The sequence below is a fragment of the Mytilus galloprovincialis genome, chromosome 4 (assembly GCF_965363235.1).
Source record: "Mytilus galloprovincialis chromosome 4, xbMytGall1.hap1.1, whole genome shotgun sequence".
Lineage (NCBI taxonomy): Eukaryota > Metazoa > Mollusca > Bivalvia > Mytilida > Mytilidae > Mytilus > Mytilus galloprovincialis.
In genome coordinates, this window is record NC_134841.1 from 99,672,395 (window position 1) to 99,744,483 (window position 72,089).

At 31.8% G+C, this 72,089-nt stretch overlaps 1 protein-coding gene and 1 long non-coding RNA gene across 12 annotated transcripts; one reads left to right on the plus strand and one right to left on the minus strand.

Annotated features, from left to right (window-relative positions):
• Positions 1-753: 753 nt before the first annotated feature.
• Positions 754-4,494, minus strand: LOC143073593 (uncharacterized). 2 transcript variants are annotated; one of them, XM_076249248.1, is made up of 2 exons: positions 4,143-4,494; positions 754-3,323 (listed from the first exon to the last, which is right to left on the minus strand). In XM_076249248.1, exons 1-2 carry the CDS (start codon positions 4,369-4,371, stop codon positions 1,777-1,779), a joined length of 1,776 nt encoding a protein of 591 aa, XP_076105363.1. In that variant the 5' UTR covers positions 4,372-4,494; the 3' UTR covers positions 754-1,776. The 2 variants fall into 2 exon arrangements, with proteins under 2 accessions (XP_076105363.1, XP_076105364.1); XM_076249249.1 differs by lacking the exon at positions 4,143-4,494 and adding an exon at positions 3,473-3,948.
• Positions 4,495-5,096: 602 nt separating this feature from the next.
• On the plus strand, positions 5,097-31,196 carry LOC143073594 (uncharacterized). 10 transcript variants are annotated; one of them, XR_012977540.1, is made up of 8 exons: positions 5,098-5,336; positions 9,506-9,601; positions 10,462-10,562; positions 11,681-11,859; positions 12,679-12,838; positions 21,464-21,650; positions 22,555-22,699; positions 29,664-31,196. It is a non-coding gene; the product is annotated as an uncharacterized LOC143073594 (long non-coding RNA). The 10 variants fall into 10 exon arrangements; XR_012977538.1 differs by lacking the exon at positions 5,098-5,336 and adding an exon at positions 5,520-5,605; XR_012977542.1 differs by lacking the exon at positions 5,098-5,336 and adding an exon at positions 5,520-5,605 and having other exon boundaries at positions 21,464-21,611.
• Positions 31,197-72,089: the final 40,893 nt, after the last annotated feature.

The following is a 72,089-nucleotide window of genomic DNA, read 5'->3' on the forward strand; positions in this document are numbered from 1 at the left end:
TACATAAAATAGGTTGTTCAGAGCAGAGATCTGTGTGTTTAGATGTTTCCAGGGTATACTTAAGTTATCAGTGTTTTTTTTCAATAGTCTCTTGATAGTGGTCTTCACGTTTCTAATGTAGCAATCTATGCAACAAATAAAGGCAAGACGTGTAAACCATGATGGCATCAACCTGAATATTTCTTTCCACCTATATTTACAACGAACATGAATTATTTGCCATTGAATGCAAGCAAATAACAGCAAACAAAGCTATCCATGCAATCCATTTAAACTCTTGGTACCTTGATACATTTAGAGCTTGTTTATTACCATACACTGTTCATGATTAACCTTCATTCGAAATTCATTCACACTGACATCGTGAATGGTTTCGTCAGTTTTTTTGTTCATTGTATCCTGCATAGAAATGTTATTTTTTTTTTACAAAACTACCATCTTCTTTCGTCTGGTCAATTTTCGAATTACAACACCAGTATCATAATAATGTCAATTGTATTCTATATAGACTGAGATAGTTCTTCGGTGTTGCTAATAACTACTTTGATGTGTGTGTGTGTGTGTGTTTGTGTGTAGACTGGTATGTTTCGTGGTGATTCTCTTTGTATGCAACATTTATCTAAGTAAATGTTTTCTTGCATCCATAACTTCTGGTGTTCTCTTACTCACAGTATTTTTAAGGATTGTTTAGTTGTAGATATCTGTTGTCTGAGAGTTTTGCAAATGAGATATCGTGTAAAGTAAACAAACAAATTTTATTTTTAATACAATTTTTTATTTCGCTCTAGATTTGCCATTCAGTGACATTATGCCATACTCTTAAATTCTTTGCCAGCAAGAGGTAATAACAAGATGAAATGACAACATCATGAAAAATAGATTTGAAAATATAGAATATAACATTTCAGCAATTCAACAACAATTTCAACAAACTTTCATACAACAAAAACAAAAACTTAACACAACATCAAAATAATAAAAAAAAAACTTCCTCTTTCTTCTTTCGCCATTTCATTAAATGAGATATGAGGTAAAAGGCAAGTAAATTAATAGGCATTTAGAGTAATCTCCCTTTGACTGGCCTATTAGTGAACAGTTTGGTAAACAAAGGCACAACTGTAAGTGTTCAGGGGAAAATTCAGCATAGGAAAAAAGGGAATCAGATCTAAGGTATAAAAAATAGCACTATTAATCTCAAAAGAAAAGAATTAAAGCATGAAATGAAGAAAAGTGCAAAAGTATTAACTTGTTAGTACTAGTAGAGCACCGGTGAGAATTACTTGGGATTTCATGGCCCTACTTACTAACAAAAATAAAAACAATTGCTGCCAAAATTTACATAAAATTAATAAAATTTGAATTATTGAAAGTTCTACATTTAGTAATATACCACATCGCTGGATGTCAAAAAAATAAATCCTCTTCAGTTGTTTGATTACAATTCAAGGTCTGAACTCAGACGTTTTTTTTTTTCACAGGGATAACACGTTAAAGCTAATTTTACATCAATTAAAGCCTTATATGATAAGTACACACAAATTGAAATTCAACAACAGCTTTGAAAGAGATATAAACAATTTGAGAATTTACTTTCTCTTCACCTCTAAAAGTTAGAAGTTGACCCCAGCGATGTGTCTAATAATTTAAGCACTACTTGTATTTGTATACATATATAATCTACCAGTTTCCCTGATATATTTCTGGTAACAAATTTATAATAATAATATTTGAGCATGAAAAATGTAAAACACGACAATGAAAAAATGTTTAAAATGTTTACAAATTTGACATTGTTGTAGTTACTATGGTTGGTAAGTTTATTGCACCAGGCCCGCTGGTGCATGCTGGTAGAAAGTCTGAAATAGCACCAGTTGTTGACGGCAAGGACACGCTTGATGATAATGTTTTAGCTTCTTTTTTCATTTTTTGTTTTAAATGTACTTTAGCATGTCTTTTCTTTTCGTCACTTCTTGCGAATTTCTTTCCACAAACATCACATGAGAAGGGCTTTTCGCCAGTATGCGTACGCACGTGCGTCGTTAAATGATCACTTCTGCTGAATGAGCGCATGCAGATTCGGCAGTGAAACGGTTTCTGACCTGTGTGGATTCTGATATGTCGTGTAAGTTCATCACTTCGAGAAAAACGACGGTCACAACCTTCAACTGGACATGCGTATGGCCTTTCATGTGGCGGTGTTTTGCTTGGTCTGTTTGGGTACTTTCTCGGTTTAACCGGTAAAAGCTTAAGAGTGCCTTGTTGATAAGGTGTATTTAACACTGACGGTAATGTTTGTTTTTGTACAATGCTCGATGAAGTGCCAGGTAAACTGTATTCTTGTGACGTAGTTGGTATAAAGTACTCTGGAGACATACCAGGCTCTGTTTTGATAAGAGGGAATTGTCCCTGATGTTGAAAATTAGCTTCCGAAACTTGTGGATTATTCACTTGTAATGCAGTGAAGTTCGGTAACTGAGTTTGTTCTTGGTCTACTGTCCATTTAAAGTCACTTGTTAAACTTATATCCTTTGTATTGTACTCATCAGAGAAATGTAACACAGTTTGGGGTACGCTCTGTGGTACTGATACGGACATCGTGGCGGTTGGAAAACTCATCGCCATTGAATGTGCACTATGTTGTTGTTGTGAACATGAACTCAATATTTGAGGTTGTTGCTTTATCTGCATTTCGTATGATGGTGGGCGTGAGTAAGGTGGTGGTGGGCTCGTATACTGATTCAATGATTCTTGCAACATTTGCATTTGTTCGCAAACTGGTATGTTAGGTTCCGGAGAACATGGAGTAGACTGTGTTGAACTAACAGGGGATGCAAATCCGGCAGAAAAAGTGTCGCTAGCTTCTCGAATTCCCATGTCCGGTGGTGGTGATCCAGTTAAGGAGTGTTGTGAAGAAGTCGATGGAGCAGGACTAAAGCGAGGCTGCTGCTGTTGCTGTTGTTGTTGTTGTTGTTGAAGATATTGCGACAATTCAGCAATATCGGGATACTCCTGTTGTTGTTGAATTTGTGGCACATGTGATGAAAGTTGTGCTTGCTGGGCAGCTTGTGTCAAAATGCTTAAAAGAGGTGACAGTGGAGCAAAGACTTGCTGTGAACTTGATGGTGGAAGAAGATGATCTGAGCTTGTAGATACGGGCGCTACCGATGATGCAACAAGAGTTCCTTTGTATTGGATTCTATGAGTAAATTGTGATTGTTGCTGTTGTTCGTCTTGTTGTTGATGTTGTGGATGAAGTTGTTCTAATCCAGATTCTTGTCTATTAGCTCCCTCTGGCTTGTCTGGGAAAGCAGCCTTTAAGTTTGCTGTAAATATAAAGAAAAATAACATTTAAAATACTACTATTTAATAAAAAAAAAACTAAAAGTTCTTCCCTAGTTATTTTTAGTTTATACACCCCCTTCACAGTGTCAGTTTGTGGGACAATACTCAATTACTATGAAGAAATGCTTACGTTTAACTGTAAAATTTATTACGAATTCAAATGTAGCATCTCTTGCAGACATTTCTCGTTTCAAGTTAAACTGAGAATATTTTTTCTTATAACTAATGAGTGTTCATGTGCTGGCATTACTTCAGAAGATGCATATTTGCGTCATTACAAGTTCTATGACGCAAACGGTATCTAATTCTAAAAATAGCTGTTGCAGTATTCATTAGCTCCGCCTCTTATGGTATATTTCATGTGGGCGATTTCGATAGTGGGTGTCTAAACATAAACAGAACTCCATGTGTTTCTTACTATAATTTGTAAAATCACATGTTTTTACAAATCAAACTAATTTTCAATACCCGAAATGTACAAACATGACCAAAAATATGCTTACAATAAAAATAATTTAGTGCGACTGTTGTCTGCGCATATTCAACCCTATGACGCACGAAGGTTTACTTCATAATCGACATTCTTTTCCAACATTCCAAGTCATATATGACAATTTAGCACAAAATCTAGATATTCAACCAAATTTACAAATATGTTCAATTGACATCACAATATTCAATATAGTTAAGAGATGTTTACATCACAAGTAAAGTTTAAGCTACCGCATATGTAGTATAAATATGCAGGCAAAAAACAAAGTTCAACAGCCTGAAACTATGAATGAAATAAAATGACCTACCAGTTGCAGTAATGGGAACAGATTCCCAAGGCTCTCCACAATTAAAAAATGTAACATCCTGAGTGTTGCTTGTAACTGGTGTGTTTAAATTATCATCCACAGACATAGAAGGCAAACGGCCTCCTCCAACTCCTTGTGTGTTATCAATATCAAAACACAACTGAGCTATAGTGTTCACTTGGTCTGCCAAAGCGACCTGGGATAACGTATCAAGTCCGTCCATAATCATGTTTATAAACAAAGTGATGATTCACAAGTATTATATAATATTGTCCAACTGTAAAAATTCATAAGTCGAGATTAAATGACTACATTCGATGATCAACTCGGCTCTATGAATGAACAAATTCAGTTGTACAAGGATTTATGAATGAAAATACAATTTACACCACTTGCCAAATAAGGAAACCTCATTAATATGCCAACCAATCATATTGCTTTGCGGTTAGGTTGCCTAGCAGTGTCTCTTGGTAACGATTGGCGTCACATTGACGTCAAGCATAAATAATAGATAATCACTACTACTACTATTTACTATAAAATATATAGGTCAGTCAGAATTATAACCTTTTAGAATATTTTTCAATAAAAATAAAACTCAAACTGTAATCTATAGACATTCATTTATGTATAATCCAAATTTTAGCGAGAGACATACGTTATTTTTCAAGAAAATCCACGTAGTAAGTTTTTACACATGAGTAAATTATTCTCGTAAATCTGACCTTTGATCTTCCGATTGCCATATTTCCTTATATGGGAGACAAGGTCGAATTCCAAAATGTGACGTCAAACTCGGAAAGGAAACAAAATGTCCATATAAGGAATATTGCTTCGGGTAAATTCGTTTATTCTCGTAAAACCGGATTAGTAGTGGCCAATTATAGAAGTTTCCGTCAGGCGGAGTTTTACGAAATTTAACGAGATATTGAAAATAACTCTGTGACGTCAGAACAATTTGCACCGGTGTCAGAGCCGATATTTTGTTTTTCTAGTGGTTGGAAGAGACTACAAATATTAACCTAATCCAATCTTAAAATCTATTTTTACAGGATCGATGACTCAAAATGTCTAAAGGATTAATCAATGATATAAAACATCAGTCTAAAGATAGTTGGAGGTTATAAATAAACTCTGCAATGATGAGGAAAATGGCTGTTCTGTTGCAGAATCAATCTTTCCGTGGGCAATTTCGTAAATAATTAAAAAAGAAATGAAATTCGAAAATAGACAACCATCTGAATATGCCTACATAGATATTTGCCAACAAAATGTCATAGGAGATTTGTACTACATAGGGATTTGATGAGTTGAAGAGACGACGAATGACCCTTTTATAACCGGTTTAGCTGTTGTCCTAATTTATGCAAAAGGAACCAATACACTTTTCATATTCTTCTTTTTTTCTTTCTGTTGAAAATCTTTATCATTTACATTCATCAGAACACAGTTGGTATTATCAGGTGAAGAAATTATAATAATGCAAAATTAAAAAGTATATTATATGGCAAACACACATCTTGGGGGGGTCATCTGGTGACCCCCTCTTTTAAATTGAATAAGTCCAGATGATACATAATACACTACAGAGTTTAAACAAGAGGGAGGGGTGATAGGGAGGTGGAAGGTATGAATTGGATTGAATAACTTAAACAAATACTTATAAATCTACTTATTGCCATTTATAAACCATATATATTGGCCAGTCATTTTATACTGAAGCTGAGTATTCTATTTTTATCTGCATCCCTTAAAGTTAAAGTTAATCTAGTTACCTCTTGATTCATTTCTATACATGATTCTGTCTGTCAAGTCAGACTCTCAGAAAGACTGGGTTACACATAAGTTTTCTTGGTTTCTATGACAAGATAAAATTTATATTTGGTTGCTGCAGCTTGATAATGTTGGGTCAAGCATTAAAGTTATTGGACTGTCTGCCGTGCTGCTTAATAATGTTGTGTTCTAGCTTTTAAATCTGCTGTACAGTTACATTTTGTACTTCCTGGTTGGCAATGATTAAAATTTCAATCAATTGGACAAAAATGTACATGTATCAAAACAGGCCTACTGTAGGGATACTTTGCTTGGCCACTTTATGATGTCCTGATTTACAAATGATTTTAAAAAAAAAGCTTACAGTTTTTTTGACGATATAATATCAAAGTTTGCTGTAGAACACAATCTTTTAAGTATAATAAATTAGAAGTCGGTATAATTTGATGATTTTAAATGACATTGGTTATTGCTCATTTATGATGATTTTTACTGATTAATTGTGTTTTTGTATTTTGTCTTCAAACTATAATGAGTAGAGAGAAAGTTTGAAAAGCAAAACTAATCTAAAAAATTGATAACCATTAATCCTGATATTGGTGGTTAAATCTATATGGAAGGTTTTACATTATTTACATTCTCCCCTTTAATCTTGAAAACTATTATAAATACATGTACATTGTAGATGGAATTTGAGATAGCAAAAAAGATCAGGAAGACAAGATTTACAAATAAGTCAACATGACTTAAATCATTACTTGTCTATAGGAGGTATTACTCTATTACTTAAACGTTGAAGTTTTCAAACTTTTTTTGTATTAAGGAGTTAGAGAAAAATATTTGCAATTAAAGATTAACAAAAAAATATTTTCCTCATGATTTATATAGTCTAGTCTATCTACCATGTTGGAGAGTGTCCATGCATTGTTTCAGCTGCACATAGACCTAGGTGGGTTACACATGATCTTTAGAACCTCTAGTTCTGTGGATATGAGGGTTGAGTTCTAACTAAAGCTGCCACATGTTTGTCCTTTTCAATGTTTGACAGTTCTTCGAATATGAGAATAGGGTTGAGTTTTTTTTTTTACTTACTAACCCTACCACCTGTTTGTCCTTCGCAATGGTTGACAATGTTTCAGTGCTTACACTGACAACTTATCTACATGTAGAATTGAACAATGAAGCCAGTGCATACAGTTCATTGATCTCATGGGCACAGCTTTATCAGGGTTGCGTTCAATATCGTAGCAGCTACATAGACCTTTACATTCAGTAGTTAAAAATCTAAGTAGCCCTATGCAGCTGATATGATATTGAATGCAACCCAGGTTAAACTGGTATTGTAGGGTTGCTGTTCCCTTGACCTTTAGAGGGGTATATACAGTTGTAGTGCTGTTCTTTTGAAAATTAATCTTATGATTTAACTTGGGTTTACAGAAATGAAATACATACTTAAGTTTGGACAGCATAAAGATAAATCTTATTTCCTTGTTATACAATTATTAACAGAATATTTTTGAATATTTTACATCATGCATGTATATTGAAGAGCTTTGTATAAAGTATCCTTTAAATTAATATTAAGACTACATATCCTGAGAGACTAATAGTGTGTTACTTGTCCATCATTAGATACTAGGCTGACTTTAAGATGTATTTTGTATAGTTTAAATGTGCTGTTTGGTTGCTGTTTCACTAGCTCCAGTTGTCCTTACATGTACATGTATAGATAAATCCTAGTGATCAACATAAATACTGTTTGAAGTAGACCAAAATTTTATTCAATTTTGTGACTGATTATCAAATATTTGACCTTGAATGTTTTATCTAAAGTCTAGGTTGTTACTAACATGAACCTTTATATCTATATTGTTTTATTTTACATGTATCTATAGACAATCCACTTATCAATCTCTGTATTTTAATGTTTGCAAGTTGACAGGAAACCAAAATATACACCTGTACACTAATATATGACAAAGGTCAGAGGTGAGGTACATGTATTATCTTTACACCTATTATTCTATCTGATGTACAACATTGTAAGTGTTGGTCAATCAGTAAGAGGAGGGGGTAGCATACAATTGTGCTTGAGGGGAAATTTCAAGTGATAGTCTGTAAAAATCTGGGATTGAAGATATATTTTAATGCCAAAAAAAACTGCTGCATCACTTGAAACAGCAATTATGATTTTAATCTGAGTCAGACTTTGATCACTTAAAAAGTTTTACAACAAATGATAAAGAACAAATTGACATTCATGCAAAATTTGTTGTTATTCATTTTTTTCCCTTTGACATCAGGAAAGTTGGTTTGGTTGCATTAAGACTGACCATATACAATCTTAAAAATGATAAAGAAATTTTACCCTGGATGTGATTTGTAATTAACAGTTGACCCAAACAAAACCCCTTGATCTTTAAATCTTGAAATTCTGATCTGATGCTGTTTTTTGAAGAGCAGTATGTAAACCAAAATTATGAATAATTGTTATGTCCTTAAAATTAAAAAAAAACATGTACATGCTTAATTGATACAGTTACATGCCTAATTAATACAGTAAGGCCAATTTGTTATGTGCTGAATATATGTACTTTTAGCATGTTAAGTTTAACTAAAATGTAAAAGTGATTATCTTTTTTTCTCTCCATGTGGTACATTGTAGGTGTACACTTTTGTTCAGGTATTGACAACCATTATGGATCAAAGATTTATGCACATATGCACATACTGGTACATTGTATTGATTTTTGTTTTAATGACACACCTGACATACAATGTACATGTAACAAGATTTTAAAGTACACTTGATATAGTTCTCAATGGGCCAAATCATTAATAGCGAATGAGCATCAGTGGCGGATCCAGAAATTTTCATAAGTGGGGGCCCACTGACTGACCTAAGAGGGGGCCCGCTCCAGTCACGCTTCAATGATTCCCTATATAAGCAACCAAATTTTTTCCCCAAAAGGGGGGCCCGGGTCCCCTGGGCCCCCTCTAAATCCGCCTCTGAGCATGTTATAGTCTTTCAGTAAAGACATTATGTTACAGAATAAAATATTTTTGTTCAAATTACCTTTTTTTATCGTACATAGTTTTATCTATTGAGTTTAGGCCAAGGAAACAAATTTCAAATTCAACAATTCTGGAAGATCACAATTAAGCCATTTTACTATATTTTTTTATGATTTTGAAACAAAAATTCCAGAAAGAATAAATTTGGAGGAAGTCTATATGATTTGCTTTTTTTCACGAATTTCTCTGTAAAAACATCATCAATTTATCAGGTATAAACTGTAAGTTATTTTTTTACAGATAGAAATTTTTCATTTAATGTCCAAATTTTGGAACATAGGAGAAAACTTCACACATATACACATAATCTTTATGTTACATCTCTAGTGACATTTAATATTTAATCAAGTTCTTCGTTAATACTCTTCCATCAAATTTGATAATACATGTAGTATTAACGAAAGCTGATAATAACCAAAATAAATAGATTTTGTTTTCCGTCAGCTTATGATATTTTGTATTAATGACCTCATTTTGATAAGTAATGTGTTTACTTAGTATTTGTATGTTTACAGATGGACTCTCACCTGTCCTGACCTAAACACAGTCTAGATAAAGACCAGACTGAACTGATAACCATGTAAGACAGTGAAATACAGATAATGCAGATGGTATACATATTCAGAATTTAATGAAAAATAAAAACTGGTCATTTTTCGATTTTCTCCATTGTAAAAAGTACAATATTTAATATGACCTTTTATTGCATAATTTTCATTTGTATACATGTAGTAATGATTTGGCCTGTTAAAAAATGTTTTACATATATACATGTACATGCTAAACAACTGCATAGCAGTCTTAGAGGAAGAACAAAATTAATGACAAGCTGTCAGAATTGCATAGCCATAATTATAAATGCATTTTCTTTTCATTTAATGTGATAAGGTTGATAACCTGAGTGAACAAACATGATCAAACATATATATACAGACAAAACACTCAATAATATACATGTACAAGTGCAAGTGAAACTTGTGTCAGCTTAAACCTTTTGGGACATATTTTTTTTAACATTAAAGAAGACTTTGTATTTCACCGTTTACTTTGGATTGATTACAATGGACAATTGGTGGGTATATATATGTACCACATATATAACTGTACAGCTAACAAACAAAAATCCTTCGCTTTGTTAGTATGCTAGATTTGGTTAAAACCTCAAATTCAAGTATCCAAGAACAACAAGTTTTCCTCTATCATGCCTATCTACTAAATTGGTATCTTAGAACAACAAGTTTTCCTCTATCATGCCTATCTACTAAATTGGTATCTAAGAACAACAAGTTTTCCTCTATCATGCCTATCTACTAAATTGGTATCTTAGAACAGTTAATGAATCTGCATTAGGAAGAATATATATTGTTATGAATTATTACGGTAGGTTACACTGTATTGATATCTGACACACTTTATGTGATGTCAGATCTATAGGGTGGCTATTGATAAATTATATCACTTTTAATTCCAGGGGCAAAACTTTTCCTTGGCAAACTCGCACATCAAGCACAGATAAAACATGTGACATGAACATGATGAATCTACACAGATTAACACACAAAGTTCAGGCCGGTAAAAAGCGTATATAAGTTTGTCGATTATAATGTTATTGTTAATGAATCCAATAAGTAATCCATCATGTCCATAGTGAGTCTTTGGATAAAAAGAAAATAATCATACAGTATAAATTAGCTGGTAGATTAAAGATACCATCATTTTGGATTCATCAATGTTTTATTTTTTTTCAAGTAGAATATTTATAAGTGTTTTTAAGTATTTGAAGATTTAATGTCTGGAGGTTTGATAGTTAAAACTTTACTTAATCAGGGGAGATAACTCATATAATTATTATTATGCAGGAATGTATGTCGTGAATTAACCCTATATATTTGGCTCCACAAATGCTCTCCCTACCACAATTAAGCAATGATCTGAACATTATTGTGCTAATAAATAAATAATATTTCTGTTGCCCCTGTAAATTTTATAGATGTTTTTTACTTTAATTTGGAATGCATGTGTACACATAGCTAGTCTACATTTAACCAGTAAGCATACAGAATTTCAACTAACTTCATGTCATATGTTGGAGTTTTTTTTTTTGAAATATTGTAAATTGTAAATTGGAATTTTTTATAGCCAAGGCTCTGTGTTGAAGACCATACTTTGATCTATAATGGTTTTACTTTTATAAGTTGTAACTTTGATGGATTGTTGTCTCATTGGCACTCATACCACATCTTCTTATATCTATATAATAGTAATAATATTTAAATCAAGAGTTGTTATTTTAGTTATTCAATTATTCTTATGACATAAAAAAATAGTCAATGTTCATTTTGACTGTCATGACTGTCGGGGACTTAAGGAAACATTTGACTTTTTGTCCATCGTGGATGAATTAATACAGTACAGTTGTACCATAGTTAAAAGGTAAAAATGTTTTCTTAATTTAACTTTCATGTTTGCTGGTTGAGATAACCTGATAAATGGTCCATTTAAAGAAAGTCTCCCACTACGTTTATATACTAGTTTGATCTAAAATTAATATGAAATTATATTTAGAAAGATCAACAAGATCATAATAATTGTAAGACATAATTTTTGTGTGTATATTAATATTTTTTAATTTATTTATTTTTTATTATAATTTTACATGTATGAGTAATTCAGAGTACGATATAGTGCAGGTGTAGACCAGAGGCCTGTGAAGGGTATAGTTGTCACTGTAACCTTAGTTAAAGTCTTTGATGGGATAAGAGGATCACTTTGACATTATAATGATGCCTTATTTGAGAACAGTATGAGTGGTGACACTGCTCAGTCCCAAACCAAGAGCTTGATGAAATAACCAATATGAAGTACAAAGGTAATTTTCACTTTGAAAGACTTGATACTGAGGCTAAATACTTAAGCTGCCTGTATCAAATGGTATTGATAAGTCCAACGATAGAATTTCCTTACTCCTTCCATATCAATTATAAAACTTAAGTTATTGTATTTACCTTTTTTTTAATTTTCAAATGTCCTCTATGAATATAATACTACATTTTATGTTGACTTGCCCTGATGAAGTCGCAGAGGCAAGACACGTATACTGGCTAGGGCAAAAGTTATAAAGCAAATAAATACCCGTATGGTTAGTGAAGAACACAAAGACAAGGACGGGTCTCTACAATAATGTTATATTTTCAGGTACTAGAAAAAAATTTGGTCTGACAAGTAAATTGCAACATAGGCTATTATGATGTCATAGAAAAAATTAATCAGGACCTTTGTTACATAAGCATGAATATATTATAAACTTGCAAAATTAAGCGCACAAAAAAGATTGGTGATTTTATGCTAACAAAATGACCATTTTTTCCAATCAAAACAGGACATACGCCATCGACGCCCCCGCTAGGATCTGCATCTGTCTGTATTACTTCTCTGTTCTCAAAGAAAAACAAATGTGTGAGGACATGTTTACACTTGCACTTGAATTATCATTAAATCTTTAACATCCCCTGTACACATAATACATGTAGGTGTTTAGATGTGTGTAACAACTATGTCAGTTTGTAGGTGTATTTCAAGGTAACTGTAATTGTCAAAGTATACTACTATTTTATAATGACTAATGGAAAATTACTTATGCTTGGCAATCAATGTACATATATATTTTCTTTTTTAATGATTTTTTTAGGAGTTATATTTTGCATATGAAAGATCATATGATCAGTGGGTGTTGACTTGTGGTTTGTGTGAAGTAGCAGTTCACTATAGTGTCATTTCGACTGGTTACTGGTTTGCAGCAGTAAAACCAGGAGAATCATCTTATTCTGATCAATGTCTTGTTTGTGATGGTGATTATTATAGTATAATTTTGTCCTGAGTATTTGTTAGTTTTTGTTTTGTAAAACTGAATTCTAATTGTTGGTACAAACATAATGTACATATAAAAAAGAAGATGTGGTATGATTGCCAATGAGACAACTATCCACAAAAGACCAAAATGACACAGACATTAACAACTATAGGTCACCATACGGCCTTCAACAATGAGCAAAGCCCATACCGCATAGTGAGCTATAAATGGCCCAGATAAGACAATGTAAAACAATTCAAACGAGAAAACTAACGGCCTTATTTATATAAAAAAATGAACGATAAACAAATATGTAACACATAAACAAACGACAACCACTGAATTACAGGCTCCTGACTTGGGACAGACACATACTTAAATAATGTGGCGGGGTTAAACATGTTAGCGGGATCCCAACCCTCCCCCTAACCATGTATGTACCTGTTGGTGTGTGATGATATTGTTAAAAACTGCATTAAAAGTCTGACTGGGTTCCTGTTTAAGTTCTGATTATAACAGTAAATCTGCACTATAACTGTTTATATTTGGCCAGGTACATTTGTACTTTGTGGTTTTGTGGCTTTTTTCAATGAAACCATATTCTGTTAGGGTACATTTATTACATCATACAAATTTGCTTATAACTGAAAACTTGATATTTTGTGGTTCAAATACAATTTTGACTGTTGGTTATGTAATATTCAGTGGGAAGGTGCAAATACAACAACAAACAATATTTTGTGGCTTCTGTGTTTGCTTGTGCATTATAACAGTTAAACCAGCTTTAAAAATCCATCACCAATTGAGTACTATTTATATGAAATCTACTTATTTTTATTTTACATATTTATGTAGAACTCTCTTTTATAGCCACAGCAGATCTTTCAAACGTTACAAAGAATCTGTAAACTTACAAAAATTCCAATTTTGGTACTTTTACTCTTCAGCAGTATAAGTACATGCAATTGATATAAGGCTTTTAATATAACTCTTGTCAGTCTTATTTACTGTAAATTCTGAAAATATTGCCTTTTGTATTTTTTTATTGCGATTTTATCATTTTAGATTATAATGCGATTTTAATTTTTGCAACATGAAATAAATCATGTTTAATTCATATGAAATGTTTTAAAATGCGAGTGTAAATTATTGCGATTATAACATGTTGCATTTTTCGCAATAATAAAAACATGTCAATAATTTCTGAATTTACAGTATCTCAACACAACTTTGATTTAACTTGTGCACAATCATTGTCAATACATGTATATCAAGACACTGTATACAGCAGACATCAATTAGTTAAAAAACAAAATTGTTTAAACAAAATTAAGCATACAATAACTTAAATTTTAGGACAATGTTTTAAACGATTTATTTTGTTGCTTATCAATCAGTTACAGTCTGTTTCAGTATTGATTTAACCTTCAAATTCAGTCATCTGTGATAACAAGATGAATTACATAAATATCAAATCACATTTAAAAAAACAATATTGAGCTTACAATATTACTATTATATTTTTAATTTATAAATTAATGTAACATATAAATCATTACATCATAATATGATTTATAGAAGTATTCAAGGACAAGTTATGTTTCTATCACGAATTGACATCATGAATTACAAATCTAGACATAATTTATTTAAATTTAAATGTCCACATTATCAGAAAAGCAGACGAGAAAAAGACAGTTATGATTTTTTCTCACCACGGACCAAAGTTGCAGAATGTGAAATATAGGGATAATACAATCTGTTAGTGGCAAGGATATAAATTATTTGTTTAAAGCTTTATATTTCAGAAAAAAACAATTGATTGATTGATTGTTGGTTGCTTAACATCCAGTGGCAAATGTTTCATGCATGTTCAGGATGATGAAATCCTGGATGCTTCATAACTTATTTACAGATGCCTTATGTTACTACATATCTGTCTGTCACTTGTCTGTTGCCCTTGACCTCATTTTCAAGTTTTTTCTGTGAACTTTCCTCTTATTATGAGTAATATGATGAGTATATTTGGTATATCTGTTCCTTGCAAGATCTACATGTCCATCAGACTTGTTCATGTGACATCTACCTCTTTTGATGGAGCTTTGTATACTGTACTGTAACAGTGTTTTGGGGAGTGTAACCAGCAGGGGTATTTTATCAAGGAGCTTTGTATACTGTACTGTAACAGTGTTTTGGGGAGTGTAACCAGCAGGGGTATTTTATCAAGGAGCTTTGTATACTGTACTGTAACAGTGTTTTGGGGAGTGTAACAGTGTTTTGGGGAGTGTAACCAGCAGGGGTATTTTATCAAGGAGCTTTGTATACTGTACTGTAACAGTGTTTTGGGGAGTGTAACCAGCAGGGGTATTTTATCAAGGAGCTTTGTATACTGTACTGTAACAGTGTTTTGGGGAGTGTAACCAGCAGGGGTATTTTATCAAGGAGCTTTGTATACTGTACTGTAACAGTGTTTTGGGGAGTGTAACAGTGTTTTGGGGAGTGTAACCAGCAGGGGTATTTTATCAAGGAGCTTTGTATACTGTACTGTAACAGTGTTTTGGGGAGTGTAACCAGCAGGGGTATTTTATCAAGGAGCTTTGTATACTGTACTGTAACAGTGTTTTGGGGAGTGTAACCAGCAGGGGTATTTTATCAAGGAGCTTTGTATACTGTACTGTAACAGTGTTTTGGGGAGTGTAACAGTGTTTTGGGGAGTGTAACCAGCAGGGGTATTTTATCAAGGTGATACTGTACTGGTTTACAAAGGTTACATGGGATTGACATTAAACTTTTGAAACCTGCTGCTTCTAATTGAAACAATGACGACAGCAACAGAAACTGTCAAAGTGTTAATTCATAAAAATGTTGGCTACCTATAGCTAGGTCATGTAATATTTTATATCGGTGGGTTATGTGATGCCTACTCATTTATAATTTTCACCTGTGCTAATCAGGGTTTAGAATAGTGGTTACATAGAAGAGTTATTTCCCTTTTAAGACATAATAAACTTCTACCTGAATATAGGTACACGTTATCAATCCCTGTTATCTCCACCTGTAAGACCTAGTTTATTGGAATATTAGAACAAGTTATCAATCCCTGTTATCTCCACCTGTAAGACCTAGTTTATTGGAATATTAGAACAAGTTATCAATCCCTGTTATCTCCACCTGTAAGACCTAGTTTATTGGAATATTAGAACATGTTATCAATCCCTGTTATCTCCACCTGTAAGACCTAGTTTATTGGAATATTAGAACACGTCATCAATCCCTGTTATCTCCACCTGTAAGACCTAGTTTATTGGAATATTAGAACAAGTTATCAGGGGCGTAGCTGCCGTTAGGCACTTTAGGCACGTGCCTACACATAATTTTTTCACAAATATTTTTTTTTTATTAAAAAAATAATAAACAACGTTATGTGTAGATGAACTCCAGTGAAGTTGTCACAACACTAATTATCGAATGTCATGTGTACACAAGTCTCTCGTCCTTAGTGAATGGAATATTGGATAGAAATGAATGTTTTTTTTTATGTGTGTACCTTATATAGAAACTATAAACTAGAACTTTGGTTCAGATCATTTCAATTCTATCAACAAAAATTTGAATGAACCTCAACTTAGACACATGAATTTTTAATTAGTTGTTGTTAGTTTTCAACTAGCTTTCCACTTTGTCTTCACCCGACTTGCCAATGTTGGTCGTCCGTTTTGCTGTGCAGGATGTATAAATACGCAGTCACGTCTGGTCAGAATGGGGACATTTAATCTTATGCCTAGTTGTAGAGAGAATACCACTCTTTGAGGAGTTCGTAGTTGGTCTACTGAAAGGCAAAGTTTCTGCTCCTATCCAATAATCCCTCATTTTCCAATGCATGGCATTTGGCAAATTTCCAGACCTTCGTCCTGTACAACACCTATTACAGGACTAAGCTCTCTGTTGTGTTTATTGTAAATAATCAGTTTGGTTTTTTTGTTCTAAACTTGCATAAATATTTTACACTGGATGTTTAAAAATCAATCTATCAACTAGCTTCCAGTAGTTTTGAGTACGCTCAGATCTACGTGTAACGACCACTATTATTCAAATTCCTAAGCAGGTAGGGATTTTACAGTAGAGCGGGATATAAAGAAATACGAAATTTCTTGAATTTTGTTACGTTATTAGTATGAACAGAACATAACTTTTGCATTAGACATCGACTATGTGTGTATGTGTTTGTGTGGCTAGGGTGAAGGTTTAAGAATCAAAAGATTGATGGTTGATGTCTTTCTAGCCAAAAGGATAGTGTTATTATATAGTAATATCAGTGTTTACGTGCACGTGCCAAATTTTTTTTAATGAAGGATCGTCAATATGTACCATCAATTAAGTATATCGATCATAACGGAATAGTTTTGAAAATACCAAACAGGGTGTACTGCTTAATTAAAGGGATATGCGGATCTATGCATATAAATTGTAAATATTTTTTTTAAATATTTGATTTTACAATTGTACTGCGTTATTTAATTCACCATTCAGATGTTATGGTAAATTATTCATAATTCTTCGAACTTTTCATCATGTATATATATTATAATTATCATGATTAAATAACCTGAAAATTTAATATTTTTGTGCATAAAATTTTGCAGCCAAAACGCTGAAATCCGTTTTCCGTCGGGGGCTTCGCCCCCTGAACCCCCTACCAGCTACCCCTACCTACTGCTGGGGGCCTTGGGCGGCCCCCAGACCCCCTGTCGATTTGTGCCTACAGTTGAATGAATACCTAGCTACGCCCCTGGTTATCAATCCCTGTTATCTCCACCTGTAAGACCTAGTTTATTGGAATATTAGAACAAGTTATCAATCCCTGTTATCTCCACCTGTAAGACCTAGTTTATTGGAATATTAGAACAAGTTATCAATCCCTGTTATCTCCACCTGTAAGACCTAGTTTATTGGAATATTAGAACACGTTATCAATCCCTGTTATCTCCACCTGTAAGACCTAGTTTACTGGAATATTAGAACAAGTTATCAATCCCTGTTATCTCCACCTGTAAGACCTAGTTTATTGGAATATTAGAACAAGTTATCAATCCCTGTTATCTCCACCTGTAAGACCTAGTTTACTGGAATATTAGAACAAGTTATCAATCCCTGTTATCTCCACCTGTAAGACCTAGTTTATTGGAATATTAGAACAAGTTATCAATCCCTGTTATCTCCACCTGTAAGACCTAGTTTATTGGAATATTAGAACACGTCATCAATCCCTGTTATCTCCACCTGTAAGACCTAGTTTATTGGAATATTAGAACAAGTTATCAATCCCTGTTATCTCCACCTGTAAGACCTAGTTTATTGGAATATTAGAACAAGTTATCAATCCCTGTTATCTCCACCTGTAAGACCTAGTTTATTGGAATCTTCAATCAGAATTCTGTATTGTGGTTTGAACAAAAAGTAAACTCACTTTTAAATAAATCCTTATGAAAACCAAAATAATATTTGTTTAAATCCTACTGCTATCATTTTTAAATTTTGATTATTTTAAAAAATTCTACAAGGTGGCCTTTCATGACAATACTTTTTTTTTAAGTATTTATTCACTTATTTTTTACACAAAGCCATTTGACATCAGTGGTGGATCCAGAAATGTTTTATAAGTGGTTTCCCACAGACTGCCTAAGAGGGGGCCCACTCAGGTCATTCTTCAGTGATTCCCTATATAATCCACAAAATTCCCCCCCTAAATCCACCTCTGGACATCTTTTAGGCTAGTTTTTAGAAATGGATTTTTATAGACAGTTAGCCTTAATTCATGTTGATTTTTGATAATTCACTTTAATTAAAATTCAGATAACTTTCAAATCTGCATTTTATTGAAGCTCAAGACCCTGTTGCTCTAATAAAAATCTTTTAAAGAAACAATAAAATATCTATGAAAGATAAGATGAAATAATATTAAATGATTAGAATTAGATGGATTTTAGTGACGTAGGATAAACGTAGGAATGTTAAAGTTTGGCCTCAAAATATAGACTATGTCATATATATCTGATAAGCAAACAGATATTTACTAAAATATGAAAAATTACATAAAGTAAACAATTTTTCTGTTTATTGTTTGATGAAGGGAACTGAAAATAAGATCAACAGTATGATGTGCTCCAATTTTTAGCCAAATTTGCTGTTTAAAGGTTGTTCTGAAAAGATATATCCACATTTAACATAAATAAGCCTCATTGTCTTGCGTGGCCAATGTTGTTTTTTTTATTAACAAAACTCAAATTTTTAGTAAATAAATCATTCAAAATGATAAATTTCTTTTGTAAATAGTGCAACTACAGTGCAACAATGATTTTATCGTTGGTGGAATATGCCAGATTTTATTTGTGAAGTAACTATTTTAATTCAAATTTTATGATAACTTTATAAAAAAATCAAGAATGTTTGGGCCAATTTTGAACCTTCATGAATCTTTTTATGTACATGTATGTATATTTGCAAACAAAAAACACAAATAGAAAATTAGAATAAAAATCAGCCAACACTTGAAATGCATTATTAAACACACAGTTCTTTAAATCATTGAGTCATTTAAAAAGGCACTATAAAGAAAATGCTGCTATAATCATTTGGCTCATGCACGAATATGTTACTTTTCCCATTTCTTTACCACAGACAAATATATATGTATACTTATATAGTGCAAAAAATACTTAGGCAAATCATTTGATTTTTAATTTTTCAAAATGTCAAAATCAGCTATTTTGGAAGACTCATTGAAAAAGAAAATGCATTTTTTTTTAAAAGAGTTTCCATGTAAATTTAAGATAGGAAAGAGAAATTATGTAGCGGGATATTTTCCTTTTGTAACAATTGAAAAAAGTCAGGAAATGGGCAGGTGAAGAAGAGTTAACCCTGAATATAGTACAGACAGTATTCAGGTCAGATCTGTGAGAGAAAGCCATACGTAAAGCTTTGACGTCATCATTCAACCAGAGATCAATACATAATGTTTTACATTTAGTCGTGAGATGTTTGTATAAAATAGACAATGATTGCAAAATCAATAAAGCATTATGGCTACAGGGTCGCTTAAAATGGCTTCATTTAATCCTGTAGTTCAGAAACAGACAAGTTTATTAAATAAACGGGACTTTTATGCTATTTTGGAATAATATTGCTATTTTATAGATAAAAATATCAATAATAGCAAAGCAAAAATAAATTTTAGTATTGGTTTTGCACAGATTTTATTGGAAAGAAATGGGTTAATAATCAAACAATAGACTTTTAGTTGTACAGAAATCTAAACCAGACAAAATTAGATCTATCCAGTGAATTATCAGTACAAGTGATGTGATATCTATTTTACTTCATATTGATAGAAGCATCATTATTATTACTAGCCATATGTGTCATACATGTACTAGATATATAAAATAGGAAATATATTAAAGACTTTTATCTAACTTGGCTTACCAAATTGTATCATAATATTTCACTTAGCAAGATTTCTCCATTTAAGGATTATATGAATTAAATTCAATTGACAACCTATGAATTTAAAGCATTTTAAGTTTGATAAAAAAGAAAACTTACAAACAATGATTATTTTTTAGGGAAAGATTGCATGAAATGCAATCCAAACCCTATGTTACTGACTTATTTTTTTTACAATTGAATTTGCCATATGTGAACATAGTTTCTACAAATGTGTAAATAATTGCACATAGTTGTAGATGTATTTAACTTTTAACAAAGTGTAAATTTTTACCACAGAAACTATAACATACATTCTAGAAAATTGTTATGGAAATGAAGCATTGATTTTTATTATGGCCACCTCCATAAATTTGTAGAAAAGAAAATAGACCAGTAAATTAAAGTTAAAAGACAAATTTTAGAAAGTCTTGTGAATACCTAATTACTGACATTTTTTTGAAAATTATAACTTTGTTGGACCAAACAGCAATCGTACATGGTCATCGACATTTATACAAGTATGGCACTTATTATTGTTTGATATTGTGAAACCATTGTGAAAAATGTGTGCAATTTTATATATATATAAGAAGATGTGGTATGAGGGCCAATGAGACAATTCTCAATCCAAGTTACAATTTGTAAAAGCAAATCATTATATACCTCCATTTATGGGAACAATTGATCCTACATATTTAAAGCAAATACAGGACCATCTAATTTTCACTATGAACACTAGATTTGAAGTCAAGGTGGGCAAAATGGAAATGACGACCAGGCTAGGAATACATTTTGGAGAACTTTGCATACTGGTTTCAGCACAATGACAATAAATTAAACTATAATGTATAGGTAAAAAAATTGTATTATAGCATCTAGATTAAGTGTTGATCTTAAAAGAAAAAAAAACCCATTACTAATGTATTAGTGTTGAAAAAAAAACACCAAGAAAAAAGGCATAATATGTATATATATTTAAAAATTTGCAAGTTTATTCATAAGTAAGAAACAAAGTAAGTACATTTATTAATTTATTTAAAGTCATGTCTTAAAACTCCAGATTCAGTTTTACCATCAAATGTATAACAAAAAGTCAGACTATGAATTAATATTGAATAAGTGCTTCCTTTATTTTCAGGTTCCATTGCCATACCACTAAGGGAATTGGAAGGTGATTGGCTAACCTAGGATTAAAGTTTGTAGATCACACAATGGCTTTCTATTTAACCAATATATTTGTATAGCACATGAATCTGAACAAGGAAACAAATCCTCCAATACCAGTGGTTACGTAGTTTGATTAAACATATGTACAGAAAGTACTTGTAAGCTATTGATTTACATAGGAAGGATAATGATCTCTCTAGTTGTAACATATTCAGGATTATGTTAACATACACAGTATAGCTTCATTATACAGTTAATAATTTAGATTCACTTAATCTTTGTTAGATTAGCAATCAGCTTTTCAACAGTACAAGGGCAACTCTTCAGTTACATGCTGTACATGTATGTACTGTTGAGTGTGGGTCCATCTTTTTTTGTTGGTTAAGAAAAAAGAAAATTGTGATATAAACAAAGATTATTTGATATCTTTGTTTTACAAAGTTTATATACATGCCTTTTGAATAAATATATACTTCTTTGAACATTTATGATGTTTTCCTATTCCAGTAAAATATATGAAAATTTAGTAGCCCACAAATATTAACAAATCTACAGTATGCTAGTATGGCCTTCATAATGACAACACCTTTTCCCTTTGTATTGTGTCTGGTGTATTTTAATGAAGCATTCCAGCTATCGTCATTCTGGTCATCAAAGTAATCATTGATCCCCATTTTCTCTGACTACAGGGGTTCATTTTAAGCATACAGTATATTTACCTTATTTGTGGCATTGTCTGAAATATTGATTATATTTGTGTGATGCAGGTAGAAAACTTTGTTAGCTTTGCCTTTTTATAAAAGGATAAGGCCAATGACATTAATATAAAAATATGGATAGAGGGAATGAGTGCCAATGAGATAGTTATCTAAAAGAGTTCAATTAATATGGATTTAACCTATTAGCGGTCATCCTATGGTCTTCAACGATGTGAAAACCCATAATGTATAGTCAGCTATTATTTTTAGTCAAATATGGGCCCTCACTCTTTTTTTTACATCTTGCAAAACGTATTGATATTTTAAATTTTTAGATTCAATATAAAATTATATGATTTTGCAGGAAGGGATTTTAATTATCTAAATGGATAGACAGAACGTATAAAGAAGCTATGGAGAAAAATTAACACAAGAAAAGCAACTTCTTCCAAAGTATACAAAAGATTACAACAGGCTTGAGTCCAAAATTATTATCCAGCGTATTACAGGTAAAAAGTTTGGGGGCATTTTCGAGTATTATCAAGATTAAATTATTGACTTCTTTGCTCTATTTGTCAAAAATTATATTCGCTTAGGAAATTTTTTAACAAGATATTGACACTATCCTTTCAATTTTATGTGTTTTAATGCATCAGATATTCTGTTACACAATAAATTCAATAAAGGTTCATATCCCTACATAAAACAAGCTTGACAACACCTAAAAAACATGACAACACCTAAAACACATGACAACACCTAAAACACATGAGAACACATAAAACACATGACATGTAATACTCTACAAGCTTGACAACACCTAAAACACATGACCTGTAATACTCTACACATCAATGATACAAATGGTTTTTCTTTCGTCTTTCAAAAATAGAAAAAGTTGACAATATTGAAGATTTCTATACTAGAGTACATGTACACATAAGGAAAGAAAGAAGTGAAGTATTTGCCAGTCTTCTTTTAAGTACTGATTGAGCCCATAGGCATTGCTTTTAGATAAAATGTAATTTTTATACATCTTTGAAGTAATCTTACATCTGCATTGTATACTAATCATTTTGTTTGATCTGTCATGACAAGGTATAAACATGGTCAACAAATGTTTATATACTGTCATATATATTTTGAATAGAAAATAAGGAGATGTAGTTAGTATGCAGTGGCATATCCTGATTTTTTCTTAAATGGGGGCCCACTGACTGCCTAAGAGGGGGCCCGCTCCTGTCAAGCTTCAGTGATTACCTATTTAATCAACCAATTTTTTGCCAGTAAAGGGGGCCCTCCTCTAAATTTGCTTCGGTATGATTGCTAATTAGATGACCATCTAAGACTTGATTAAAAATTTATTAATATAAATATTAGTCTTAACTTCAGTTTTAGGAGCATTAAGATAACTGGATTCAACAGAGGAGGGTTGTTAATTTATTTTAATAGAGCACGATCATGATGATTGACACATTTAAATTGTTTTTTTCAAGCACCTGTATAAATAATAACCACAAATTTTTGCTTGAATTGTGCAACAACAGCAGATCTGAATACCAATATCAACACTTTATTAACAGTGAACCATCAAACCACATATATGTAAAGGAGATCTTACCAAAATAATATTATACTAAACTTCCTCAATTTATCAGATTAGTATTCAGAAACGGACATTAAATTAAGGATTTATAGATCATGAAAATGTTTTATATTAAGATCAGTGATTACATCGGGCAGATTAAAATTCTATTAAATGTTACATCTTAATTCTATTCAAAAATAATACAATAATCCGATTTCAAGAGAACAATAAAAGGAGATTAATAGTTCTTAAATTAGGATAGATATCACATAGATATAGCCTAGATTCACCTGTGTCACTACAGATAGAAATCTTGTGTATGGCCTAAAGCAGTAGTGTCTTTATTGGTATGCATCATTGTAACATATAAAATATACCTGTTCTAATTTGTTTTTTATGCTTAGTTCTGTTGTCGATAAAAAGTTAATTAGACGTACATAGAATATATTTGTATCATCTTATTGAAAACGAAAATGGTATATGTTCTTTTAAGTTATTAAAAATGACAATCATGAAAAGAAAGTAATTAAAGTCTGCCATGGAAATGGTCACGTAAATGTACATTAATGATGAATAATTAATAAGTAATTATTAGAGTTTATAGGATATTTACTGGGATAAATGAAATGAAGGAAAACAAGTTCGGTAATAATATTCCAAGGCTAAGAAATGTCATGCCAGGGTCTGAATGGGGTTAATATAATCTTTAGAATACTATTAAAGCAGAGAGTGCGAAGTGAAGGGGGAAATCAGAATTTAGAATAATGGGTTACTAAATTATAAAGAAATGAGAATAATGGGCAAAAGTAATTAAGAGTAGAGAAAAATAATACTAAAATTTTAATAAAGTATAGAGGATTTAATGACCCCTCATTCAGACCCACCTTCTTGATGGTGGCAAATATTGTAAAAGAGAAAGATATTCATTATAATTGAAATACAGTTTTTATGAGGATACCTGTTTAAATTATAGTTTAAAATTTTTGTGCCCTGCTAAATGGAAAATTAGTCCCCTGAAAAAATGCTGCTGTAAATAGTACTTACTTACCCAAAGAATGAAATAACTATGTTTTAATGTTGTGTTCTTAACATGGAAAACCCAGTACCTGACAAACTTACATGGTAGTCTTTAAGGGCTTTTATATTCTAATAATTCAACTTTACGAATAACAATTAAAGTAATAAATTATGTATTTTAAGTATGTTTGAGACTTTCTTTTACATTTGCATATATATTTGATATAGTGACTAGTGAATAATGTTAACAAATGTCACTTTAAAATTCTTGGAAAAAGTTTTGAATGATGTTCCAATTTAAACTTTTACTATAAGAATTATCTACCCTTAAAGTTGAAAAATTGATTCTAAATGCACAAATATTTCGTATTTGTTTAAACATTTTGGATGATGCAATAAATCACTTATTTTTCTCTATACAAATAAACAGCCTTGCACAGAAACTGCAAATCTGCAGATCTTGACCAACTATGCACTGGTGTTGTACATTCCAAGATGGCTGTATACACAGTGAATCTACCCTTGAAATAATTGATGATGTAATGATTTTTTCACCTACTACAAATGTTTTGACTACTATAACTTAGATAAAATGTATTATGGATTGAAGATGGACTAAAATCTTAGATTAAGTAATTTATGACACAATTTAAAAACTAGGCTGTATGAAATTTGTATTCAGTAAAACACTTAAATTTGTGGTTCACCATGTACCCACAAATCCACAAAAATGTGTTCCCTATATATATGATAATAATACACAGTATATAGTAAACAATTAAGGTTTCGTTACATTGTGATTTTGTTAAGAAACAGTAACAGGAACTTGAAACTTGTAAAAAATACTATAATTTTATATCAAACACCAGGAGCAGTTGTATTATTATAAAAAGTCACTTTGATTCTCATATTCATTTTAAAGATCAATTTACATAGATATAAGACATCATTTAAACTATGTTAGGTCACAGAATATTTTCCCACAGTTTCACAGATATATGTAAGGGTGACTGCTTTTCTATGAAATGTTTATGTTACTACTCCAATTCAAATAATTATTTCCTTAAATAACAAACACCTACGCTGCACTGTTGTAAACATTTAATGTTACTCTTTCTGTGTATTTTTAGTTATATAGCCCAAATTTTCATATTTGCATTACAAATTCTGTTAATGTTGTTTTAGTTGCACTTTAATTTATTTTTAAAATTAATTTGTCAATTGTTAGGTTTCATGTAAGTTAACATAAGAGTACAGTGTTTGTAAGCCTGACACCCACTTAACATGCTCAATTTTTTACATAAACTTCCAGATTTACGCAGTTTTCTGTTGATCCATTTATTTTTATTGGTTCCAAAATTTTAAGGGATGAAAAAGAAGGAAAAGCTGGTGAATACTAATTGATTTTGTAGTTTTGATAAATTTTTGCATACCAATTTTACGTGAATTTGTATTTTGTTGAAGCTTATATTTTTAAAACTTATGAAGTCAATGAAAAGTAGTTTTCCACAAATAAAAATGAATTTTCGTTTTAATAATTAGATGCTAAAAGTACCTTTTTACCATAAAAAAATGAATAATTGAAATTAAAAAGGTAAAATTTGTGCTATTATAAATCAAGAAGGGTATACTGCAATAGCATTGTACATCCATTCATCTATGTATCTGTATTTTTGTATGTTTGCCTGCGTAATTTTCATATGTTTCACTCTGCTTTAGTTATGTTGTAAAGAACTTTCTGTTGGACAATCAAATGATTTGAGTACCCTTTCAGTTTGGAACTGTTTTTGACAAGTTTAATCACAAGTGGGTGGTAATTCTTTGCATTAAGCACCTTGTTTTCTTTGGAGGATGTCGGCCTACATCAAGGAATACCTCAGGTCTTGTAAAGATTATTTTTTTAATTACTGGGTTTAGCATGTTGTCAGCTTTTCTTTCCCCTCAAAATGAAAAATATAATGAGCAAGACTTTTATTGTCTAAAAAACAGCACATTGATTTGACCCTGATTTTTTTTACATGCACACAGGAAAAAAACTTTTCTTGAATCCGGACTTATTCACTAAAATAAAAGAAAAAAAGGAAAAATAAACCACAAGGAAGTTTGATGGATATATTCTCCCACTCAGCAAAAAGTGTTTGGTAACCTTCACAGCTAAAATTGTCACGACCTTGACTTTATAAGACCTTGACTTTATAAGTTCCTCCATGTAGGCTGATGCAGCCAACAAATACAGAGAGTCAAATGCGGGGGATGCCTGATTTTTTATTTCCATCTAAACAGCCCCAAAAAGAAAAAAGACTTTATCAAAAGAGAAAAAAGTAAAATAGCTTAGGCTTATGTCTCTCCTGCAAGATTGATTGATTGATTTGTGTTTTACGCCACTTTCAGCACTATTGTGCTATCCATCAGTGTATACCTTGTTTCAGCACTATTGTGCTATTTCCTGGCTGTCAGTTTTTATTGAGGGAAGAAGCCAGAGAGTCACCAACCTTCAGTAGGAAAACTGACAATCCTACGTTCTCAATTAAGATTGAGCCTAGTGTACCTGCCACATGTGGGAACTCACAACCTCAATATTGATATGTTAATGATACAGTAGGTTCCTTTTTCTACAAGGAAAAGGGACACAGACCTTAATCTCCATTTCCCTTACACATAGGAGTTTAAAGACCCTTTCTATAGGGCCTTATAGAGAGTTTGTTGAAATAATTGGTTGATATACATTGACAAAATATATTTACAAAGTACTTTTTTAAGCATGTTAAGATGGGAAACTTAAATTGGAGTTTCTTAACCATGGAATTGATGGTACTTTCGCATTTCTTATCCATGGAATTGAAAATACTTTTGAATTTTATTAACCATGGAAAGTACTTTGGAATTTTTAATTCATGATAATGTTTTCTGTTAATTATTTGTCCTTATGAATATTCCATTAGAATAGGTGTGAATTAGTATAGAAAATGCAGGAAAATCCAGTCTCTGTTGTAGTACTACAATGTGGTCTGTATATATCTTAATTAAAGGTGTCAATTGGGAAGAAATAGATATATAAAATAATGAATGCATGTATTTTTTTGTAATTAATAATTAAATTATGGAAATACCATATTTGTGTGTATTTTGAAATGAATTTAGATGGGCCAATGAACTATAGTGTCAGTAAATGTGTTTTTTTACTTCTTTGTAAATCAAATAAAAATTATGTTTTCTTCTTATGATTTGGTTAAAATTATTATTTACATTAAGAATGGATTTAGTTATATTTTTCAATCTTTTAATTCTAACTGAAACAATGTATTCAAATATAGTGGAATTACAAGTCTATCTTTCTGAATGTATTTCTGTTAGTAATTCACAGGAACAGTCTGAACACAGTGTTTAACATTGAATTTCACAAGGAGAACTGTTATGCTCAAAGTCACTTCACAAAACAAATTAAAGTCATTTTGGACAGACAAAAACAGAACTTATTATTTTTATGAAATGAGTTGTGTTTTAAAATTAGATGGTCACCTTGGAAAAACTGAGATATATTTACAACCAAATTAATCAAAAGATGGACTGTACTTACATGAGAACCACCCTGCTAAGTCTAGGCACAAATTATCATAGAGTGCTAGTCTAAATTGTCTTTCATCACATTTTATGAGTTTTTTAGGTTAGCCAAATTCATGAAATTAGCAAGAAAAATTCATAAAAGGTCTTCAATAAAAAAATTACACATATTCTGAATGAACATCCAAAAATCCTTTTTTACTTTCTTAATGAAATTACAGTGCTAATTTAAACTTCTGTATAAGACTAATGTGTGGGAAACAGGATGGCTTAAATGCCACCAAGGTTCCCATTGAAATCTTCAGAAAACTTTCAAATCACATTTATCTGGATGAAAAAAAATCAATTAAACGTGATTATCCAATATTTCAACAGTCATGACATTTGAGATTGACCACTATTGACCTTTATTAGCGTCAACATTATAACGTCATAAATCGGCAATGATGGAAATGGCCTGCTGTTGTTAAAATAATTAATGAGATGTATTATACTTAAATTAAAATGAATAAGTAAATGACCGTATGTACCTTAAACTGATTTTGAAATCCTATATGCAAGTATCTTTTCAAAATGGTAAGTAACATCTGGGCCAGTTTTTTTTTGGTCAATTTGTGATAGTACATTAAGTATTAGCAGCTTTCCAAAAGCTGAGAATTGCCTCCTCATAGTAGAAAATTAAGATCACAGTATATTTTGTTTAACTCACCCACTCCAGTTTCGAACTTATTAAAGTTGCCCTTCCCTGACAAAAAATAGTGCTTTTGATGTCATTGTTTACTTAAACTTACCAACAAATTTGCAGAAATGAACCTTTTGTTACAAGAGAAATATATGTATTCAAACAAGTAGTATACTTATTGGAGATTTCAAGAAAACAAAAGGGTTATGTTTAACAGTGCTTGTCTTCTACCATATTATAGAAAATATAAATATAGAAATATTTAGAAAGCTGTGAAAATTACAAAATTTGGTTGAAAAGATTGGGATTTTGAATAAGTAGTCTAGACACCTATAGTACCAATTTTTTATAATGAAGATTGTCTGACCGATGCTGATTTGTTCTAATATTATTCAATGTGTGTCTGAAGAATATCTCAGTGTAAAACAAGGTGTCTTTTTTATAACAAATTTTGAAAAAACTTGAGAGAAAAAAATCAATAACTTTGAAACAAGGATAATGATTAATTTAGACTGACCCAAATTAATACATTACAAGCATTGATTAGTCCTTAATTGATAAAAAATAAGCAAATCTTAATCTTACCCTCTTTCTAAATTTATTAATCAATTCTCATTTTTTGTAGTGAATGATTTCATATGAAGAAGAAAAAATGGGGGTGTAAAGAAGAGGCAATACCAAAGATATGCAATACCAGGATACAAAGTGATTGAAGTCACCCAGGATAATAGGATTTGAAAAAGTCCTTTGTCCTACACACACTGTATTTAGAAATTTAACCACACACATTATTTACGTGGTAGACATTTAGTGGTTTTATCTGCTCTGGTCCAATTTCAAAAATGATGTTTGCATTTTGATAATGATTATTGATTTTATTTCAAAAGTACACTTTTGATTGATGATTTTTTTCCTTCAGAATTTGTGAATGGTTGTCAATTGAAAAGCTATTTCTTTCTAAATTTTGACCCAGCATATTCATCAATGAGATCATCAATTAGTTTATTTGAAAAAAATATAATGCAAGGGTTGACACATTTTGATAGCTTATCAAATGGATTGACAGCTATTAATTAGTATAAGTCTGTTACAACTTACTTGTAAATATTTGAAAATGTAATCAGTTATTTAGTTCTGAAAGACAGGTAGATTGAAATTCAGGGGATCTGGTAGATTGAACCTAAAGGATCTGATAGATAAAGTTATGGAATCGGTAGATTGGCCTAAAAAGGATTTAAATATATCCTTACTTAGCTTATAGGTATGAAAATATTCTTCAAATGGTTCAAAACTATTTTATGTGAATACGTCAACTATATAAATCTTATGGGATAAATTAATTAAAATTCCAGTGAAACTTGACAAGCATCTTTTTTACTTACTTTAAAAGATCATCAAAGAAGTAAAACAAGCGAATATTTTTTTTACATTTTTTTTTCAAAGTTTACTATTGGCAAGTAGACAAGAAACACCCCCAGTGGGTTATTTTAGAATATCTCGTGTTTAACAAAAAGAGTTGTAAAAACGGATACAGTGTTCATGTGCTTATGTTTTGCACAATTGTTGCAGACAAAATATTGCATATCTATAGTCCAAAGTATGGTAGATTCCCTCAGATATGATATATATATATATATATATATTAAAATAAATGGGCATTACAACATTGAATACATGAGTCTTTATTTTAAGTATAATTCTGTGTGCGTGAAGTTCATGGTAAAATTAATGGTAATAGTTTAAATATTGTCTGCAGTTTACAATTATACTTTTTATGTTAGTATATTTATATATGTATTGTACAGTATTAAATTTTGACAACGCTCATTATTAAAATGTTATTAAACCTTTTGACCTTCAACTATTGGTTTTCTTATCAAGATGATTAAATCTAGGGTTTGACATCCAGTTTAAAAAAAAAGACAGGGTCTAAGCTCTATGTTAATATTTAATGACCCTGAGTCTAGAGTTGTTTTACATAGATTAAATAGATCTTCTATCCACATTAAATCCTATAAATTACAAAAGCATGGAGATGAAACAAAATACTGCCAAGATTCCTTTAAGACTTGTTTCTGAATCCACTATTTGAATTTCATGTAACATTGTAACACTTTATTCTTGTAGTTTTTCAATGATAAATATTATTTAAACCAAGTTTTTTTGTTCAGTTGTTATTTGTGATTTTGTTTTTAGGAGGTTTATGCAATTTGTCAAATCACCTATTCCTGTAATTTTGAAGTTTTCTTGGTTTTAAGTGTAAAAGAAGATATGGTATAATTGCAATTGAGACACCAGAAGTAAATATTAATAAAATGGTTATAAATATTGAGAAGATAAAGTTTATATAAAGAGAAGGCTGATTACAACTTGTTCTGTTTTGCATCTCTTTCCATCATCAAAATTAGCAAATATCGATTTATCAAAAGTTTTGAAAATAAGGAGTTGTGTTATGAAGGCCAATGGGACAACAATCCACCGAATTTCAAATATGTGGATATAAGCAATTAATGTTTATTTGTGCCAGTTCTAAAGTGGATTCAATGTTAGTTTGTATTGTGGGATTAATTCCACACTGGAGTTCTTAAAATATACACAGCTTTCATGAAGAGAATTTATATTTTGAAGTTAATATACCGATTGTATGGCTTATAACAAAAGAAATGATAAAAACATATATGAAAAATTCCTCTTGCAGTTTTAAAGGACATGTTCAAAAGTTACTTCAAATGGTAATAATATATACCAAACATGCAAAAATACATACATACATCAAAACTCGTAGGATAATCAAAGCAGTTAAAACTATAAACTCATCAAAGATATGTGTGTGTACAATATGCCTGAATGAAATTTCCTAAAATATCTTGGGATTGCAATAAATGATTTCCTTTTTCTATGAAATTTCTTTGCTACAAATTTGTTTCTACGAAATAGTAATATTTTACTACAAAATTTTATGTTTATTACATTCAATATTTAATCAATATAAAGATGTGGGTTCTTTTTTGTTATTCAATGTTAAGTATTTCCTTGTTCATAGTAAGATGTAATTTCCGATGACAAGGACAGGAAAATCGTAGAAGATTTCATAGAAAGATTAATGAATTACATGTAGCTGTACAGGAAGCTTTAAAGGGTCCATCTATGCAAGGTATTGTAATTGTATAGGTCGGGGATTTAAATAACTGAATACTACATTCAATTATAATTTGTACTATCAATAGAAATAAAATATAAAAAAATGATCAGGTTGTGTTATTGAGGTTGGCTTTTATGAAAATACCTATGCTGAAAAATATCAACTAGAATAATTTTATTTTCGGAAACCTGCTCTTTCGACAAATGATAATTGCCTTAACCTGAAAAAAAATGGGATGTGTAACATAATGAATGCAATACTGGTAGCTCTATAAGCCTATTTAGAATAGCTGTTGAATTTGGGGATACTGTTAATATATATATTGCTTTGATTCAGTCTTTCTCAACCTTTGCGAAACATAAGTTCACACAGCTTAGATCATTCTCTTGATCCTTTTTGTGGCCATGTCAAACAATTAATTAATCAAATATCTTTAGGTATTAAATATATAAAATGATGTGTGTATTGCTGTACTATCCTGCAGACAATGGCGCATGATGTATGAATATCCTCTACTTACAAAGTTATGGATAAAGCATCAATCTGCCAATTTACGATGTTTTCAACTGCTTCTGTCATGAAATTGGAAGTTCATTCACAAGATATGGACCAAATGGAAGAAATATTCTGTATTTTTTTTTTTAGAATTTGTTCCTTACATGAAAAAGGATGTAGAATATGTGTTCCAACAGGAACAGATATAATGGCATTATGCATAGCAAAGTTTTCAAGGGAAATTATGTTAGGTGAAAAAAAATATATGTCGATCTTTCTACTTACTTTCAATACAAATACCTTTCATTTAGTAATATTTCTGAACTATCAATTCTCTTAGTATCATTAAGTCAGTATCAAAAACTAAAAATATGTGCTTAGAGTTTTATCCTTTTTCGAGTACAAGAGAGCCACCTACACTTTTGTCAGTATTCATGTTTTACAAAATGTGCTATTGAAGTGGGCGTTTAAAGCAAGGTAGGGAAATTGTGGATGCAAGTATTGTGTACTTTATCTTATATTATATTGTTTATTCAGTTATTGTCTTACAAATAATTGATTTAAGATTGTTGCCTTTTAACTTATTGGTTAGTAATTGCTCAGCATGGGATGTTAACATTTAAAAGTTGTAACCAGGTGAGTCAGGTGTTAATTGTCATCTTGTTAACAATATTATCTAGGAGGTCTTGTGGAGGTTGTGGGTTCGGACATTGGCAGTGTCAAACCAAACATTAAAGTTCTTGTGCTGCCTCTCCCTTAATTACGCGGCATGATGATGCAAGGGCTAGAATATGTAGGTACAGTCTTAAAAATGTGTGGGTAGAGTCCCATGTCTTTCTTTATTCATTTACTTCATCAACTGGCGCGTTAAGATTCATCTAAGCGTGCTGTTAAGTACCAAACAAGGTACTGAAACATTAATATAACAAACTCGATCTCGTCCGGATATACGTGTGATATTTGCCACTGGACGTTAAACATCAATCCATCATCATCGTCGTCCTCAATTACAAAAACTTGCAATTTAACATTAAGCAAGGTCTCAAATAAAATTGAGAATGGAAATGGGGAATGTGCCAAAGAGACAGCAACACGACCATAGAGAAGACATCAGCAGAAGGTCACCAACAGGTCTTCAATGCAGCGAGAAATTCCCGCACCCGGAGGCGTCCTTCAACTGGCCCCTAAACAAATATATATACTAGTTCAGTGATAATGAACACCATACTAAACTCCCAATTGTACACAAGAAACTAAAATTAAAAATAATACAAGACTAACAAAGGCCAGAGGTTCCTGACTTGGGACAGGCGCAAAAATGCGGCGGGGTTAAACATGTTTATGAGATCTCAACCCTCCCCCTATACCTCTAGTCATTGCAGAAAAGTAAACGCATAACAATACGCACATTAAAATTCAGTTCAAGAGAAGTCGAGAGGCTCCTGACTTGGGACAGGCGCAAAAATGCGGCGGGGTTAAACATGTTTATGAGATCTCAACCCTCCCCCTATACCTCTAGTCATTGCAGAAAAGTAAACGCATAACAATACGCACATTAAACTTCAGTTAAAGAGAAGTCCGAGTCTGATGTCAGAAGATGTAACTCAAAGTTGACAAAACTAATAATAGATATCGGGTATATTAGGGAAATAAATGTACAAGTATTTTACCCCCAAAAGGTAACAATAATTGTGAGATGAGAGAACTGTATGTCAAGATTTAGATCGGAAATTTGTTGGTACAATAAGCAGAGATTGCCGTTAACATCAACAAACACTTGTACGATATGACTCAATCTCTGACAAAGTCCCATTCTTTAGACAGGCACATGTACACTTTAGGGATTAAATTAGTTATTTTAATGCTATATCCATTTTATGTAATGAAGAAATGCACAGAAGAACACGCACTTCAAAATACAAGAAAAAAAAATCAATAACTGAATAAAAATAAGAACAGAAATGCTCAAAGCAATGTCAAAAGTTGTTTCTGTATTTGGTTGGTTTTATAGGCAATGAATGGAGCGGGCTCCCTCTTAGCCAGTCAGTGGACTCCTCCCCCTTTTACAAATTTAGGAAAATTTCTAGTTTAGCCACTGGTTGCCACTTCGAAAGGCCAAATGTTTGTCTACGATTACTTCCCTAATTCAGTAGTTATAGGGCCTAGTTCGGTTTTAACTAATCTCGTTGAGTTATGACTGATTTTTCCTTGATGTCAAGTCTGTGACTGACATTTATATCATAGATTGTGTCGGCGTCGCCAGAATTTATGTTCAGTCTGTGACATTTATATCATAGATTGTGTCGTCGTCGTCAGCCTTTATGTTCAGTCTATGAGATTTATATCATAGATTGTGTCGGCGTCGCCAGCATTTATGTTCAGTCTGTGACATTTATATCATAGATTGTGTCGGCGTCGCCAGCGTTTATGTCACGTCTGTGACATTTATATCATAGATTGTGTCGGCGTCGCCAGCGTTTATGTCAAGTCTGTGACATTTATATCATAGATTGTGTCGGCGTCGCCAACCTTTATGTTCAGTCTGTGACATTTATATCATAGATTGTGTCGGCGTCGCCAGCATTTATGTCAAGTCTGTGACATTTATATCATAGAATGTGTCGGCGTCGCCAGCATTTATGTCAAGTCTGTGACATTTATATCATAGATTGTGTCGGCGTCGCCAGCGTTTATGTTCAGTCTGTGACATTTATATCATAGATTGTGTCGGCGTCGCCAGCGTTTATGTCAAGTCTGTGACATTTATATGTTTTTTTTCATGTTTTCAACAGACTGTCGGCATACCGATGGGAACAAACTGTGCCCCTCTACTTGCTGACTTGTTTCTTTATTATTATGAGGCTGACTTCATGCAGGAACTTCTTAGGAAGAAAGATAAGAAGTTAGCAATATCCTTTAACTCTACTTTCCGCTATATAGATGACGTTCTTTCACTAAACAATTCAAAATTTGGTGACTATGTGGAACGCATCTATCCCATCGAATTGGAGATAAAGGATACTACAGATACAGTTAAGTCAGCTTCATATCTTGACTTACATCTAGAAATTGACAATGAGGGTCGGTTGAAGACAAAACTTTACGACAAAAGAGATGATTTCAGCTTTCCAATTGTGAACTTTCCATTTCTAAGTAGCAACATTCCAGCAGCACCTGCATACGGGGTATATATCTCTCAATTGATACGATATTCCCGTGCTTGCATTTCCTATCATGATTTTCTTGATAGAGGGTTACTGCTCACAAGGAAGCTATTAAATCAAGAGTTCCAAATGGTGAAGTTGAAATCATCCCTTCGTAAATTTTACGGACGCCATCACAAGTTGGTTGACCGTTATGGAATAACCATTTCACAAATGATATCGGATATGTTCCTCACGTCGTAACTACAATCCCCTTCCCTTTCATGAATTTGACCTACCGAATTAGACTATTTACCGGATTTGTAATCACATAAGCAACACGACGGGTGCCGCATGTGGAGCAGGATCTGCTTACCCTTCCGGAGCACCTGAGATCACCCCTAGTTTTTGGTGGGGTTCGTGTTGTTTATTCTTTAGTTTTCTATGTTGTGTCATGTGTACTATTGTTTTTCTGTTTGTCTTTTTCATTTTTAGCCATGGCGTTGTCAGTTTGTTTTAGATTTATGAGTTTGACTGTCCCTTTGGTATCTTTCGTCCCTCTTTTATATCATAGATTGTGTCGGCGTCGCCAGCGTTTATGTCAAGTCTGTGACATTTATATCATAGATTGTGTCGGCGTCGCCAGCGTTTATGTCAAGTCTGTGACATTCATATCATAGATTGTGTCGGCGTCGCCAGCGTTTATGTCAAGTCTGTGACATTTATATCATAGATTGTATCGGCGTCGCCAGCCTTTATGTTCAGTCTGTGACATTTATATCATAGATTGTGTCGGCGTCGCCAGCCTTTATGTTCAGTCTGTGACATTTATATCATAGATTGTGTCGGCGTCGCCAGCACTTATGTTCAGTCTGTGTTTTAAGTTTTACTGTGCGTATTGCAATGTGTTTCTTTATTCATCATTGGGTAGAGACATACGGTGAGGGATGAGATCTCACAAAACATTTTTAACCCCACCGATTTTTTTGCGCCTGTCCTTAGCCAGGAGCCTTTGGCCTTTGTTAGTTTTGTATGTTTTTTTTTTAATTTTAGTTCATTTATATGTTTTGGAGTTTAGAATGACGTGTATTTTTACTAAACTAGAACACATTCATATTAAGGGACCAGCTGAGGCCCAACTTTGGTTGCGGGATTACTCGCTTAGTTGAAGATCGTTGAAGACCCATACTGACTGTTGGCTTCTTTTTGGTCGGGTTGTTCTCTCTTTGACACATTCACCATTTCCTTCCCCCATTTTAATAAACTAATAACTGAACAAATTGACAATGCCATCGCAAAACACGAAAAGATACGATTTTTTTTATCCTGTGAACATGTTCAAAAAACTTGAACTTTAGGATCGTTATAGTGTAGACTCATTCCAAATACTTTCTGCTATACATTAATGATTAAATTTTGGAGGTACAACAGTGGCTTTTAGTGACCCAATATTGTAACCTTTTAAGTATGACATATATTTTAACCTCATCTAGTATTGACCACAACATTTTTTTACACCCAGAAGCAACAATTGCATAAGTGCTAGTATAATTAATAAACACGGCTTTGTTCTTCAAGGTCAAGGATTTTGTGTAAAGAATGAAGCAACTCTGAAAAAAGTGTTTTCAGCCATTCATAAACACAATTTAAAGATTAAACCTAAGCTAAGATTAAATATATTTACACGAAGGTTTAACAGTTTAAATTAAGTGCACAAAAGCTGAACCAGTTGAAATTGTCAAAAATGTTAAAAACGTTTTGTATTCAATTTGTCTTATTGATAAATCTACATGGCTGACAGCAAGTGACAGTTAAAACAATCCGTGACAGTCTTTATGATATTATTTTGTTGTTGAGAAATTAAGTTAAACTTTGCAGATCTTTTAGTTTTTATTTCATTTATTCACAACTCATTATACTTGCCTTGTTTTATTGTTCAGCCATTAGTATTAGAAATGTATTACACGTTGAATGAATTGATTACATGCTCAGAACGAGAATATTAACATGTTATCAACAAATGCATTTGATAGGTCCTGCGGGATTTCGGAAAGGAATTTTGGAATACCACCGGCAGAAATTAGCCCTTTTTGATAACAGACCACCTACGGACCCCTCATAGTGTTTTTACAAGGGCTCATCACGTGCAGAAGAAGGCATGACACTGTCTACACGAGGAACCGGAGCTATCGCCCCAATTCTGTACTTTATATTTACACACCTCGCATAATCATACAGACGTGCCACTTTGGCTAGGATTTTACTACCGGCCAAAAGAAGATCAAAAGTTACCATAAAGTGGTATTAAACTTTTTGATTAGGTAAATTTTATTGGAACCATTTATGTACATCTCGCATTCATGTAGAACATCTGACTTCGCCCCCTTAGTTTTGGTAAGTCAATTACATATGGCATGCAGTTGTATAAATTTTGGCATTAGTGCATCTCATTTTAGATAAATGTGACCCTGTCCCATCAGTCATGGTCTATTGGTTTTGAAACTTTTGCATATAGCTTTCATGTTAAAGTTTGTGATTTGGTCAATTAAAGGAGAACCACTCATATTAAATGAATGAGATATGGTATGCATTTGTATGCACAGTAGCCTTCTCGTTTTCAATGTACTTGTACATTCAGTCAATGTTCCTTGATTTGAAATGTTAAACTATTGCCATTTTAATTTCAACAATTATATTTAACTATCAAAATTGCATACAGGCAAGACATATATCTGTGTCCACAGAAAAGTAATCTTTAAGGTGCAGTCAAGGTAAAACTTTGAAAAACATTCCACATGAAAGTCACAATTTGGGATATTTTACGTCCATTTAACAGGTTTGGTGTTCTCACCATATTAATTAATTTACACCTGCTCCACGAAGCTGTTACTATCGTGTCTGAATTCAATTGCTTTTCGCTGTTTTTTTCACAAATTTTTAATGTCTATTATCACACATTCTGTTCTGACGCACGTTCAAGGATTAATTAAGGGTGGCATTGGTAAGTTTCATTCACGTATACATATTAATGATTTCTATACGTTTTTGATAGATTTCACTGCAATTTTCATAAAATAAAAATGATCTATTAATCCGTCTAAAGAAGACTGTTTGTACATTTCCCTGATCAATTGTCAAAGTATTATAAGGAATATTTCACACAGACTGAAAATCCCCTTAAAACGAGGAGGTATGATTAGATCCAGTATATGCATGGCCTTCAAAATTACAAAATAATAGTCAAATTCGGTGGTCTGTAACTATATTACTGTATTACTATAGCCTGTCAACACTGAGACTGGGAGTTCGAATTTAATCTCTATAGGAATTTTAATTTTCCTACCAAATTTCGGTGAATCTCTACAGGCTTTCACAATAAAAATATGACCGCAACGAAATAGCACAACGGTGCTGAAAGTGGCGTTAAACACCACCAAATCAATTAAAGATTTTCAAACATGTTTCGTTTATTGATAAACTAATAGGCAGATATAATGCGAACCCTTTATTGATAAGGTCCAACTTGTGAAAGGCAGAAGATACCAAACGAAACTTATTAGTCGAAAGCAGACTGGTAAGGCCGTGACAAAAAGCGAAAAACGACCAAAAGTCAAACAACTGTCTACATAACTAAAGACTAAGCAAAACGAACACAACCAAAAACTGGCGGTTATCTCCGGTACCCCGGAATGATTTTCGAATTCCACGAACAAAAACATGGCTCTGTGCTCTTCCACATACTATAGCAGTCGAAGTCATTACTTCCACATACTCAAGCAGTCGAAGTCATTACTTCCACATACTATAGGTCGAAGTCATTACTTCCACATACTATAGCGGTCGAAGTCATTACTTCCACATACTATAGCGGTCGAAGTCATTACTTCCACATACTATAGCAGTCGAAGTCATAACTTCCACATACTATAGCGGTCGAAGTCATTACTTCCACATACTATAGCGGTCGAAGTCATTACTTCCACATACTATAGCGGTCGAAGTCATTACTTCCACATACTATAGCGGTCGAAGTCATTACTTCCACATACTATAGCGGTCGAAGTCATTACTTCCACATACTATAGCGGTCGAAGTCATTACTTCCACATACTATAGCGGTCGAAGTCATTACTTCCACATACTATAGCAGTCGAAGTCATTACTTCCACATACTATAGCAGTCGAAGTCATTACTTTATGTGATCAAGTTGTTGTCTTTTCAATATATATTGGAATCTGAAATAGACTTTTATCTTTTTTGACAAAGAATGATTTTGTACATTTTTGTTTTTGTTTGAAAAACCAACAACAAACAAAAGGAACGGAAAAAGGTTTGATACGTTAATATAAAAAAAGAAGATGTGGTATGATTGCCAATGAGACAACTCTCCACTAGAGACCAAAATGACACAGAAATTAACAACTATAGGTCACCGTACGGACTTCAACAATGAGCAAAACCCATACCGGTTAGTCAGCTATAAAAGTCTTTCCCATGTTAGTAAATATTTTGCATCAGAAGAATACAGTAATTAGTACCTGAAAGTCAATTTTACGTTATTATATTTGTGAACTATTTTTGTGATACTTCACAGTGCTAGCGAACTTTAAAGCCTAGAGTATTAACATTGAAATACACACTTTTGAAAAACGCATATGTCAACTCATCTATCGTTACACAAAGCACTGACAAATTAAAAAAGTACATAACTTTAAGAAAACTGTTGACTTTGGAGATTATATGAAAAATGTAAATATTGGTACAATGCTGTCTAAATTTGGCTTATTTGAAAATGAACTGATAAAATGAAGTATAATTTCGTTTCAAGTTCTTACATATTCCATTCGAGTTGTACGTCAGTTTACAAAGGGAATTTTAAGTACCTGATGACGGGGAAATGCTCGTACAGTTTACCATTCGGAGACGCTATTCAAAAAGATATCAAGACAAATTGCTTCTTCAAATATAATTTTAGTGATCACAGCGCATAAGCGCGGAAGCGTGGCATTCTAAGAATATGCGCACTACAGTGGCGGATCCAGAGGGGGGGGTTCCGGGGGTGCGCACCCCCCCTTTATTTTTGCCGATCAATGCATTTGTATCGGGACATATGTTTTGCACCCCCCCCTTTGCCCTGGGTTAGCACCCCCCCCCTTTCGAAAATTCCTGCATCCGCCCCTGCACTATCAACACTTTTACAACCGGCCTGTAATATTATATAAAAAAAAAAAAAAAAAACATTCGATTTATATAATTACATTTTATTGCTATAAGCATATATTTAGGAGATACATCCAGTTTTTGGTTTATTTTTCCATGAATTGTTTCAATATTGCCACACGTATTGATAGCTGTTATATTTTATACGGAAAAGAAATAATTTGAAATTGGAGTGCTTCACGATGGCAGTTAGCCAATCAAAATAACGGATTTCAATGAAACGTACATGTAACGTAATTATTTGTGTATAACAAATAGCTCTTAAAGGCCTTCATTTCCGGACACAAAAGGGTTAATGTGATCGTTCTTAATGACTTGACATCTATATAATATATAGTCCGTCATAACAAAAGTAAAAATGTGAAACCATTTGACCTATTTTGACCAAATTTGACCACAGTATATAGATCTATATAATTAGAATGAAATTCAAAACAGTGTAGCTGTGGCCATTGATTGACACATTAAAATCATCCATTGACTGGGACAATTTAGGTGAACGTTTGTATGTAACGACCAATGCTCACTATGTACTTTTTAAAGACACTTAAACTATGGGGTCACCAAAGGTTCTCAACACCTAAATAAAATAATTCGAAAAATTAATCAGAAATAACACGATATTTTGATTTATATCAATTATATAAATCAAAACACAAAGGTTATTCCTGATTAATTTTTCGAATTATTTTATAATTAAAGGCGTTAAGAAACCTTTGGTGACCCCACAGTTTAAATGTCTATCATAGGTACGTCGTGAACAGTGGTCGTTACAGACAAACGTTCACGTAAATTGTCCCAGTCAATGGCAATCGTAACTACTCGGCCATTCTCGCTACGCAGTACAGTTATTTCTTCGTGCAACCAGAAAGGCCGAGTTGTTCCGATTGAGTCAATGGATGATTTTAATGTGTCAATCAATGGCCACAGCTACACTGTTTTGAATTTCATTCTATCTAATGCCTTGTAAAGCACTGTTTTCCTGTAGATTAACTTGACTGAACATTTTTACTAAAAGTAACATGACTGACCATTTTTACTAGAACTAGAAACATATAACTCCTGCCGATTTCAAACTTTTGGTAACAACAATATGGATAGCACCTTTTTAAATGTTGATGACCGTCAACACCTTTAACTATTACAATCCATGTTACTTAAACAGAAATTAAGAAGGTCTATAAAGGTCTAAATTCTGACCCCCCCCCTTCCCCCCCCCCGGCCCAATATTTCAGCTTGATATCTTCAAACACTCATGTGAACTGTATTAATGGGTTTTTAATCGACTGTAATATATTTGGAACACACACATTTTGAAGACGAAAATGATATTTGATCAGGTGACGAACCGTTTATATTTCTATGGAATTATTCTAGTATTGCTGTCGAATACTAGATATAGTGAGGGACACCCAATTAGTCTTATATTGCTGCAATTTGTCTCATATTAAATTTCTTGTTTTACTCGAGTGCAAATAGGAATATGCTGATTGTTTGATTGATATAAAAAAAGAAGATGTAGTATGATTGCCAATGAGACAACTCTTCACAAAAGATCAAATGACACAAAAATTTACCGCGATAGGTCACCACACGGCCTTCAACAATGAGTTAAGCCCATACCGCATAGTTAGCTATAAAAGGCCCTGAAATTACAAATGCTATACCAATTCAAACGAGAAAACCAACGGCTTTATTAATGTGTAATTTTCATCCAGTGGCAAATAGTACATGCATACTCTAGATGTTATGTCCAGTGACAAATAGTACATGCATACTCTAGATGTTATGTCCAGTAATAAATAGTACATGCATACTCTAGATGTTATGTAAAGTGACAAATAGTACATGCATACTCTACATGTTATGTCTCCGTCATGGGATGGCAACCAAACAAAGCAAAACTCCTAGAGAAAATAAAGAGGTCACTCGATAGCCTTCCACAATAAGGAAGTGGAATCAATGCATTGATCGAATTAACTGGAAAATAAAACAAATTATCACCGAAATATTTTTAATTACAAAAGATAAACACAAGCGTTGTATTGAATGCCACGTTAAACAGTATAGCTACAAGTGGAATTCAGGGTGAAAAATGAGGTGTTCTCAGATTTGTGGAAAATTAAATACATACTATATTAGGTGCTTGATTGTTTTGGACTTAGGAGTCGGACTTTGACATTGACGATTTTCATTTAACTATTAAAAATCAGTAATAACGAAGATTAGTCAATCATATCCCATAAATATTTCTGGTGTTATACAGACGTGGTCTAGCGACAAAGTTTGATGGAGCAAAATATACCTCGATTACCACATAAACGATTAAAAGGCGCTGTAACTTTTAGATTTTATTATATGGGAAATAAAAATATTCTATTCTATTATAGGCCATTTACGTATCTATATAAGAAATTTGTAAAGTTACTTAGTGCATTGTTTATTTCACAAACGTGTTATTCAAATGAAAACTAATTTTAGAACTTTTAACATTTGTAAATATATATTTATGATAACGTTTTGTTGATACAAAAGTATTTATATGATCGAATTGTATTGGCTACAACTATACTAGTCTGCTATAGATAAAGCTATAAAATAGACTTGTATGTAACTATATTGATATGAGTAATGTACACATAAAATGTATATTGGCCAAACTAAGAAATGCAGATCGTTAAAACCTCTTAAAACACTTTCTAGAAGAAACGAACATGCACTTTTGCAAATCAGGGTGTATAACTATTAAGAAGATCTAGACGTGGTGTCCCCATATGATCTACACAACCAATTAACATTATATTTTCTTAGACTCGCTGTAAATATTTGTGAGAGACCTCACCAGTGTTGCTGGAGGGCTGTAATAACATTGTTAAGAAGTTGGATTGTGGATGATCATACAATTATACCACCAGTGACATGTTTTGATAGACTTAACCAGTCGTATTAATGCTCTACTTGTCGGCAATATTTGTAAATAGAAACAGAATACATTAGCGTATTCATTTACTGTATTTTTAGCTGAAATGGTTTCTGTTGTTTTTTTTAGCATAAGGAAATGATTAAATCGCTGTAAATATAATCAGGTTGTAACTATTTCTGTACATTGTATAACATGTTTAAAGATGAGTTAACCATGCTGTATATGGATACGACTAAGTAATTTATCTGTTAGAAGTCGAGTGATAATGTTTTACAAATAAGTGAATTCCTATGTGCAACATATTACATTACAGGATCATTACAGATCATACACCATAAATGACAAATACAGACATTTAAATCTGGAGGTCTATTTTGTCGAAATAATAATAGTTCTACGCTATAGTTCAAAGAGCTTCTTCGTCAATGCTACTGTTTGCAGATATTAATTTAATGATATTTCAGGTATAACTTGATTTATTTTCATTTTTATATGATATGATAGATCAATCGTGAGAAGATACATATGGGACAGTGTAAAAGCCATAACTGCAACGGTCTACAGGTCAACACACAGAAATTAAACAATAATGTGTCCCAATTACACAGATGTCCCATCCGAACTATCATTCTCTATGTTCAGTGGACCGTGAAAATCACAGGGAACATGTTAACTAAGTTTCAAGTTGATTGGACTTCAACTTCATCAAAAACTACCTCGACCAAAAACTTTAACCTGAAGCGGGATAGACGGACGGACGGACGGGCGAACAGACGAACGAAAGAACGAACGAAGAACAGACAAACAAACAGACGGACGCACAGACCAGAAAACATAATGCCCATAAATGGAGCATAAAAATGAGAAATAAGAACAATAACGAAACAAAAACGGGTCACTGGTAAAAATGTTTTTAAATCATTTCACGATATAAGCTATTGAGAGAACATAAAATCACGAAATGCTGTTCAATTTCTACCAGTTCAAGTTCATCAAACGCTAATATACGAAAATTTTCAACTAAATATTGTACCATTTGAAATGGTGTATTGCGAAGTAATATGACGGAATCGCTGTTTACTGGGTTACTCATATAAGTATGGATGAACAATTTATTTAGCAAGTCGGTTTGATGTTCGTCTACCAGAAAAATATGTTTTTATAATGCAGTTTTCATTTCACAGAAATTAAAGTGATCGAACCTCAAGCATTGTAAATACGTGCATTATTGAATGTAATAAGAACATGAAAGCAAAAGTGTATGGACTTTTATATATTGTTAAAAATTGTGTGTTGAAATTTAAAGATGTCTGTCAGTTTTCTGTGTCGTCGGATATCCATCTCATTGACGTAAATCCAGTACATGACCTTCTATGATAGAAAAAAAAATACTAACTTCTAGTTAGAAGCTTTACAGTTGGTTTATTATAGGTGTGTCCGAAGTCTAATGGGCTAAGGAAAAACAGCTAACGACAATTCGTTACGAATCAAAATTTTGGAAATAAGAATTCAAAAAGAGTGAACCAAACTTGAAGCAGCTAGTTCTTTGTCGAAAAAATAGATTCTAGTCAAAATCAAGACTTTCAGAAATTCACATCACCAAGCTGAAGAGCTGTGAAAAAAATCTATGCAGAATAAAACTACCTGAACTGAATATTGTTATAATTTGTTTAATTATACGCTATTTGACGCGTGATCTTTTGAGACTGATGTCGTCACGAGATCAATGTACTATTAATAACTTGGCATTAAAAGAAAAAATGTCCAATTAAAGCAATTATATCTATCATATATTGTTTAACAATTCTTTCGTTGGAATTGAGCGCATTATCAAGTTTTATGCCCTATGAACATATATATAATTTGAAAATTGTGTAAATTTTGTAGCCTTTTAAACCATTGACGCATTTGAGCAGAAATAACATCTTCTATAACAGAGTAACCGATGTAGTTTAAAATTGACTTGATAATTGTATTGATAAATGCTGAGAAAGGAAAATTTACAACCAATTAAATATTGTTCTAATAAAAACTGAAATTTGACATTTTTTATTAGTTATACGTTGAATAAAAAGCAATTAGTTACTACACACAAATTTTGTCGAACTATTAAAGTAACAATAATTGTATTAATAGTTCAATCATACATATGAATAAAAAGTAATGTAAATCTATTTAAATTTTTATGCTATAAGGGAAGTAATTCAACTAGACTATTTTGAAAATCTTTTAAAAGTGATAGGATTATTCCCCTTAGTTTATACACTGGAATTATTGCAATGATTGTCCTAAATTTTTCGAGAGAAAAAGGAGAAGAAGAAGTGGCATTTAAGCTTTATGGAAAATGCAAAATGTTGACATAGAAAAGAAAAAAATTAGAAATCATTTAGTTTCACAGAGACAATTAACTACATGTAAAATCATTCAATAAATAGATAGTTTCAATAGATATAGGTGTCAGACTAGGTTACAGACCACCAATTAAAAATCCATATCTGATCAACCAATTTTTGCAATTTTCTCAGCTTTCTAAGTATTTTACCTTAAGTTTAACTTCAAGAAAACCAGGTATATCCTGAATTGTACATGTATCACCTTTCTACATGTCAATTTTTAACCAATGTTTAAAGTTTTATAAGAGATTTCTGATCTTGAAAACACAGGTACTACCAAAATAACTCCCGTTTTTCAAGAAATCTTAAATTAGACTGTGTACTATGTAGCGCATTAATCCTTAATTTTTAATGCAAATTCATAGACAAAGTTGGCTCAAAATGGTCTAAATATATCTCCCTTTCACTAACAGTTTCATTTCTGCAAATTTGTTGGTGAGTTTAAGTAAACAATGTCATCAAATGCACTATTCTTGTCCGAATAGGCCTACTTTCACATACGTTCTAAATTGTAGGGAGTAATTGGTGGTCTGACGCCTATAGGAAGATGTGATATGAGTGCCAATGAGACAACTCGCCATCCAAGTAACAATTTATAAAAGGAAACCATATTCTTGGTCAAGGTACGAGTGCCAATGAGACAATTTTGCACCCATGTCACAATTTGTAAAGTGTAAACCATAATAAACCAGAGTACGACCTACAACAAGGAACATAGACCCGCACCGAACAACAAGTTATAAAGGGCCCCAAAAATTACTAGTGTAAAACCATTCAAACGGGAAACCAACCGTCTAATCTATATAAAAACGAGAAACGAGAAACACGTATGAACTACATAAACAGACGACAACCATTGTACATCAGATTCCTGACTTAGTACAGGTGCAAACATTTGCAGCGGGATTACACGTTTTAATGGTACCAAACCTTCTCCCGTTTATGAAACAAGAGTATAACATCACAACATAAAAAGACACACTATAAAATATCAATTGGAAGACTCAACTCAATCAAAATACGCAAATTAACACATGATGAACAAATGTATTTGATCTGTGATGCTTGAATACAAATACATATTTTTAAGCATGTCTAAGAAATAATCATACACACTTTAAAAAGAACCACACAAAACAAACAAAACAAAAACCCACACTACAGCGCAGTGGAGCGACTATTTCAAGACAAAAACCCACACTACAGCGCAGTGGAGCGACTATTTCAAGACAAAAACCCACACTACAGCGCAGTGGAGCGACTATTTCAAGACAAAAACCCACACTACAGCGCAGTGGAGCGACTATTTCAAGACAAAAACCCACACTACAGCGCAGTGGAGCGACTATTTCAAGACAACGAAATACCGTAGTGACCTGCAAAAGGTTCCAACAATTTCAACACGTTTATACAGAGGACAACCGAAGAATACAAACGAATCAATTAATTTTGTAATTAAAATCTGCATAAATATTACAAGCCGATGAAAGGAAAAATATGATATATACATAAGCTGTCCCGATTCCCGACATTGAACTGGAAAATGAACTTATGGCTGGATTCAATTACGTTATACAGTACTCAACCTCCCCCTTTTGACTAACAGTGTTGCTATAATTAAATTAGACTATATTTTCTACTGTACCTGGTACTTGGAATTCCATGTTATAGTCCATCCTCAGGGAAGGTTTAGATCCTAAAAAAAAAAAAAAGGATAGAGTAAATTTTGATTTCATTAAAATCAACAAAAGTCTTATTTCTGAATAAATAAAAAATGCTATTTTAAACCCTTGATATACTTTTCTGCTTTTAATTTGTAACTTTATAAGTAAATATCAAGTGGGGTGGTCTTTTGATTTGAGGCTTTTTTTCTAGGTATATTTTAATTAATAGACTGTCATAACTGTTGTAAAAAATCAGGGTGTTAGTTTTCTCTTCAGAATTGTTTCATTTTTTATCACCTATGGGCCTTTTATTTGTTTAGTTCATAATCCCATGAGTTAAATGAACACGGATTAGCTCAATAGGACACACTGTTACTCAAAAATGCATGAACAGATCTAGAAAACCGTCAACCTCATAAGTACAATATTTAAGAGTTTGTGGTATGAGTGCCAATGAAACAACACTCCATTCCAAGTCACAATTTGTAAAAGTAAAGCATAAATTACGGTCTTTAACACAGAGCATTGGCTCACACCGAACAGCAAGCTATCAAGGGTCCAAAAATGACTAGTGTAAAACCATTCAAACAGGAAAACGTTTAGAAAGCGCCTTAATCTGAGTTAAAAAATAGACAATATTCTTGCAAGATCTATAGTTTGAAATAATGGCAATAATTGCATTTTGAAATAAGATCTATAGTTTGTACTGATGGCAATAATTACATTTTGAAATAAGATCTATAGTTTGTACTGATGGCAATAATAACATTTTAAAATAAGAATTATAACAGACATACAGACATGTAAGAAAAATAGAACTGAACTAACTCCAGCAGCCATAAGCATTTTCAACAGAATAACGTGTAATTATAAACTGCTTCCATTTATGTCTAAGACATATTGCACTCTTACTTTCTTCTTAATTATGATTCATAGATTATTTATAATATTATTTAGAAACGCTATATCGTGACACCGGTGTGTATTATTGCATAAAGTTTTTTTACAAATCTGCAATTTGAAAAATAGAGTTATCGCGCTTATTCTTGAAATCATCCTACAAATCTTACATAAAAGTAAATGATTAATGAGTGCAAATGTTGAAACTGAATCAAATGAACTTAGAAAAAAATCACAATCACGAAACAAAGCAGATTACAAATTTTGATTAATTTCGGTCATAAATAAATTCGATGATATAACGTCTATGTCTATATGTACATGATCTGCATTAAAGAAGATTTACATACTTAACATAAAAGACGATTTTCATATTCTACATTAAAAATGATTTACATACTCTACATTGAAGATGATTTTCATATTCTACATTAAAAGAATTCTTTAGTATTTGGAGAGATATCTCATGTTTACGAGGTGTACTTGCAGAAAATTTATATCGAGTGAACGTCAAATTCAAAAAGCAGCTAGGCGAAGGAGATCAAAAATCTCCGAGAAGGGTAAAACAGGCATTTTTTCTCAGATGCATGATTTTTTTATTATTAGTTTTTAGTGGCTTTGAACAAGCTGTCAGTAAGTGCTAGTACTCTCAGATCTGTATTTAGTGTCGTTTTGTTGTGGGAACATACAAGTACTCGGCCACGTCCACTCTGTGTTTTTGTTAGCTGTATTTATATTTTTATCCATCTGATGAGTTAAGCCTTTTTCAACTGATTTTTATAGTTCGTTTTTATGTTAGACTGTTACACCACTGTCGTAGGTTAGAGGGAGGGTTAGGATCCCGCTAACATGTTCAACCCCGCCACATCCTGTATGTATGTGCCTGTCCTCATTCAGGAGCCTGTAATTCAATAGACTGGTTGTCGTTTGTTGATGTGTTATATATTTGTTTTTCATTCATTTTTGGTACATAAATTAGGTCGTTAGTTTTCTCGTTTGAATAGTTTTACAATTGTATTTTGGGCCTTTTATAGCTGACTATACTGTATTGACTTTGGTTTAAACAATATTTTATTTCAAAAAGTGCACAAAATATGATTATACAATATAAATACAGGAATTCGGAAACAAGAAAAACTTATATAAATCCGCCTCCTTTATATGGACTTTACACATTGTTGAAGCCGTACGGTGAACTGTAGTTGTTAATTTCTGTGTCATTTGGTCCCTTGTGGAGAGTTGTCTCATTGGCAATCATACCACAGCTTCTTTATTTATATAGGATAACTCTCCTTGAAGTCGAATTTGTTCACATATAATAATAATAAGATGTGGATGATTGCAAATGACAACTCTTGACAAAAGATGAAAAGACATAAAAGTTTACAACTATAGGTCGTTGTCGTGCTTTCTACAATGACAAAACCCATACGCGATAGCCAGCCATAATAGATCCCGAAAAAACGACAAAACACTTCAAACGAGAAAACTAACGCCTTGATTTTTGCACATAAAACAAAAATAATATAGAGCAGCACACACCAACCATTGAATTTCATGCTCCTGACTTTGAATAGGAGCATGCAGAATATTGCGGGGTTAACTTAGATTGATAACACCAACCCTCTATTAACCTGGGATGGTGGTGTAACATCACTATACATGAACAAACTATACAAAACAATAAACGAGAAAAAAATAAGAGAAACACCAATATTCAACAACAACTCAGGTACCTTACTTGGACCAAGCTTATATACAATGTGACGTGCTTTCACTAGATTCCTTGCGCCAAAATCTCCCCCTAGCATTAGATAGGGGTATAACAGAACATACAAAGAACAGACTATTAAAATCAGTCAAAAATCAATATCAATACCAATAAAAACAATATTAAGAGATCTAGTTACAAAGTTGAATTGGTAGTTTTTTATTACAACACATTTAAGGAAAAGACGAACTAAGTTGAAAAACTTGTGTCTAATCCATTTATTTTGAACAATAAAATATGTTTAAACTAAACATATAAGGAAGATATGCGTTTTATTATTTGCACTGCGATTAGAATATTAAACGATCATTTGATTTTTATTGTTTGTTTTCGAAAACACTTTGTTTTGGATGTTGTTGTCTACCATTTTGATACCCTCCATTTGGACATTTAAAGTCACGGGAAACGGAGTCCTATCTCCTTTTCCAATGACACATTATTTTTGTTAGTTGAACTTAGATTTGTTGATCGGGCCAATTTTCGGACATGATCGCATGGTTGAGATATTTTATCTTTACATCTCTGTCTTTTAGGAATATAAACTATGGTATCGGACGTTAAAATATCCCACTCAGTATAAGGCATACGATTTGTGCAAATAAACTATATAATAAATGAAAACACACAAACATTTCTCAGACAAGCTTCATCATCTATCAAAAGGCAGAATATTTAAATGAGGTGTGCAACTATCATCTTTGCATTTTTGTACTTTCTCCGAGCGGACAATTTTGCAGATTTTACCAAAAATGATGTTGACGTTAGTAGACGTATATAAGAAGATGTGGTATAAAGAAAGGCAACAGTAGTATACCGCTGTTCAAAACTCATAAATCTATGGACAAAAAATAAAATCGGGGTAACAAACTAAAACTGAGGGAAACGCATTAAATATTAGAGGAGAACAATGACACAACATTAAAATGTAACACACACAGCAACGGACTAAGCATTAGACAACATCCGATGAGAATAACCAATATAACATCAAAACCAAATACATGAATTTGGGATAGAAAAGTAGCGTGACACGTCTTATAGTAATGTGAATTCAATGAGTGCCAATGAGACGACTTTCAACCCATGTCATAGTTTGTAAACCATAATAAATCAGAGTACGACCTACAACAAGGAGCCTTGACCCACACTGAACAGTAAGCTATAAAGGGCCACAAAAGGACTTGTGTATAACAATTCAAATAGGAAAAACAACGGTTTAAGCTATACAAAAAAAACGAGAAACAATTGTTAGACATGTTTGTCCATATCTATTTCAGTGCTTTGTTGTTACATAAAGTCTCGAGTATTTTTTTCTTTGACGAACAAAGTTGGATGTGGTTGAGTATTTTGAAGAAATGTCTCCAAACAATTAGCGTGTCAAAAACGTTTTATTTACATTACACCAGAGAGAGAGTTTGATGGTGTAGTATTTACATTTTTCAGAAATGTGTAAGATTGAAAAACGATAACGTCTTGTTATTGATAGTTACTATCATGGTTCTTGTATGTTATATAATACAACATATTTCTAGAATATTAACTGTCACAGTGGCGGATCCAGGGGGGGGGGGGGGTTCCGGGGGTGCGCACCCCCCCTTTATTTTTGCCGATCAATGCATTTGTATCGGGACATATGTTTTGCACCCCCCCCCCCCTTTGCCCTGGGTGCCCTGGGTTAGCACCCCCCCTTTCGAAAATTCCTGCATCCGCCCCTGTGTCAAAATGCAATAAGTACTTTTATATATCTTTAATTTTATTTTAATTATCATTAAACGAATTTCTCTTTATAATATGTAGGACGAAGGAAAATAAAATTTATAAAAGTTCATTTGACATATTTAAAACGTAGCATTGTTTCCATAAACAAAGTTATTGGATAATGTATGTCCTCACCTGGAGGATTCCGTTATTAAAGACTTTTCTGACAAATGTATTATTTTAAGACTGCAATTTTATGTTAAACTAATCATCATAAGAGGGTTTACATAGTCTAAAAGGTAAAATCACAAAAATACTGAACTCCGAGGAAAATTCAAAAAGGAAAGTCCTTAATCAAATGGCAAAATCAAAAGCTAAAACACATCAAACGAATGGATACCAACTGTCATATTTCTGACTTTAACTTACAAGTATACTGCTGGGTTTCGGAGGTTGTTTTAGTATAGCCATGCTTAAGAATCTGATGGGAAAACAGAGAGATTACAGACTCACTTTCTGTATTGAATCAGGCAGGGTGCTATATACATTTTGTAGCACAGAAAATGTTCGACTATATCTAACCACCTATACACTTCTAAGAATATCATTGGTTATTACAGCAAACACTTTTGAAACGTGTATGTGTAGTATTAGGTAAGTGGGCGTGTTTAATTTTGAATACACGATCATTGGCGCTTGTTTTAATTTAAAGACGCACTTAGTAGAATATGAGTTTGACTGTTCCTCTGGTATCTTTTACCTCTCTTTTGCGTTCTTAAAAATAATAGGCGTTGTTCTTAAATTAAAATACATTGTAAACGTACGTATTTATAGTTTCTTATGCTTTTAGAAGAAAAAAAAAATGTCTCAATGACGTTGATTTTCTCATTATTAATATTTGTTAATTCTGTTTGCGCTAGTGATCTAATACGATATATACGGGGTCAGTAAATTCGATATGAGATGAGAGCGATGGAATATATCGTATTAGGTCATTAGCACTCTGCGTAACATATATCATTATATAACTATATGGGTCATTTTCAAAAAATGTCGAATTTTGAAATTGAAAAAATTATTAAAAGTTACTTATTCAAACAACCCTCTACATAAGCAAATCATAACAAACAGTACTTTAAGAACAACATATTAAAAGATGCAATCTTAATGATGTCATACAAGAATATGTTATAACATTTTTTGATCTGTGGTACATTATTTTGTCTATCCTGTTACCATTTTCAAAAGAAATTTTGGGTTATTAAGAAAAGGTTCAGATACAATGTTAAGCTTGTTTTACGTAGACAATTAGATGGTTTTCAAGAGAATAAACTTCTATATATATTCATTCTGTAATATAATAGATAATTTGCCAATTTTCCAGGTTGTACTGAAAAATGCCTCTAAAAATTGGTTTTCAAAGGTTGTAAAAATTAGCACCAGTAATGCAAGTCTAAGATAGCAATTTATATTGTTCGGCATTTTTTCACCCTTTCAAATAAACCCAACATCAAGTAAATCCCTCATAAGTTAGTTTACTTTTCTCTATATTTCATTGGTAACAGGAACGTACGTTTCTGATATATTACTATATAAAAGTCTATCCTGTTACCTTTTTGTCTATCCTGTTACCGATATCAGTATTGCACCTGCGAATGCTTAATTGGGAAGATTAAGACGTTATAACCTGAAGATGACTTCAAACAACGAAATATTTCATTCGTTTTGCACCTATATGTTAAGATAAAAAAATTAACGACGTTTTTGTCTACAATTGTCTATGCTGTTACTGTAACCATAGCAACCATAGTAACAGGATAGACATAACAGGATAGACAAATTTCTTCGTTTTTGATTGCTGTTGTGAAATAACTACTCCCTTTGGAGAAGTGATTATGTTTTTCTATTGTGAATTTGGTTTCCAACACGTTATTGCACTTTTTACAAATATACTGTTGGTGTATTTAATCAAAATTGGTGGTAACAGCATAGACATAAAAAAAAGTACGCTATATTTTTTTCACTAAATGTCTTGAAATTTCTTTTCTCTACACTGTCGTTCAAGAAACGAGGCGTTTTAAATGTAAAGATTACTTTGCACTTTTGAAATCAACACTGACTGATTCAATATTGATAGGGAGATTAATTTCACGGCTGATTTAAGTAGCGGTAACAGGAAAGACATGAACCTCCTGTACGCAGATTCAATTTAGTTTGTAGATAATATGTTACATACAGTGATATAGAAGCTACGAATTTTCGTTAGAATAATATTTAACGTTCTTAAAAAGTCCCTTTTGTAGATATCAAGGCGATCAGAAAATCGCAAAAAAATCATTTGAAATGTGTTTTTCTGACACTGTACGCAGACAAATACCCCCAAAATGGGTCTTAAATGCAGTTTAATCTTATCAAAATAGATGTAAGGTGTGTTTATTATTAATGTTCTGAATCACAAATCCGACAAGCTTTCATTTAAACCATTACAACTGAAATTTCCATTAGAAATAAAAAAGTTACCATGGGTGTACTGAAAATTCGACATTTTTTGAAAACGACCCATATATTGTTTCTTATATTTTGTCGGGAATGTTGAATGCATGTATGTTTAAAATTACATTAGGACATCTACTACTTAAGTTTATGTTATCATGCACTTCGCAGAAAATACAAGTAAATTGTGTGTGTAAAACGGCCAATAATAAATGTTCTGTATCCAGTCATCCTTGTTGATATCGATATCAATAGAGAGTTAATAATAAAGTGTATATGATATGTTTTTTTTTTTTTTCAATATCACACACACCATATCAACCCTTAACCTTTATAATATATCCAGCAGGGTTTATATTTGTGTTTCGAATGGAAAACTGTTGTTACAATTTAGATAGAATCAAAGATCTAATCATCACACAACTGATACTTACTCTATATTTAAGCTGTTATAAAAAGCAAAATCACAAAAATACTGAACTCCGATGAAAAATCAAAACGGAAAGTTTGTCCCTTTAATCAAATGGCTAAATCAAAAGCTCAAATGCTCAAACACACCAAACGAATGGACAAGAACTTTCATATTACTGTCTTGGTACCGGCATTTTCTTATATAGAAAATGGTGGATGAACCTTGTTTTATAGCTAAGTAATTTCTCACTTGTATGACAGTCGCATCAAATTCCATTAAATTGACAAGGCAGCACTCGCACCCGCAAAGTGGAAAGGACTTAATATAAGTTGCAAAACTTGTTTCCTAATCCACTATTAATAAATAAACATGTTTAAATTAAAAAAAAATAACAATGTGTGAACAAAATAAACAGACATAATAGGTAAAAATGTCAAAAATAGGGGTAAAGCAATCAACATTGTGCTTTAATCTTAATCACTATAAAATCTAAATGACACATAAAGCTAGGATCAGTTTTAATCTCTCTTTAAAAAACTCTGTCATACAATTAGAGGCTGTGTTGGTCGAGTGGTTTTAGAAGTAACCGCTACTGTATCATTATCAGTTAAGTATGTGAAGAACTGTCATAGGGAATAAGTTCAGAATCAATTCTATTGAAGAATTTCCCGGCAGAATTACGTCAAGTGTAATCAATTCTACGATAGAACTGTCAGAATTATTTCGAGGGTAGAACTGTCCATATCTGTTCAATGATAGAACTGCCAGAATCTGTCGTAGGGTAAACAGTTCTAAATTACAAAAAAGTAAACTAACAAAAATACCAAACTCCAAGAAAAATTCAAAACGGAAAGTCCCTAATCAAAAGCTCAAACACTTCAAATCGAATACTTAAAACAACTATCATATTCCTGATTTGGTTCCGGCATTTTCTCATGTACAAAATGGTTGATTAATTCTAATTTTAAGGCTAGTTAAACCTTTCACTTGTACGACAGTCGCATATAATTCTATTATATTGACAACAATGTGTGAACAAACCAATAGACATAATAGGTAAAAATGTTAAAAGTATGGGTACATCAATCAACATTTTGGTCTAATGATAAATATAAGCCTGGCATCTATGAGCTTTATGTATCGGCAAAAGAAAAATTATTAGGATCAACAATGACCTTATCATTTTCTCTGGAATATTTTTTATACCCGAATTATCTTGACATGATCGTTACAACCATCTGTTTAAGATGCATTTGTAGTTTGCTAAGTAAATTTTACATCCGTTCATAATAAACAAATAAAATAATGATATCATTAAAACAATGAAGAATGTCGCATTGCATATATAAGTGTTGCTGGTGGACTATTAGTCCTCGATTCATGATTTATAACAAACGTTTATTATGTAACTATATATAAGAAGATGTGTCATGAATTACAATAAGGCAACTCTCCATCCAATTCACAATTTGTGAAAAGTAAACCATTATAGGTCAAAGTATGGTCTTCAACACGGAGCCAGAGTTCATACCGAGCAGCAAGCTATAAAAGGCCCTAATAAATGACAAGTGTTAAACAATTCAAACAGGTAATGTTCGTTTATGAATTTGACAATTATAACTAATAAACTAAAGTTTCAACTCCTGCAAGCAAAGTTAGCTTACGTTGGATTGTATACAAAAGACTCGCCTCTGGCGGACAAAATGTTGTTAATGATATATATGATACTATCTATAGGCGACACAAGATATATGGAACGTGAAATTAACTCTGGTGCAAGGTGCGTTAGTCTTAAAAAAGGTACACTTAAGCTGAAACTCTTAAATAGCCATCAGTAACTGCAAAAAGGGTAAGATTAAGATAGTCTTTTGATCCATTTGTTGATTAAAACAAGTTATATCAATTGGTATAAAAGGCTTGGAATCGCAACTGATAAAAGAATCAAGGTATGCAAATTTTGACACACAACAAAATTATCAGAAAACAGTTATTTTACCACGTTAATTACACCGATTTCAGGCTGAATTTTACAAATGTTCTCCGATTAGTTGTTCTTACTTGACCGAATAAATCTTTATAAAACGATACCATCAGTATTGTTCTCTTAGAAATACTTTTAGATTTTTTTATCACACATCAAGTGCATATTATGAAAGTAATAAACCGCTGTAAAATATACAACAAATCCCGATACAATCTTGCAAATTCACAAAACAACAATAGGATTTTCTGATTATGTAAATTCCAACCGCATCGGTCACTAAGATAAACACAATGTCAGCTCTAATTGTCCAAAGCCTGAAGTGTTTCAGGAAATAATACATTGGATTGCATAATCAGAAAGTATTTTTTAAAACCAAATTTGCCCGTAAGGTTGAAACAAATAATCAAAACCAATCAAATCAGAGACAAGGTTTACATTGAGTGTTACAGGCATTATAATCAAACAAAACCGTTATAACAAGTTTACAATTGTATTATCAAAACCGTTATAACAAGTTTACAATTGTATTATCAAAACCGTTATAACAAGTTTACAATTGTATCATCAAAACTGTTGTAACAAGTTTACAATTGTATCATCAAAACTGTTATAACAAGTTTCCAATTGTATCATCAAAACTGTTATAACAAGTTTCCAATTGTATCATCAAAACTGTTATAACAAGTTTCCAATTGTATCATCAAAACCGTTATAACAAGTTTCCAATTGTATCATCAAGCAAATAAAAATAAAATCTTTCACACCAGACAGCTACATACGATACACCGGCATACATAGAGTAACGTTTCATAGAGTTTGTTAAATTCGAACAAAAAAAAACAACCAATCAAATTCATCTAGAAAATGAGGTTGTCCTTGAATATTTAAACAATTGAACATGTATCATTTAATTAAGATATGATGACTAAAGAATTTTCTATCAAAACCTGAAAAACCATGGCAACTGTTTCCCCCAGTATAAACTGAAATTTGTATTATATGGAATACTAAGTCGGTACTACTACTTGTGAAAAATCATTCCGGTAGTAGATACCATACTAGATTGATATAGTCCAGTCAATCTAGTATAAATTTGACCCTAACCTTGAAGTAATTTCAACAGACAATTTTTAAGTTTTAATCTTTGGCATTATACTCAAAGTATACACAGAAAAAGTCCCTAAAATACAACTTGAGGAGAACTCAAATTTAGCATTTATAATTTCTTATGGAAATTAACATTGGAAAGGGAGATAACTCTGCTAAAAAGGGTAGAAATATCAATAAAAATTGATACAAAATTATACCTTTACAGCTTCTATTCAACAGAATGTATTGATTCTTGATATTTTAGCCGTCTTTAGAGTATAACAAACAACTCTAAAGGTGTTTTCATATCTTTTATCAAGCTTCAGCCTAGATTTCATAATTCACTAGTTGACCATTTATTAGATTTTTCAGTACGTCAAGATAAAAAATGTAAAGTTCAATATAACTAATTAAGCATATATGCTTCTTTTTGTGGTTTAAAGTTTCTGTAAACAAGTTAGATGCTGAACAAATATTTTTTACAGATATAAACAATACCAAATATTCACATGACTTTTTCAAAATGGTCACAAAGCCATAAATTTGCAATTTCTTTAATGAAAAATGTGCCAAAAAAATAAATAAAATTACCAACAACGGATTTGTAAATTTAATGAATGAGCAGAAAATTATATAATATAGTCAAATACGAACTTATAACCCCATCAAAGTATCATACTTTACATGAATTTTAAGAAAATCAACCAAAAACTGTCACAAAAAAAAAGATTCATGTTTGCGGAGTGATATCCCTTTTCAGTTTTAATTTCCATAAGAAATTAGAAATGCAACATTTAAGTTTTCCTCAAGTTAGATTTTATTGGACTTATTTCTGTGTATATTTGGGCCTTAATGTTATAGATTAGAACTAACACATTTTCTGTTGCAATTAGTTTGAGTTTCAAACTTAGTTTGACTGGACTTATATAAAAAGATGTGGTATTAGTGTCAATGAGACTGTAGATCTCTACTGCTGACGTTAGACTATCATTCCAATTGGATATCACGTATATGCCAAGTTTCACTGCTGGTGGTCTATCATTCTACTAGGTACACCTATACAGGGCCCTTAGCACTGCAGGTGGACTATCAGCCTCCTAAGATATCTCATATAATGTCGGGACCGCTTCTGATGGACTATGATTTCGCTGGAATTCTCTATACTTGGTCGATGCTGCTGCTATTGGGCTATCATTCCTCTAGATTACGCTTTTTTATGTCGATACCACAGGCACCTTATTTCAGAAGCGACAACTGAGTATTGAATGTAATATTTGATATTAACATGGTAATCAGGTCAATTTGAAAATCCTTTCTCTAATAGAATCAGTGTAGTTAAGTTATTATTTATATTGATAATCGCATTTGATTTAATTTATAATCTATGATGGTCATAGCACTTAAGTTATTCCCTGATATTATCATTGTGTTCAAGTTTAATATTTAGTGTTATTATTGGTTTTTCAGTTATTGTCTAATAATGTTTTTTTTGTATTCTATTTGTTTAATTTGATCCATCTTGATAAAACAAGTTATTCTCCGATATTATAAATGAAACTGAGTAATTCATATCGAAGTCATTCTATGATATTATCCTGGTAATAAAGTTATTCTCTTATATCATTACTTTATTCAAGTTATTTAACGGTATAAACATTGTATTTAAGTTATTCTTCCAGATTATAATTGCATTTATTATATACTTAGTAGTAAATACAGATCAGTTGTAAGTGTAATACAATCAATGGCAAGCGTGCTGTATCAGCCATCCGTGATGATATCAATATCAGCACGGTTGCAAAAGCTTTATCACACCTTTAATCTATATGACGCCACGTCATCGATTGCAGTCACTGTTACAAAGGCTTTATCAAAATCCTTATCTGTATGACGTCATGTCAAACCTATAATCTGTATGACGTCATTTCAATCCACCTTATCTGTATGACTTTATGTCACATAAAAAACATCTACTTGAGATATATGTATATAATAAGATGTATATGATATGGCTTTTTCAATATCACACACCGTATCAACCCTCAACCAATATAATCCCTCGAGCAGAGTTCTTGGGATTATATTGGTGTCTCGGGGGTGATACGGATGCGATATTGAAAAAAAAACATATGATATTCTCTATCTAAATTACTCTGCGATTTTTTTGTTTACTTTTATAGTATTCAAGTTAGTTTGTGTTATTCTATTCTAGATCAGTAATTCTTTAATATTATCATCGTAATAAATTGATACACTGATATTATGAAATGAAAACATCACGTTATAAATGTAATGCGTCCACCGCACTTTTCTGGATTTACCGTCATGATGAATGCTTAAATCCGAATATTTGAAAGCAAAGAAAAGAGGGACGAAAGATACCAAAGGGACAGTCAAACTCATAAATCTAAAACAAACTGACAACGCCATGGCTAAAAATGAAAAAAAGACAAAGGTTGTATAAAACCGAAAGATGTGAAGAGCTATATAATCAAAAAATTACCTAAAATGATAGCCAAATCCTTCTTAGACCAACTTTGCCTGTGGGAGTTGAAATCTTTGTTTCTTTATAACTAAATTCAAGTTATAATGTCATATCACTATTGTTTTCGATTTATTTTGTACTATTACGTATGTATTCTGTGAAATTATGATGTTATTCAAACTATTCGCAATTTCTTCTGTGTATCCAAGTTAAATATTTTTATTGTATTCTAGTATTTAAGTTGTTCTGTATATCATTATTGTATTCGTGTTAATCGGAAGAAGTATTATTGTATTCTTCAAAATCTGAAGTATGATTAATAACAATAACGGTACCAATTTGTCTGCACCAGATGCGCATTTCGACAATTCATGTCTCTTCAGTGATGCTCGTGGCCAAAATATTTGAAATCCAAAGCTTATATAAAAGATGAAGAGCTATAATCCAAAAGTTCCAAAAATTATAGCCAAATTCGTGAAAGGAATCAGAGCTTTGCATGAGGGAGATACATTCCTTAATTTATAATAATTTCGAACATTTTGTAACAGCAAATTTTAATAAAAAAAAAATCCGTATTTTCATGCCAGTACCGGCATACTAGCTACTGGGCTGGTGATACCCTCGGGGACTAACAGTCCACCAGCAGAGGCATCGACCCAGTGGTAGTAATAACAATAACAGTACCAATTTGTCTGCACCAGATGCGCATTTCGACAAATCATGTCTCTTCAATGATGCTCGTAGTCAAAATATTTGAAATCCAAAGCTTATATAAAAGATGAAGAGCTATAATCCAAAAGTTCCAAAAGGTATAGCCAAATTCGTGAAAGGAATCAGAGCTTTGCATGAGGGAGATACAGTAAAGTGCTACTGTACTATTATTATAGTATTCAAGTTATTTTGTAATATTATTATTGTATTCATCAGAATCTGAAGTATGATTTAAGTGCTACTGTACTATTATTATAGTATTCAAGTTATTTTGTAATATTATTATTGTATTCCAAGTATTCTCTATCGAGGTTGTAAGAAGGAATGTAAAAATGGTGCTTTGCTATCTAAATGTTTTTCGGTGTTTATCATTTATTTGTCAAAACTAATTGCAAGATAATTCTTTATGTATATATATATATATATATATATATATATATATATATATATATATATATATATAGGTCAACATTTTTATTTATAATGACACTTAAATAAAATACAATTATATTATGATACTTAAATAAAATATATAAGCGATATCGAATACAGAGTATTTTTGAAATTATAGAAAATTAGAAAAAAATATTTTTTCAAAACATAATGAGGGGATGTGGTAAGATTGCCAATGTGTTACCAGAGTTAAAACGAAAAAGTAGTTAGCATTATTAAACAACATACGGCCTTAACAATAAGTAAAACTTATACCATACAGTGTTGTACAAAAAGGCCCCGACATGAACAATGTGAAAACGCGAAAACTAACAGCCTAGTTAATAACAAAATAATTTTCGGAAATCAAATGTGTCGGGAATAAACCAACGGCAACCACAGGATAACAGATCCATGATTTGGGACAGGCACATTAAACATTTGGCTTTGTAAAAACATTTTTGTGAGCGGTCAATCCTCCTATAAATTATTCATATGTTTCGGTTCTTATATATCCTTGTCTTTTCACTAGTCGGCTTTGAGCGTTCCTGATAAAGGTAAATCCAGGAGAGCACTTTAAACGCATAAATATTTCAAGCGTTTTTTTGTTCTGTAGTATTATTGCATTCAAGTTATTTCTTGGTATTATCATTGTATTCAAATTATTCTTTTTTGATTTCTATTGCATTCAAGTTTTGTGTTGATAATATTTTTTTGTTATGAAGTTGTTCTGTAGTATTATAAATGTTTTAAAGTTATTGTAAAGTAGTGTTGCACCAAATCCATTTTCTGACGTTTTTACACATGAAAGTCAGTCAACATACTTTCATAGTGTCGATATAAACATGTATTGACTTCATAAGAAGGTTATAACTATGAAATCACCAAGCTCCCTTTTAAATATGAAAAAAATACACATTTCGTTAGAACTACACAAGGTAAAGCATAATTCCGTGAATAGAAAGGAAACTAATGTGAATATAGCTCTTATAAAATGTTTTCACAAAATAAAAACATAAATAGGATCACCATACATTTTTCTTGCTATAATACACAAAATAATCCAATAAATACTGTACATTAAATTTTCTGTTCATCCTATAATGCTAATCTAAATTGTCCATTCAATCAGGAAATGTTCTTTATAAAGTAACATAGTCATTTGCATTACAAGTCATATAGCTTGCCTTGAAATTTCGTTAAAAGTCAAGACCGACTGGTTCTTCTATTTTACAACATATTATTGCAGAAGAACCAATGCTAGAATTATCAATAAGTTTCCAATTATTTCAGGATATCCTGATTATTTTCATGACGACAAAAGAATACACACCTATATAAGCGTGATTTGAATTAATGCATATCAATATTTCAACAGTTGATTCTTTGACGACGAAAAGTATATTAATTTGTATTAGTCCAGTTCGATATAAACTTTTTTATAATATGATGTCTAACACAATTATGTTGAGTATTAAGATGTATGGTATCTTTAGGACACACAGCCACAATAACTACTACATTCAAATGACTGGGCAAAACATATCAATATGTTCCAAAAATGCAATAAACGCTAACCAAATTCCTCTTTTAATTTGATTAAATATCAAGCCATATAAGGTAAAGTAGCACAGGTAATGCACATAATTAACCTTCACTCAGCCATATATATTTATTATATGCTTACAATTTCAAATTGATAACATTGCCTTCAGAAAGGACAATTTACACACAATATGTATAGATGTATGTTTGCGTTTAATGTTTTAATCTACATACGTGTATTCCTTCGTCGCCTCTGTCTCTTTATTGCAGAACGCTGAGCTTTACCTTTGGACTTCTCAAACCATTTCTGATTGGAACTAATTATAGCTTACTCAATCTTTAGACATACAGCATGATGGCTGGTAAAACCCACCCCCGTTATTTTTCGTGATTGGCCAGCCATGCTTTATACTGCATCAAAATGATTAAAATCAAATATTGTGCTGTGTATTATATACAGCGGACCGGATACCTGTAGGGATGTGCCACACAGATATTTCATTCAGTAACGAAATTATGGAAAAATGCATTTTAAGTGCATAAAAGACAATTAATAATCTTTAGATTTCAAACAAATAAATGTTTTTTCTGTTCAGATTGTTAATTCTTTTAAAAGGGGCGTATAGTAAACAAGGTTAAAATTAGGTTAATTTTGTTTATTTTTACTAATTATTAATTACAATTATAAGATTTAAACACTTGGTTTTTTATATTTTGTCAATTGATGGCTTTCAGAGATGCATAGGATGAAATATAAACCGACAATAACAGAAACTAAAAATAATTAAACAGAAATTTCATCACGACACAATTTTTGATACTCACAGTCTTATTACAAATATTTCTGGCAATACTTTTTTCACAGGAATTTCTATTATATTTAGTTTGTATAATTTTGAAAGTTGTTATCCTTTTGTTTGATGTGTTTGGGATTTTTAATTGCCATTACTTCGATTAATTTCAGTTTTGAATTTTCCTCGGAGTTCGGTATTTTTGTTATTTTACTTTTTGGATAATTTCTTGGTATTATTTCTAAAAATCAAGAATATGTAAAATTAGAATTCTGGAAACATTGATGAGCTATTTACTACAAAAAATAATGAAAAAAGTATATTCTTTCAATGGGAATTTTGCTGTATTAGATGTAGAACATGTCTGTTTGTCTTCCGTTGAGTATTTGGACTTTTTGGTATTAAATGACTGAAGTAGCATCGAAAACATGAAGCAAACAAAAGGCACAAAGATGCATTTTACCACTACATTGATCATGATGTTGTTGATTCCGTAGTTTCTGATTACCCTAGTAATGATATATACTCCCTCTTGTTGTTTAGTTTTCCTTCCTTTATAATTTGATAAAGCACTAATTGACATTATGAATGTCAAACAGTTGAAACACAAATAAAATTGAAATGAATATCTTTTATTCATCATATTTCATTAAAGTCACTTCGTAATCGAATACTATCCATATTTTGACACCCTCACGTATTTTCTATTAAAGTTTTTGTCCTTATATTTTCCACTAATTATCTGTCACATCAAATTCAATAATTTCTATCATATATAACAAGAATAACAAAATTTACAAAAGAAAACCCCGACTACTAAGAAAACAAATATAAAAAATAAAAGATTAAGGATCAAACGAACAAACATGTTTCAGATAACCATATTTAGGACAATTATACATTGGACTTAAGGAGCATGATGCTGAAATTGTGCTGTTTAATATTAAATTAACTTATCATTCCTTATAAAATTTGTCATATTTAAATGAAGATAAACTGACTAAAAGTTATTAATATTGAAAACATATTAGTAATCGTAAGAACGACAAATTAGGCAAAACAAATTTAGAACGAAATCACACAGCACACATTGTAATTCTATAACTCTAATTTACGTGTTTGCTTTTTAATACCTTAATATTAATGTCTATTTGACGTAACTAGTTTGTATATTTCCATACTCTTTTTAATATATCTCATAATGCCATCAAATGAATATCTGTTCATTTCAAACATACATTAACAGACAGATGACGTACAAGAATACACAAATAACAAATAGAAAATACTTCTTAAACCACATGTCTATTATTCTCGGAGTGGACTAAGTTATCATGTTGAGGCTGTATGTCTCATTAAGTTCAATTACGATAGTAAATTCTATGTTGTGCGAATCATATTATAAGTTGTCACATAAACAGTATCAATATCTGTAACATCATCTAAGTCATTGATGTCATTGCTTTCGTCAATCAAAAGAAATTAATAACAATCATTCAAAACATATCACGGTGATTTGACCACTATCATATTTGTTGGAAAACTTTTTTTCTGGTATTATGATGTTTTCATTGCTAATGAATTTTGGAAGATTACATATATAATTTTATCAATGTACCAACAAGTAGTTGTCCTGAGTCTTTTATTTGCATTTCTGACCTTAGTAAGCTTGAGCTGCTGAAGGAAAATCGTCGTTATTTTAGAACCTAAGTTGCCAAAAAAATGTGTTTATAAGAAACCGTTCCAAAATGCTTATACTATAGGGAATTATACCAAATCAATATATATCATTATATATAATTCGTCTAAATACCACCCCAACAATGCAAATATAAAAAAGAAGATGTGGTATGATTGCCAATGAGACAACTGTCCACAAAAGACCAGAATGGCACAGACATTAACAACTATAGGTCACCGTACGGCCTTCAACAACAAGCAAAGCCAATACCACATAGTCGGCCTTATTTGTATAAAACATGCTTAATCTGTAAAAATGCTTTGAATGTTCCTGACCCGGGTTCGAACTCATGCTACGGAGATATCGTGGCACCAAATCGCCTTGAACTATAAACAATGATTTATCTGTACTATTATTTGTCTGTTTGTCTTTTTATTTTTAGCCATGTCGTTGTCAGTTTTTTTTTTCTATCTATGAGTTTGACTCTCCTTCTGGTATCTTTCGTCGCTCTTTCACATACATTTCAAAATAATTACGTCATAATGATGTCCTTATATTCATTCATATGTGAAACGTTCACGAAAATAAAGACAGGAAACTTTGGCCAAAACAATATTTTAGGAAAAAAATGAAGCATTCCGTTTACAGAAATATAGAATAATAGAGAGCATTTTCGATGGGCAAATACATTCAAAATACAAAAAATATTCAAAGATGACACTCATAAAACAGAAAGAACGAAACTTTCAAACTAAATTCATTTTGTCATAGTTTATAGCAAAGAAAATTTATTTAAAGTGTTTGGATTTTTTATTATCTGAATACCTATTCACTAAGTCATATGAGTGCAAATTTAAGAACATGTATGGTATTACAAAGTAATTGACTTTGAAACAGAAATTTCAATTGAGTGTTACTAATTCAGAGAAACGTTTCTGAAGATCCAAGTATTATGATCAATAAGAATATTCGTTAAACTATAGGACAACTATGAGGATATTGATATATTGTCAGCATAGTTGTACTGTTATTCGTATTTTGGCCAAAGGATGCCAATACCGATAGTAATTCTCAAAGTGACGTTGAACAAGGAAGTACTAAAAATATTGGGCTAATACATCGATGTTCGGATTTCCGCAACCATCGCCTCGGTATAAGAGTTTAAGAAACTCTATCGAAAAAAATACCAAGTTTTTATTGCTAAATAGTTTAATACAACAACCTGCTTAAGATTTAATTTAGATTAGAATAAAAATGTGTACTTGAAAGCCAGTAATATTAATTTAGAAATAGTTTACATTATTTAATCGGAATGGAAAGTAATGATAATACATTAGTATTTTCAGAAACAAGATAGAGAAAACTTTAAAATTCATAGGTTTTTTGTCCTCAGTTTAACAATTTTCGGACCCAAAAAGTATTTTGAAGATTTATAAGAAATAATGGCTATCTGTTGAAAAAATATAACGGATTTTTTTTTGGATATATTTCAATACGACAAAAATGGAACCAATTAATAATTCGATAAATATGAAAATCTATTGGAAAGGTCAATCTGACTTGAAAGTATCTAGGAAATCTGCAGTAACGCTCGTAAGAAAAATTTTATATCAATTGAAATACAATAAAATTCGATATATAACTTTGGTAATATAAACCAATATATAAAGATTCAGTGTGACCTAGATAATAATCAGAAATTCTTCAACGATCAAAGATAAAAGACGCCGACATTAAAATGTTATACATAACAGAAAAAACTAGGTATTTTGAAAACGCAGGTTCTGAAAAAATTATCATTGCTGTTGTCTTTAGTTTAAGTGGGAAGAAAAATCCGTGAAAAACCAATATTGAACAACTACTACGTAATTAGATTGATTTTAATGTCTATATAATAATCGTGCGTAAAGGTTAGTTAATAAAAGTGTACAACCAGTAATAAAGAGTTATTTGTAATTGTTAAAGTGAAATCCGAAATCCGTTACTACGGATTCTTTTCCCGTTATAAGACATTTGATGCGTAATCACGATATATATTCAAACAATTATAGTTTACAATTTAATCAAACGAAGTCAATTAGAGAGAAATTGAAGGTTTTCTACATCAATTTAATAAATGATAGATGAGAAGCTACTTTCGGTTAACTGAAAGTTACTTTTGGCGTCCAAGCATACGTTTCTTCACTCTGATTCAATAAATAAATGTCCCTTTATATTTTTGCTTGAAATAAGAGAACTAATTGTCAACTTCTGCTTAAAAAGTGTTACTGCCAGTCTCACATAATCGCTTTATTAACACTGATTTCAAAAAATATATGGTCTTTATATACTTTTGCCTAGGTCATTTCCAATAAATAAGTGCAAAAAACTAGTTCCGGTTTACTCAAGGTCACTTCCGGTTAATATTTTTAAGGTCTCAAGTCAACTAACAGTTTATAAAAGACCCTATGGCTTTATAATGTACCAAGATTGAGTAATAATCAATTAACCTTAAATTGAATCATTTCAGGTCCAATAACTCTTATAAGATGTCATTGGATTGTATCATATATCGTAATCACATTTAGGCAAACATTTTGCACTAGTTTTTTTGTATACATCTTTAAAGATGATAGGAGATCAAGGAACAAGAAATAGTCGAAAATTAAAATTTGTTCTTGACCTTTTACCTTGACCTAGTTTTCTATGCTTTAGACCAAGGACCTCAAATATAGATACCATTGGTCTCTATCACTAATAGTTTACCAAATGCAAATGCATTTCAATTATTTCAAATGCATCAGGCGAAATACCTCTCATATGGAGTTTTCGAATTGCTTCCGTCAAAATTGGACAATAATACTGAGAATATAGAGAGCAATTTGATAAAATAAATATGTCGCTTTCTTTTGCGGTTAGGGAAAAGATATCACCACAAAGAAAACAGTGTTTGGGGAGATAACTCTGACACTAAAAATTCTTCGACTTAACAGGGTGAGTCTCAAAAGCGCAATAACTGTTCGATGTCATAGGCCAAAAATCTTGCGAAACCGCAAGACAAGTTTTAAAATTACAGACCAAGTACAACATAATAGTGGAAAGACCTAATAACAACTAGATAATTAATCCTGGACTCAAATTTTGGAAATAAACAAATATAATGTTAATGGGTCGCTGAAAAACAATATAGATAAAAATCTATATAGATGTCAATTAAAAAGCATCGTGTTTTATAACAAAACAATGTCAATATTTAGAAGTTCAACACATTGTCTCAATTTAAATACCAATAAAACTTTTTGATTACTTGGTTATCAATATTAAACATACAGTGAAGCATTAATATGAAAAATAACGCATTTTTACATACGTTTTTATTTCAATGTTTTTTCTTGGTGTGATCTATAGGTTGTTTGTGGAAATTATTTATATTTCACAATATGATTTGTTGATGAATTGTGAAATCATAGAAGTGACTGGATCATAAATATTTCACAATTATCGACAATGAAAAAAACACCGTGGGAATGAAAATACCACATATTCACATTATAATATGAAATTACAGTGTTTTAAATATTTAGGCAAGGATCATTGAAATTTCATTTTTTTATTTTAAAGGATAAATTTGAAGAGATATGTCAGCGAAAACATATTTTATATAGATAATTGGAAAAAACCAGCAAAGTTAACATAAGTATGACGATGATTTGTGGAAAATATAAAAAGAAGAAACACAAACATGACGAAAAAGATGAATAACCAATTAATAACCAGTAAAGCAGATTAACCAACTTACATAATTTAATAATGGATTACAATATTTGATAATTTCGTTAGAAGGGTTAATCGTGTACGTAGTACCCACTGTGGAACTCCCGATTGCTTAAAACCTGAGTATGCAAAATTTGTTATGGTTAAGCAGTTGATCAACTTTAAATACACATAAAACGTAAGATAAGCATTTAATTAATGCATTCGTACAAGTATGAAATAAAAACTAATACTTTAAGGTTTAATCCTCAGGGTTGTCTTTCTTTTACCGACCATTGAAAATGTAAGAATTGTAACGACAAATTGTTTTATTAGTGAAATGTCAAAGAATTGATCTCTAATACATAGTTACTTATAAGCCACCCTATGTTAATGCACCTGGCTAAGTCAGGAGACTGTTATTCAGTGGTTGTTGTTGTGGTTCATAGGTGTTTCTCGTTCCTCGTTTTTTGTCCATATATTTATGAGTTTTGAACAGCGGTATACTACTGTTGCCTTTATTTATATAGATTATATTGTTGGTATTCTTGGCGTTCATTATCACTGGACTAGTATATATTTGTTTAGGGGCCAGCTGAAGGACGCCTCCGGGTGCGGGAATTTCTCGCTACATTGAAGACCTGTTGGTGACCCTCTGCTGTTGTTGTTTTTTATTTGGTCGGGTTGTTGTCTCTTTGACACATTCCCCATTTCCATTCTCAATTTTATTGTTGTAATTGTTTACAGTAGTCATTTTGAAACCATGTATAGCTTACTGCTCGGTATAGGCCAATGCTCCGTGTCGATGGCAACAATTTGACATATTATTTACCGTTTTATAAATTTGACTTTGATAGAGTGTTGTCTCATTGGCATTCATACCACATCTTCGTATGTATACCAGTCAATAATTTTTGTCATGGATTTTAAATAGTGAAATAAAATAAATTGCAAATGACAATGACTGTCTCCGAATGTGCCATTAGAGGTAACATTCAGAAAATTGGGTTAACTAAAACACAAGCAGGCGGAAGTATCTTGATTAACAACACCGTATACGCTATGTCTGTGGCAGCAATTATATTCTATAAATGTCGTATCTCTAAAACGATATAAATCACAAAAAAAAAAAAGAAAAAAAAAAAAAAATTGTATCTTTTACGTCATTTTATAAATCCTTTTACAATTAAATTTTAAGTAAATAATTCAAAATACACAAAAAAAACCAGTAATTCACAGATTTCATATAAGTATGACAATAAAATTTTAAATAACTTATTAGAATATGACAAAATAAGTTGTATCTGAACAAAAAAGCCATTGAAATTCATTACAATGCAAAATTCTAAAAATTAAAATAATTACTTATCAGAATCAATACAACCAAAACTCTCAAGGGGTTGTATTTTACAAAATCATGCCGATTTGCATAGAGTCTGTTTTCCATGACCCAATTCTATTGACCTTGACCTTTTACCTCTCGTAGATATAATAATCGTAACATAAGATACTGTAATGAGAACCATGAAGATATTCAAAATATTTTTTTACATTATATATAAAAAAGAAGATGTGGTATGATTGCCAATGAGACAACTATACACAAAAGACCAAAATGACACAGACATTAACAACTATAGGTCACTGTACGGCCTTCAACAATGAGCAAAGCCCTTACCGCATAGTCCGCTATAAAAGGCCCCGATAAGACAATGTAAAACAATTCAAACGAGAAAACTAACGGCCTTATTTATGTAAAAAATGAACGAAAAACAAATATGTAACACATAAACAAACGACAACCACTGAATTACAGGCTCCTGAATATGCCCAGATAGATAATATTACAAATAACATCGAAATGATGTCTTCGAATACTTATTTTTTTTTATATGAAATATGAGTTTGTTCATCTTATATATAATGAAAAAACAATCAAATAGTTTTGATAAATCTGAGACGGTACTGTGTTAGGAATTTGGAAAAAAGATATCAAAGTCGAAAATCATTAATCCAATATAAATAGGCAACACCAGGACAAAATTTAACGACTGAAGGACAAATATGGATACATAACATAGGAAACTACAGAAATAGACTATTTACCAGGTTGTGACAACATGAACAACACGACGAGTGTCACATGTGGAGCAGGATCTGCTTACCCGTCTAGCGCACCTGCGATCACCCCAGTTTTTTGTGGGGTTCGTGTTGATTAGTCTTTAGTTTTAAATGTTGTGTCTTGTGTACTATTTTCGCCTGTTTGTCTCTATCTTTTTTAACCATGTCATTGTCAGTTAATTTTCGATCTATAATTTTGATTGTCTATCTGGTATCTTTCGCCAC

Bases quoted from the DNA above. Each gene is read 5' to 3' on its own strand.
- LOC143073593 (XM_076249248.1), bottom strand. From the start codon at position 4,371: ATGATTATGGACGGACTTGATACGTTATCCCAGGTCGCTTTGGCAGAC. The intron at 3,324-4,142 runs GTAGGTCATTTT...TTATATTTACAG, and splicing joins TGTTCCCATTACTGCAACTG to CAAACTTAAAGGCTGCTTTC.